The sequence below is a fragment of the Boleophthalmus pectinirostris genome, unplaced genomic scaffold (genome assembly GCF_026225935.1).
Source record: "Boleophthalmus pectinirostris isolate CB_2022bp ecotype Guang Dong unplaced genomic scaffold, ASM2622593v1 HiC_scaffold_3, whole genome shotgun sequence".
Lineage (NCBI taxonomy): Eukaryota > Metazoa > Chordata > Actinopteri > Gobiiformes > Gobiidae > Boleophthalmus > Boleophthalmus pectinirostris.
In genome coordinates this window covers 41,545,799-41,617,887 of record NW_026571299.1, presented here as the reverse complement: position 1 = coordinate 41,617,887, position 72,089 = coordinate 41,545,799, and the positions used below count along the sequence as shown (strand labels likewise).

The 72,089-nt window shown below is 38.2% G+C and overlaps 4 protein-coding genes across 5 annotated transcripts in view; 2 read left to right on the top strand and 2 right to left on the bottom strand.

Moving 5' to 3' along the window:
• The window catches only part of mdfic2 (MyoD family inhibitor domain containing 2), a 6,229-nt gene extending 5,978 nt beyond the window's left edge, over nucleotides 1-251 (top strand). Inside the window, exon 3 of the mRNA XM_020935815.1 lies at nucleotides 19-251. Coding sequence (XP_020791474.1) covers nucleotides 19-251 — 233 coding nt within the window. The remainder of the gene's footprint in view (nucleotides 1-18) is intronic.
• A 20,819-nt stretch (nucleotides 252-21,070) lies between these two features.
• zgc:113054 (uncharacterized protein LOC541322 homolog) lies at nucleotides 21,071-42,177 on the bottom strand. The gene is made up of 11 exons (XM_055160898.1): nucleotides 42,025-42,177; nucleotides 37,430-37,619; nucleotides 37,266-37,357; nucleotides 36,912-37,144; nucleotides 36,427-36,663; nucleotides 36,282-36,356; nucleotides 29,968-30,184; nucleotides 29,312-29,520; nucleotides 28,609-28,681; nucleotides 24,877-24,994; nucleotides 21,071-22,513 (listed from the first exon to the last, which is right to left on the bottom strand). The coding sequence occupies exons 1-11, from the start codon at nucleotides 42,038-42,040 to the stop codon at nucleotides 22,318-22,320; spliced, it is 1,656 nt and encodes a 551-aa protein (XP_055016873.1). The 5' UTR covers nucleotides 42,041-42,177; the 3' UTR covers nucleotides 21,071-22,317.
• A 1,145-nt stretch (nucleotides 42,178-43,322) lies between these two features.
• Nucleotides 43,323-51,534, top strand: eevs (2-epi-5-epi-valiolone synthase). The gene is made up of 5 exons (XM_020935814.2): nucleotides 43,323-43,459; nucleotides 46,464-47,097; nucleotides 48,784-49,020; nucleotides 49,595-49,847; nucleotides 51,461-51,534. The coding sequence occupies exons 1-5, from the start codon at nucleotides 43,323-43,325 to the stop codon at nucleotides 51,532-51,534; spliced, it is 1,335 nt and encodes a 444-aa protein (XP_020791473.2).
• A 203-nt stretch (nucleotides 51,535-51,737) lies between these two features.
• mitfa (melanocyte inducing transcription factor a) lies at nucleotides 51,738-71,846 on the bottom strand. 2 transcript variants are annotated; one of them, XM_055160457.1, is made up of 11 exons: nucleotides 71,779-71,825; nucleotides 70,204-70,311; nucleotides 69,170-69,358; nucleotides 59,139-59,345; nucleotides 58,967-59,062; nucleotides 58,461-58,569; nucleotides 57,247-57,330; nucleotides 57,001-57,057; nucleotides 56,517-56,592; nucleotides 56,229-56,376; nucleotides 51,738-53,263 (listed from the first exon to the last, which is right to left on the bottom strand). In XM_055160457.1, the coding sequence occupies exons 3-11, from the start codon at nucleotides 69,182-69,184 to the stop codon at nucleotides 52,892-52,894; spliced, it is 1,164 nt and encodes a 387-aa protein (XP_055016432.1). In that variant the 5' UTR covers nucleotides 69,185-69,358; nucleotides 70,204-70,311; nucleotides 71,779-71,825; the 3' UTR covers nucleotides 51,738-52,891. The 2 variants fall into 2 exon arrangements, with proteins under 2 accessions (XP_055016432.1, XP_055016431.1); XM_055160456.1 differs by lacking the exon at nucleotides 70,204-70,311 and having other exon boundaries at nucleotides 71,779-71,846.
• Nucleotides 71,847-72,089: the final 243 nt, after the last annotated feature.

The window sequence follows — 72,089 nt, the reverse complement described above, 5'->3', positions numbered from 1 at the left end:
ACACTCTCTCTTCCGCAGTTGATTGTGCTGGGATTGTCCTCAACTGCCTCTTCTGCCAGTTTTACGACTACCAGAAAATCACAAATCAGTGCTGTCCAAACTACCAGCAGGTGACCCCTACAGCCCAGTCTCCGGTCAGCAGCGAAGAGAGCTCCTACACGGACTGGGACTGTGGCCTGCTAGCCTCCTGTAAGGATGCAAACGACTGCCTCGAGCTGGCTATGGAGGTGTCGGAAATATGCTACCACTGAACAGAGCGATGCAGTGGGAGACAGAAAAAACCTTGTAGAGATAAATTAAATCAAAGTTGTTTGCATAAACTTGAGTATCATGGTCAAGTACTCAGTAACATTTACTCAAGTACATTTACAGTAAGATTTTAATACTATTGTACCTCTCAGAGTAGATTTATTTTACTCATCATTACTTCTCTAACATTGTAAAGCCAGAAACATTTTGTGTTTTGTTTGTTTTTTTTGTACCAGAAGATAGCAGATGTGAGACGCATTCACCCTCTCCCCTCACCTGTCCTGGATTTTTTCGATAATACAAGATTTTGTCCATACAACTTTAAAGGTGCACTATGGGTTAATGCATCTGATATAAAAATGTATTCAGCAGATACATATGTACTCTAGTTTATGAAACTGTTGACCTTTTTTCTGTACCATTTTTGGTTCTAAAGTTCCATACGTTTTAAACAGACCATGTATGAAACATGGAACAAAAATTGTATTTAAAATGATAAAAATTAGCTTGGAAGGACTGACATATTGTATAGAAATAGTTTCCTTTCATTTTGAAGTAATATTAAAGTATTCAAAAGAAAAAAGTTGACAAATGATGTAAAATCCTGCACCTTCTACTTGTTTGCACAATTTTCCCTCCGTTACTTTTCCCTCCGTTTCCATGACCTTTCTTAATAAAAAATCTCATGACTCAAAAAGTAAGAGGTTTTTCAACCTAATCTTGTATCATATGGCAGAAAACTATATGAAGCAAATATTCAAACCAGTTTGTTAAGGATATGGAAGTGAGAACCACTAGTTATCACTGTTTGGATTTATTGCCCAAAAAGTGCTGCATATTTCATTCCTTCTGTTACCAACATTTAATTTTTTGTCAACAACTTGAAAGAATATCACAGGTTTAACTTGACCCTGTTGGAGTGTAACTCTTTCCTACATTCTGATACTTTACTTATTTCAATAGTCCCTCTAGTTTCTGAATAAGAGACATTTGAATGTCAAAAATCCGCCCCTGTTTCCCTCCGTTACCACTTGACTGGACTCATATGTAACGTCTTAGGTGGAGGGTCCGCTACTTGCTTGTCTGCATGGAGATATTATTTCTTTGCATGGACAGAACAGAACTGTCTTCAATTACAGGTGTTTTAAAGTTCAAAAATCACTTGAAAAAACTCTTTACAATGTGCTTGCTTCTCCATAGATCTGACCATTAACTATATACATTGTGATAACCAAATTTATTTCCATACTGTGAAATAAGCAAGACAAAGCAGTGACATCTCCTATAAGACAAGCAGGTGGCAGACCATCCACCAGAAAAGTTACACAGTGCACCTTTAAATTACAATTTAGATGTTGCGTCCAGATAGTTACAATTATCTCTTTATTTTTGTAATATCCAGTTAATGTGAACAAAAAAAAAAAAAAAGGAGTTTACAGTGGGCCCTCTACATTCTGTACATCCTGTATGGAGCAGTGTCATGACAAACAATGTGGTGCTGCTCCTTTCAGTAGATTCACACAGCGGTCTCTCCAGCCGGCCCATGAGAGCCTGTGTGAAGTGTGGGAAACAAGTCTTGAAGCGCGTTCCCTTTAGAGCGTGCCTATTTCAGCTCAAGTGCACTGGAGCCTCCGGAGCTGCTGGATGGTGCGTTTGTAGGGCACTCGTCCTTGTCCCTCCCCTCGACCCCTCTCCTCAAAGACTGTCCTCTCAAGTGCCACACGACTGTTAGGATCACTCCAGTCTCAAACGTGTCCTTGTCACATAATGGGGAATGGGCTGAGAGCACGGCTGTGTTGTAGTGAGACAATGGTAAGCTGGTGGGTATTGTTGTTTAATGTTGTGGGTTTTCCTGAGGGGTCACCACAGAGCAGAGGCACTGTCAGCCTGGATGATGCTCATGTGCTAAATATTTGTGTTTGTCTGTTATATTCAGTGGATAAATAACTCCACTGTAATAACAATGTTTTTCAGTGAGTGAGAAATTCATGTTTTGAGAGGATTACAGGTGTCATTTTTCTTACTACTCAACTGGTGGATGAACTTTAGCAGCAGACTTCACCATGTTTTCTAATCAGTGTTGGGGAGTAACAGATTACATGTACCGGAGTTACATAATCAGAGTACAAATTATGAGTAACTGTATTCGGTTACAGTTACTGTTTCAGTGAGTGGTAATTAGATTACAGTTACTTTGTTGAAATAAATGGATTACACGGTGGTATTTTCCTGTTTTTACATTTTGGGATATATCCCTTTTTTTCCCCTGTAATTCCACTCATTTCCGGACACTAAACCAGGTCTAAAACCAGGTCTAAACCAAGTCTAAACCTTGTCTAAAATCAGGTCAAACTAGGTCTAAACCAGGTCTAAACCAGATCTAAACCAGGACTAAAACAAGGACTAAAACCAGGTCTAAAACCAGGTCTAAAACAGGATTTAACAGGACTAAACCATGCTGCGCGGATCATGACTCCTCCTCTTCTATCAATAATATTTTTAATTTGGTTAATGAAAGACAAAACATCTTATGTGAAAATATCCTCGTCTTTGTTTCTCTACAGCAAATCAAGTAATCCAAAGTATTCAGATTACATTACTCACTTTAAGTACCTTAATGGATTATGTTACAAACTACATTTTGGTGTATGTAATCTGTAATCTGTAGGGGAATACATTTTAAAAGTCACCTTCCCAACACTGATTATTATGAGCATATTACAGTTGTCTTTGAATTTGTTTCTCTGATTCTCAGTTTGTGAAATTGTGTGCATTACACATTATTCTTTAATCAACTGATGTAATGTCATTTGTTTATTCATGTATGTTATTGACTGTTTTTTAACAACTTCTGAATGCCCAACAGAGTCAATTTTCCCCATTATATGCACTGATTACTGTGGTTACGGGCATGTTTTAATATGCTTTACATGATGGTCAATATCATCGACTTGAGCGCTAAGCCTCCAGAAAAAAACATTGCCTAACAATAAATATTCAGTATACAGTCCATACATAATTTTACAATGTATTTCTGTTTTAATTCATCCGGTCTAGGTATTCCTAACATGCTCCCGTGTATGTTTTGGTCAATACCACAGTTAATATGTAGATACATATGATTTGACCTTTCACTTTGTGTTTTACTTCTGATATGACAGACTGCAGCATAAATGTGGACGCTTTCCACACTGTGTTAAATTATATGCTGTGGCTTGTATCTAGAGAACACTGCTTGTGAGCAATTTTCTCATTACCTGCTACAGCCCAATTACAACGCTGAGTGCTGTGCTCAAACTGCCCCATAAAAGCGATCGGAGGTCCTCTGCGGTTTTCCCAACATAAACAGATGCTGGTTTGGAAGTGAAAACATCTGCACATCTTAAAATTTGCTGGATCTTTTTCAAATGACCTGATGGCTCTGGGACTTCCACAGGCTTTAGGAGCTGTAATGCTACAATAATATCCAAATGGCCAGCTCTTTACTGGTCCTTTTGAAATGGTGTCCCGCTCTGACCAGGCGGATGTGGACAAGGTCAGGTGCACTTTAATGGGCATTCAGGGGACAGCATTTACCCATGAGCGCACACACAGCTCCTAGTTTAAAACGCTTGTGTTGATTGGGGAACAAAATGAAAAGATAAATAAAGAGAGAAGTGAAAGTAACATTTTCGGTGACCTCACAGTAATTGTTTGCTGTTACTGTTTTAAAGTGAAACAAGAAAAAAAACATTGACAAGTTTCAAGAGCACTGAGATACTAAGTAATGAGTCTACTTAGCATAACCTAGTGGTGGATTTTGAAATGACACCTGAAGAAAGTCTGAAATGGACTCTCTTCACTGAATCCTCTTGAGAGATGCAAAAAGAACATACTTCTAAAGAGCAAAGCTGACTGAAGTGTGTTAGAAACATTTCTTACACTGAGAATTATAGTAAATAGTCTACCAAAAACACTACATGCTATTAATAATTCTGTATCAATTTTAGATCCTATTATAAAACATGACATTTATCCAGGCTGAAGACTTGCACATAAAGTACAGTGGCTTATGGAAACATCTACAGTGAAATACATGGCCACATTTTGCTCACTCTCTATCACGATGCATGGGCCATTTCTCTTGTGGCCTATTAGAATGCACCCCTTTGGCCCTCCCTTTGGGATATGTGTAACAATGTTCTGCTATCTGCACTTTGAGACAAATGGCTGTTTGATGTTGGTAAATATTTGCATTTGATAAACAAACCACTATTCACTGTTGTTGGCACACTGATATAGCTCAAGAAGGGCAATACATTGTAGTCTAATGTTGCATTCGTAAACTTCCTCATGTAATAAAATACAAGAACCACCCCCCCCCCCAAAAAAAAAATCATATTTTCAACTTTTAATTACACAATTTACACTTGTAGCATAATTGTATTTATCTCTAAAAGAAATATCAGTAGATAAATCTCAGCAAGAATGTAGTCGTCATTTTCAAACATTTTAGATAATAGTCATAGCCTACATTTTAGTCATGTCCAAGCAAAGCAGCATTAATACATGTATTGTTTTGTTGTTATGGCAGACTTTAAGAGCCATTACAGCCTGGATTTCAGATTTACCATCTCCCTGGAACCCAGCAGAAGTGACAGAGCAGTTCAGAAGGTGGCCCACTGCTCCTCGCTGTTTGCCGACGCGTGGCCTGCATTACCAAAGTGCTGTAATCATTGGCCGCTCGGCCGTGTTTACATGCATGTGCGCTGGCTAATCGGACGTGCACACTCCCCTGAGCTCAGCCCTGCTCTCTTCATTAGCGTGAGGAGGAGGATGCGCTCGCTCCACAGCTCACAGCACTAATACAGTACCCCCTTAGAGACTGCTGCAGCCTGGAGCGACCTCCCGAGAAAGCTGCTCCAACATTAAATATTAATGCCATGTGTTTAGAGGGGCTTTATTTCAAACAGCAAGTTTGTCAGCATCTTCTGTAGTGCCCCTCCATATCAGGCCCCTCTGGAAATGGGCACTTGAAGCGTAATGTCGAACTGGGTCTTCACAACAAGCCAGGCCTGTTTGTCTAATGGCCTTTCTGTGTTAATGCGGCCAACATATTCACTGTGATTTTCCTAAGTAAATGGAGCGTTCTGAAACAGGGGCTGTGCAGGGTACTGTCTCTAGGTGCAAAACATGTGGCCATATTTCAGTAGTGTATATGAATGTGTTTCTTATTATATAAAAAACATATCTCTGGTCCTTTAAAGCCATACATGTATAACTAAAAAGTGTTGATAAAAGTGACAACATCTAGTTTGGTGTTAGACTTTTAAATACAGGAACGCACAGAGCATTCAATTGGCTCAACACTCCCTCTGCTGGCCTTCTGCGATATAATCAGTGTTGGGGAGTAACAGATTACATGTACCAGAGTTACGTGATCAGAGTACAAATTATGAGTAACTGTATTCAGTTACAGTTACTGTTTCAGTGAGTGGTAATTGGATTACAGTTACTTTGTTGAAATAAATGGATTACACGGCGGTATTTTCCTGTTTTCACATTTGGGGCTATATCCATTTTTCTTTTTTTTTTCTTGGTAATTCCCACTCATTGCCGGACACTAAACCAGGACTAAACCAGGTCTAAACCCGGTCTAAAACCAGGTCTAAACCCGGTCTAAACCCAGGTCTAAACCCAGGTCTAAACCAGGTCTAAACCACGACTAAACCAGGACTAAACCAGGACTAAAACCAGGACTAAACCAGGTCTAAACCACAACTAAACCAGGACTACACCAGGACTAAACCAGGACTAAAACCAGGATCTAAAACCAGGACTAAACCAGGACTACACCAGGACTAAACCAGGACTACACCAGGACTAAAACCAGGACTAAACCAGGACTAAACCAGGCCTAAACTAGGTCTAAACCAGGACTAAAACAGGATTTAACAGAACTAAACCATGCTGCGTGGACCGTGTCTCCTCCTCTTCTATCAATAATATGTTTAAAGACTCGGCCTTTTCATTTTCTTTTAGCAAACAATGTGAAGATTTCCTCATCTTTGCTTCTCTACAACAAATCAAGTAATCCAAAGTATTCATTGCGTTACTCATTTCAAGTAATTTAATGGATTACGTTACAAACTACATTTTGGGGTATGTAATCTGTAATCTGTAGGGGAATACATTTTAAAAGTAACCTTCCCAACACTGGATATAATAGACAGTCCATGGATGAAATTTCAGATTTTTCTAGTAGTATTGGTAATGTTGTTATGGCCTGATATCATGTCAACGTTTTGTACAGAATGTGGTGATGTCATTGAACTGTCTTCCCCAGATAAAAACACCAGCATTTATGACAGTCAAAGATAATCAAATCACCTTTGGATCATCACCAAATAAATACATCGTGTTCAAGGGCCAGACCCCAAACTGAGTCAAGGGCTCAGCGGTTTTTGAAAAGTCCGTATCTAAGCTTTAGATTTTGATGTGATGGACCTTTCTGAGTTTTCCACAGTTATCAGCCTCTTATTTTGACGATAGAATTTCAGCTTTTGAAGTGTACAAACCATGTGTTGAAAAATGCGCTTTACGAACTAAACACAAGTTAAAAAAAATGTCTCACGTGATTGAAAAGCTATGGCGACCACGGAAATTGTGCTTATACGAACAGCAAAACTTTCTTCTTTAAAATTTTAACCAAACACGATAGTTTAAATGATTATCTGAGAGGCGTCATGTGGCCTAAACCAAAATATGGGCCTGTCTCCAAAGTGTCTTTAGTGTCTTCAAAAGCTGAAACTCAGTCTATCATCTAAATTTAAAGCTTAGACATGGAACTTTTCAGAAACCACAGATAGCCTTTGCTACCAGAGTGATACTGAAATTGTGTCTGGCCCATGGGCTAAACAGACAACATAAACATATTTCTATAGCTGATCATTTTGATTTTATGAAGAGGTTAAAAAGTAAGAATAACTAAACTTGGAAATGTAAAAATGGGTCACAAACGATGATAAAATAATCAGGACAAAATTGGGTCCCTCAATCAGACTGGATGAAAACGGTCTCACGCGCACTTCAAAACTTCCTCTTATTATTGCAGAATTAAACCGTTACATCCACATGAAGACATTTTAAAAGCTATTAAACATCTATCAACTATTTTGTCATTTGTCCTCATTTTCCATCACTTCTTCATTTGTCCTACTTTTAAGTGGCAGCTTCACAATTAGCCCCTCAGATGAACCTGACCCGGCTGGCGTACGTACGGAGAAACACTCGCATCCTTCTCAATTAGGTCAGGGGCGCTAATGGTAGGGCGAAAAACACTCCCCTAAACATCCTCCAGGAATTGCACTGACTCTCCTGGATCTATATTTGGGCCAAGAGCGTGGATATGTGTCACCAGTCAGCACAAGCATACGGGGGAAGAGAGTGGAAGAGGTGCCATGGGCGGAGACTACAGGCACACGGGGAGATCCCACAAGGCAGCCAGACTAAACCAGGCCCTGGGCGGGTTTTTATGATACCTTTCAATCAACGCGAGACTCCCAGTAGAAATGACAGGTGATTTCGCTCTACAACGACAATTAAAGAGCCCGTTTGAACAATTAAGAGCAAGGGTGGGGGAGAGTGTAATGGAAACAAAAAGACGGTGGTGGAACGTAACCAAGTAAAAGTATAGTAACAGAATATACTTAAAGGTGCACTGTGTACTGTGAAACTTTCCAGACAAAGAAATAACATCTCCATGGAGAAAAGCATTTAACGGATCTTCCACCGGAAAAGTTACACGATGCACATTTAAGTAAAATTATATGTATCTGTGCTTTACTTAAAGGTGCACTGTGTAACTTTTCTGGTGGAGGGTCTGTCAAATATTGTTCTTCATAGAGTGTTATAATTTTGAGAGTGTTGTAACTGGAATGTTTCACAGTATGGTATTAAACCTTTCTATCTTCATGGAAACCAATCCAAACCAAGTTACAGGTCAGATCTGTGGAGGGGCAACCCTGCTCACAGAATATCAGAATCCCTGTTTTTCTAAATCTTTTTTGAGCTGTAAAACCATATATAAATAATAATAATAATAATAATAAATGTAAGGTAAGGCTGTTTAATGTCACACTGTGAGCAGGGTGACAGGGTTTTCCACCAGAAAAGTTACACAGTGCACCTTTAAGTACAGCACAGATACATACAATTTTACTTAAATGTGCATCATGTAACTTTTCTGGTGGAAGGTACGTTAAATGCTTTTCTCCGTGGAGATGTTATTTCTTTGTCTGGAAAGTTTCACAGTACACAGTGCACCTTTAAGTATATTATGTTACTATACTTTTACTTGGTTACAGGTCAGATCTGTGGAGGGGCAACTCTGCTCACAGAATATCAGAATCCCTGTTTTTCTAAACTTTTTTGAGTTGTAAATCCATCCATCCATTTTCGTCCGCTTATCCAGGGCCGGGTCGCGGAGGCAGCAGCCTAAGCAGGGACTCCCAGACTTCCTTCACCCCAGACACGTCCTCCAGCTCCTCCGGGGGACCCCGAGGTGTTCCCAGGCCAGCCGAGAGACATAGCCCCTCCAGCGTGACCTGGGTCTTCCCCGGGGCCTCCTCCCGGTGGGACATGCCCGGAACACCTCCCGAGGGAGGCACCCAGGAGGCATCCGGAACAGATGCCCGAGCCACCTCAACTGGCTCCTCTCGACCTGGAGGAGCAGTGGCTCTACTCCGAGCTCCTCCTGTGTGACTGAGCTCCTCACCCTATCTCTAAGGGAGCGCCCAGCCACCCTGCGAAGGAGGGTTGAGCTGTAAAACCACCTGTAATTGAATAAATATAAGGTAAGGCTGTTTAATGTCATACTGTGAAACATTTCAGGCCCCAACCAAAAAGTTACACAGTGCACCTTTAAGTAGATTTTAAAATGGAAACTTTTTACTTTTACTTCACATCATTCAGGAGCAGATATCTGCACTTTCTACTCCACTACATTTTTGAACAGGAGTGAAAAATATTTTTAATAATAGTTTGAGAAATTCAGCACAAATCTATTTTAAAATCATAACATTTGAAGTGTATTTAAGCAGGTACTTTAATACTCTTACTTAAGTAGAATTTTCATATGATACTTTTGCTTTTACTTGAGTACTTGAGTACTTCTTCCACCACTGCAAAAAGGCATAGGATATTTTTGCAGTAGAGTTCTAAAGGGGCTATACCTGTTTTTTCTATGTTAAAAACATTTCAGTGCAGTGGTCCAAACGTGAATTCCAAGTGTCCTAATTATCATGACAACTTATAAGCACTTTTCATAACGTTAGGGACCAGAGCAGAGTTCTACAGTCACAATAATGCCAACAACTAGCAGGCTAATTTTATTTGTTTATTTTTTAATATTTGTACTGAGACGAGACAAATTTTACTCAATTACATGAAAAAAATTGGGTAAAGCCCTTGAAGAAATTGTGTGATTTTAGAGCCAATTTTGTGTCATAAAACAGAAATAACTCTGCTACCAGTCCTTTATAAGGAGGAAAACTGTTGAATGTGTAAACAACAGGTAATTATTTTGGTGAAACTTGGTTTAGATTGTGAAAGAGTTTGATTAATGTTTTGTTATTACAAAACATTACAGATGGCCAGAAGGAACAAACTGCAGTAGGAGAACAAGTCAACGATGCTGTTTATCGATTTTGCTTTTTTTTTTTCAGGGGAATTTGCAGGAAAAATGTAATGATTTTATTGAGTAATACTTTGCTTGATTTAAGATGTCATAGTTAAGTATAGGCAGCTTGATCTGGCTTGAATCCATTAGTCACCCCTCATTAGTTTCATGCATAAATTGACAGTAGATTCCCAGAATACACCAAACGCATACCATCTCAGTTTTTTTTTTTTTTTTTTTTTTGTCTTAAGCTCTAAACAGTACGTTGACCAAAATGCCCTTGGTGTGCACACAGTGCTCCTAGCCCACGTGACCTCTGACCTCCAGCAGGTGCAGGCAGGACGGGTTTTGGCTCTGCGGGGCGAAGGGTCCTACTGTTGGGTGCCAGGGGGATGATGGAGTGGCCCTTTTCTGCACCTCCAGCCTGTCCTGCCTCCACCCCCTCCACGCCCCCCCACGGCAAAGGAAATTAAAGAGCCCCGCAGACGAGCCGGTGATTTAGAGCGGGGCGCAGGGGGATGGGGACCGGGCACATTGGAGTTAATTACTGAATAATGAGGAGCAATTTATTGTGTTCTTGTTAGAGACATCAGAATACGGCCGGATAGGACTTTACTGGAGAAGGGCTGCGTCTCTCCCTCTCTCTGCAGACTGGTTTAACTCGAGGTGATTAGGTCCGCCTCACTTACCTTATATCATGGGGGTGTGGAGGGCCTGACTCTCCTTCAGGCTGCAGGGTTTCCACTAAACTTAATGAGCTCTGCTGTAGCTTCAGATCAGTCCACACCTCCAGTTTAGTGTGAAGAACATCCTCTTATTCCTAAATTGCTCTAATATTGTTTAGCAGTCGAAGCTTGAGTCTCTGTTTTGTAATTATTGGAGTTTGTAATTATCGGGGAATTATCTTATGCAGGCGATAGTCTTTTTACCTTTGATATGCGCCTATTGCATGTTTGTATTCAGCAGTAAAATGCAGTGTAATAAACAAGTCTATACATGCACAAGTGTTGCTCCTCAGACTTATGAGTTTAGTAGTGATTAGGTCAGTTCAATAAGTTGTATATTCTCTGAGCTCTGGCCAATCAGAGCAGGCCAATTTGTGTATTTGTCAGTGTTGAGAGGAGCAGTGGGACAGTCACTGGAACAACTGGGACATGTGCTGTACTCTGAAATTCAATTTTAGATGTAGATATATAGCTAGAATTATCCTCAATCACAAGTACGAATACATGTTTATACTCAAAAAAGTACAATCACACAAACAGTTTACTCTATTACAGTAACATGCGTATTTGTGATAAGTTACTCTAAGGCTACGTTCAGACTGCAGGGCTTAATGCTCAATTCCAATTTTTTTGTGAAATCCGATGTTTTTGCGAGGTCGTTCACATTTCCAATTAAATGTGACTTGTATGTGATCCCCTGTGTGAACAGTAAACGGCCCAAAAATGTCCTGCATGTGCACTGGAGACACGATGACGTCAACCGCAGCGAGCGTGCTCTGTGTTTACAGAAGTTGTCCAAACATGGACGCAGCATTGAGCACCTGGAGATTTTAAAGTTCCTCTCGTACCGGAGCCAGAACATGAACAACTTACTTGTTTTAAGGAGGAGATTGAGAAGGAGAAGGACAAGGTTTTTGGTCGTGGTGTTTTGTGGGGACAGCGGCAGCGACGTCCGTTGAAAGGAACGTGTGGATGTGGAGACGGAGCCAAGAGTGGTGAGTGGTGATGTGCTTCACTTCAGTGACACGGAGTTCATTAACAATTTTCACCTACTTCAGCACAGAATAGTGATGTTTGTGTCTTGTTGATAACGTGTAGGTGGATGAATGCGTTTTGGCCGTTCACACTGAAGTCACATGTCAAAAGATCAGATATGTATCAGTTTTAGGAGCACATATCCAAGTGGCCTGGGTCACATTTGAAAAAATCAGATCTGTGTCGTTCAGACTGTCCTTAAAAGATCAGATACAGGAACATAGAGGCCAAAAAATCGGATTTGGGTCACTTCAGGCTGCAGTCTGAACGCAGCCTAAGCTCCTGTCCATGATAATGCTAGTTTACAATGGCAGTCCCTGTGCTGTTTATCAGTGTAGTTCATTTGCCAGAAAAGTGAACGAGACGCTAAAGTAAATGCATTGTAAACTAGCATTATCATGGACAGGAGCTTAGAGTAATTTATCACAAATACACATGTTACTGTAATAGAGTAAATTGTTTGTGTGATTGTACTTTTTCTTTGTACTTGTACTTTCCTGAACATGTGAGACAGACTCTTCTGTGACGCTGTTTAAATCCAGGCTCAAAACATTTGTGTTTAACTGTGCATATAACTGAAAGGTTTTCATTCCGCACTCTTCTCTCCAATTTATGTCTCTCTTTTTTAATTTTAATCTTCATGACTATTTATGTTTTGATTTGTTTTTACTATGATTTTAATGTATTTCTTATTCTGTAAAGCACTTTGAATTACTTTGTGTACGAATTGTGCTGTACAAATAAACTTGCCTTGCCTACTTTTTTGAATATAAACATGTATTCGTACTTGTGATTGAGGATAATTCTAGTTATATATCTACATCTAAAATTGAATTTCAGAGTACAGCACATGTCCCAGTTGTTCCAGTGACTGTCCCACTGCTCCTCTCAACACTGACAAATACATGTTTATATTGAAAAAAGGACAATCACACAAACAGTTGACTCTGTTACAGCAACATGTGTATTTGTGATAAGTTACTCTAAGCTCCTGTCCATGATAATGCTAGTTTACAATGGCAGTCCCTGTGCTGTTTATCAGTGTGGTTCATTTGCCAGAAAAGTGCATGAGACGCTGAAATGAATGCATTGTGACTAGTGTGTATGCATCAGCCTCGGTATCAGTGAGAGCAGAGTGTGAAGTATCCTGACTCTTTGATGTGTTAAATATGAAATCTGACCGCAGAACAAAGCAGCTGTCAGCAGCTCGCTCGTGTCAAATTCAATCCACACCGATTCTTATTGAGTTTGTGTCACGTACACATCTGCTGCACAGACGCTGCTGAGGTGTGCTAGCTCCAGCATCTCTGCGCTAACAAAGACTTCCGAACTAAATAAACACAACAGCCTTCACTCATCTGCATCACAAACTGCTGATGATCATCTGAAAACAACACTGCGTTTGTGCACAAGCAAATGAGAAATGTCAACAGTACATTGTGATCTCTTTCAAAAAACTGATAATAAGAAAATAATAAAGTGTGACATTGCTAAGATTATATTTGAGGATTGGGCTGAACTACAGACTGTGCTGCATATGTAAATGGACATTGAGCTAACCCACTAGCTGCTGTGTTCCAAATAGGAAGTGAGCAAGGGCACACTTCCTGCTCCATCGACTCTGGCTCCAATTAACTTTACATCTCTACCCTCTTTCTGTAATTGCTGCAGTGAGCATCGTCATTTTGGTCTTAAAACATTTGTATTAACCCTCTCAGGCTCAAATTAAATTTTATTAACAGGAAAAAATCAGATATTTGGTGAAAATGATCATATGGGGTAGTAATATACAATCCTGACTCTTTTTTGAGAGAGACCTTCACATCCAGTGTGTTCTGGGATGTTGCAGATTTGCAGCATTGGTCTGGTGTGGTAAATTAACACTGAAGACTGAAAATGATATAAACACTAACTTTATGTGTAAATCACTTTTCATAACAATGAAAACATAAAGCACAGTGTAACAGCTTTACAGTGGCAGAACAACATCACTTTTTCGTGTGGTTCTCCAAGAAACAATTTTTATCCTTTGTAAACAACAAAAGTACTTTGCACTTCTGGCAGGTCGTTTGTGTGTAGCCATTCTTACACAGTCTGCATCGTCCACGTTTATCAGCATGGATGGGAAAAAAGGCTCCTGAGTTAAAAAAAAAAGCTCATAAAATATGGATTTGGAGTAAGTAGGTAATTGGCATTTAGCTGTTGCAAATCTGCAACGCCTGCCTGGAGAGAGTTAACCCACTCCACATGACTCCTGGTGTTTTTATTTCACTATTTTGTCCATAAATAAATTCCTTTACTTATTATGGAACTCAGATTTAAATTCGCTCCTATAACTGCTAATCTCATGATCTTCATTTGACTGGAGTCCAGCGCTAAGGGTGACGTCACACTCCCTTAGTCCACTTCTTTATACAGTCTTTGGGTTGAACACCGTTGTTAGTGGTTTTGTTGGGACAGAAACAAACTAGCACCTGTACAATGGTAAAATCCTAAATATATGAATTCTGTAGGGTTATATTATTAAAATTCCCACATCATATAAAAACTGACATGGGTGAATCCAAATACTAAATAGGATCAATAGAAGCAAAGAAAAATAAGTGTAACTGTGTGTCTAAGTGATGTGTGACTTTATGCCTTTATTTTCAGACATGCATAAATTAAACAATAAGATGTTGATGCAAGATCCTTAGATGTTTAAGGAATTTGAAATGTAGCTGTCTGATGTTTATAAGATGTCCCACACTGTACACTCCACTCCACCTTAAGCAGCCCAATACTAGCCCAAAGATGAAAAACTGAAAGCAAATAGGTTTTGTTCATATCATTCAAGAACTGGATGTAATAATTTCGCATTAAAGGGCAGAGACGAATACAGTGCATCAAACTCCATGACTTATTCACTGGTTTGGAAAGAAATAACCACATACACAGCCACATTATAGTCAATCTTATTTTTTGTTCCAGATTGGGTCCACACATTTGTCTTACAAAACAACAATTATACATGTGTTTAAATAAGACTGCCACTTTCTTACTACTGTGTTGGAAAGTTAATTTGTGAAAATAGAGAGATATTCTTGTTGTTGTTGTTAGATTTGATTCTAGCCATCTACTTGCAGCAGTGGAAATGAATGATGGAAAAAAACAACAAAATAAGACAAAAAGCAACTTGCTAATAATAGCATGCAGTTGTAATGATCAAGTTTAACAATATAAATGCTCAAACCTAGTCAAGCAATGAATTACAGACTTAAACTCTACCATAATCCAGGGAAAACTGTGATTTCTACAGCTCAGGATTCATGAAAAAAGGTGAATGAAGCAAAATACAAACTCTAGGTATATTATATTGTTATGTTGTGTCAGAATATTGTTAAAAGCTCAAAAAAGTCAAGCTTGCATAGTATGTGTCCTTTAACCAGTCGTATATAACAAAGAGCCGTCCTCGCCTGCGGTTCACGTACTGTAGATTGTCGCTCCTTAGTCACAACAACATCTATTTTCATCCTCATGATTGCATTAATTACAGCCTAACTCTGATCTCTGGGCTCAGCTAGTGTTTTCCCCATAGAAAACAGACATGTCAGGCCTTCAACAAAAGGAGGGGGTGCATTACATCGTTTACTGGCACTTCATTAATCAGCATATGAAATCAGCCTGGCCCGACACTTATCCAGCATGCATTGGAGTCGCATTGTACTTCAGTTTCCCTTTCCTTTCGATCTATTAGGACAACTTTAATGAGATTTGGCTTGATAATAACCATAGCGATGCGGCCAAATAAAGGCATACAGGCATTGTAATGGCCAGGCAGTAAGTAAGTACCATTCTTTTAAAAATTCTCAGACCTGCGGGTGCCGTCGTATCTCACCTTTCTGGGCACAGTTCTTTGTACAGTTCAAAATGTCTCATAAGATTTTCTCTTTTTTGTATTTATTAGCCTATTGAATATTAGAGCTCCAGTTATAGCACAGTCCACTTCACTGGTCTAATTCTTTGTAACATTTCACCCTATTGCCGCTGGGGGAAATTATATGAGGGCAGGGCTTTACAATACCATCAATATGCCCAAGACGACAATCGGACGTCTCATAGATATTAATGGAAGTGCAAATTAAATCAAAGTTGGGGAGAGCTGCTATCGGAGGCTGTGATCAATGCCTTTCGCACAGTCAGATTTAATATGGGCCTTGGTAATTTGAGTATCCAAACAAAATGTGCATCTTAATGGGGAAGATGAAAGTAATCCCACATGGGGAGGAAATAAAACATTAGCTGCATTGTAATTAGAGAAGTCAGAGCGCTGTGTTTGGCCAGCCTGGTATTAATGTTGAATAAAAGCCTGATAGGTTTACAGTGAGGATACAAGAGGATGGTTTCAGACACCTCAGGAGATAAGAGCAGGCGTCAGAAATCATAAATCTGTTTAATGCGTTAGGATCAATGGAAATGTAAACAGTAGCACAGAGGCAAAGTCGACGGAGTTAAGTGACTGTCAAAGTCGCTCTGTGAAAAGTACATTCTGACTTTGAAAAAAAAAAAAAAGTTCTGTTGATTTATCCAAAATGATGTATATTTTTTCTTTACAACTGATGACTGGTGACCCTATCCATCCTTGCACACTGCACCTTGTTGTGAACACAAGGGAAAAAATGATTTAGACACACTACATACTCACACATCACAATAAATATAATAACAGAACAAAAATATAAATGGTAATAATACAATCAAAATAAGTTACAAAAATAGCAAGAGACTATATAAATATAGTAAATATATCTTGGCTATATACATGAGGTCTATTGGTGTCTTTTGTATCTAGTTTTAATGAATGTGTTCACCACCCTGGAACAGTGTGTCTTGTATGTTTTTAAATGTGCTACATGCACCAATAACAAATCCAAATGATAAAATGACCACTAGAAGATAATAATTTGAGTTCCTTAGCCCTCTACGACCACTACAAAACAGTGGGAAAAGTGAATGGTCTGCAATTTATGCAAATGTTCTTTTTATGCTGATTTAGAACATTTTACACTGTCTGATTTGTTGTTGTTGTTGTATTAAATAGCAATAAAAATACAAAAAAACAGCGGCGAGTTGTAATCCGCTGTAATGATGTGTTTGAAGCCTGTTGTGGGGCTCTGGTGTTTGTCTGCTGTCCGTGTGAGCCTGTTAAAATGGCACTTTGAGAAGTCAGCAGGTAGCAAGCATCGAGCAAACAGCACAACAGCTCCTCCATGAATAACACATGAGATCACAAACACTGGAAGACAATGATTCCTCTACTTTGAACGAGTCAAGTGCAATCCGCTCGGCAGCATCACGCAACAGCAGCAGCCAGACGCAGCACAACAGGCCCTGATCAAAGGAAGCACCTGCAAGAGAGGATCCACGCTATTAAAGCCCAAATGTCTGGTCATTGGGGTCATTGTTTTTGAAAGGTAAACATCTCACAACACAACTAGTGAATGGAGATTTTATCACGACTGAGCTATAGCAGTGGCTCTCAGACTGGGGTCTTTGGGCCATGTGTTGGGGGTCCTTAAAAAATGTAGATAACATTGGTCATTACTTGGTTACAAACCCAAAACACAGTTTCTGATGAAAACACCTTCAACAATAAGATCAGAACTATGAGGAGTTAAAATTGGGTTATAAAAATACATGAATTAAACTTCACCATTGTGAAGAACGATAGGGGGTCCTTGGGATGTTTTCATATCCATAAGGCCTCAAAAAGTTTGAAAACCCCTTAGCTACAGGAAATATGCTATTAGGTTAAAAAGGTGACAGATGGGCGAGAGAGTTCAGGTTGCTTATTCAGTGGCTGGTTGAGCAAAGTCGCAACACAATTTTAATGAACTTTTCAGTACATATGCTTAGAACTTACATTCCACTTGTTGAATAAATGTTACGCCTTGTACATGATGGAGTGGGGGATGTTTTCTTTATGTTTTGGAGCTTTAATTGTCTGATGTGCCATAATTATGCAATTCCACTCAGAATCAGATAATTAGTCAAATTAAAACTCATCAAGTCATTAAGTGTAATACTGACATTTTGCATTTTCTGTTGAGCAGTCAAGAGAAAGAGGTTCAGATCATAAGGAACTGCACTGCATTTTCAAATCCATCACTGAGTGGGTGGATGTTGTGATCCATTCATCCAAAAAATGTATTGATATTGTCAAATGTTAATATGTTATCCATAAACCTTTACGATCTTTCTAACCTGATGTGCTTCCCGTGTCAACCACGAAATACTGTTGCCATAAAGTTAATGGGTCCTAGAAATAACCATACAAAGTGAATGAAGCTCTTCCCCATCAGCAATAGTTAGTACTAGTTGGAGCTAGTCTACCACTGAGCCACTGCAAGTCACAATTTATTTTGACTTTGCTATAGGCAGTGTTGGGAAGGTTACTTTTAAAATGTATTCCCCTACAGATTACAGATCCCAAAATGTAGTTTGTAACATAATCCATTAAATTACTTAAAGCGAGTAACGTAATCTGAATACTTTGGATTACTTGATTTGCTGTAGAGAAGCAAAGACTAAGATATCGTAACATCAGATGTTTTGTCTGATAAAAGAAAATTAAAAACCCAGACTTTACTGAACCAAATAAAAAATATTATTGATAGAAGAGGAGGAGACATGGTCCACGCAGCATGATTTAGTCCTGTTAAATCCTGTTTTAGACCTGGTTTAGACCTGGTTTAGACCTGGTTTTAGTCCTGTTTTAGATCTGGTTTAGTCCTGGTTTAGACCAGGTTTAGATCTAATTTAAACTTGGTTTAGTTTCCAGCAATGAGTGGAATTACTGAAAAAAAAAAAAAAAAAAAAGGGGGATATAGCCCAAAATGTGAAAACAGGAAAATACCACCATGTAATCCATTTATTTCAGCAAAGTAACTGTAATCCAATTACCACTCATTGAAACAGTAACTGTAACAGTTACTCAGAATTAGTACTCTGATTATGTAACTCTGGTACATGTAATCTGTTACTCCCCAACACTGACTATAGGACAGTAGCCTCTGGGATATCATAAGATAATACAGTATCTCTTAAGGCAGCTATGAATAGACAAGGAAGTGCGTATTGTAAAAGTCAAAATCAAAGATAGAGATTAGGCTAAAGATAAAAAAGTTTCAACAATAAAAAATATACACACAGTACCGATCAAAAACTATATTTAACTGCAATTCTCCAACCCTAGATTAAGCCGTGTTTGACAAGTACAATTATAAAGTATATGCACAACACTCATTTTGAGCATATAATGGGCACGCATTTTTCAGCATTCTTTTTTCAAAAACAATCACATATTTAAAGATGTTGTATGGAAAGTTTCTGGTGGTGGTGGTGGCTGTACTCCTTCCCCTGGAATGTTCCATAGTCTGGCATTAAACCTATCTCCGTGGAGACAAGCAGATAAAACCATAAGGACATGTAACAGGCCAGTAAGCTATTTCTGAGCACAAGTAATAAAATGAAAGTAAATAATGCCATGCTGAGGAACCTAAAGCAAGCAGGTGGCGTTCCCCCTCCAGAAAAGTTGCAGTGTAGCTTTAAATAAACCCAGTACAATACAGATGGTTGCTACTCTAACTGTGGCTATTATTCAAAGCTGATCTGAAGAGAAGAGAGCCTGAGTGTTCTTCTCTGTGCTGCCGTGTTTAGCACAACAGTGGTTTGTACAACAGGGACCCACTCTTCAGCGTAATGGCAGCAAAGGAGGTCATAAATAATGGATTGAAGATCACTTACACCTCATGAAGCAGGCTTTAGCATTCAAGGAAGATTGTATCACGTTTTGTTGTTCCAGTGGTATTCTTTGGATGTTTTACCTAGGATTATAAAGAAAAAGTTTAGTTTCAAGAGGCTATGCAAAATACTACTGACTAAAAGCTGTTTAAATCTAGCCTCTCGGTGAGTAGTAAAGAGTGTATGTGAAAATGAATATTGTAAAGCTATGCAGGGTTTAAATATATATTTGCACTCTCTTGGATGCTCAGTTTCGTCTCTTGACATCTAATTTGATAATTAATGCATTTGAAATGTCCAAATCTCATGAGAAACACGAAGTATTTGTTTAGTAATAGTTCCTTTGATTGTCTGACATTACTGTTTGCTTATTCAGATTGGACATGGAGCATCAAAGTAATAAGATTTTCTTATATTATTTTTACATGATTGCAAATAATGAGATAAGGGTGGGTAGGTGCACCCTATTATTAAAGTCTTTAAATGATAGCATATAGTATAATTCTGTGCTTTTTTTTTTCAATAAAAGAATACTATGAAACATTCTGGAGATGGCATGTCACCACCATGCAAATAGTTACTGTAAAAAGATTCTTTCTCCACAGAAATAGTGTTTAATATCTTTCATAACCAAAGGAACATTTCTACGGAAACCAGGACATTTTCAGAGCAATAAAAACAACTAAAATGACACATGACTTATTTTAGTCTATTTTTTTGGCTAAAAACATACATTCTGAGACTTTAATATGACTTTAACTTTTATTTGTTCACACAGTCCTTTTGGTTTACATTTATGCACTGAAGTAAAAACATCACTTGTTTCATGCTCACATTTCCGGGTAAACTCCTGGAGGAAAACTTTGTCAGGCTGCAGCAGCTGTTTCTACACTGCCCCTCAGTGGTGGATCTGTGAAACTGGCAAATACAATTATTTGGGGACAAGTTGGAGATTATAACGGAAAATAATACCTAATACAAATTGCCGTCATTTGTGATATTTGAGTATTTGTGGAGAAAAAAATCTGAGAGGAGAAGAGATGATTAGATCTAACTGCATATCTTAATAGAATCCACTCACTCGCCATTCCCATTAACGAACCAATCCCCCAATTATGTAAATTAACACAAGTTGAAGTTGTTCACATAAATACCAACAGTGTCATATTGCAGAACGAGCTAATTGGGCTCCTACTTTTGCATAATTGCAGCAGTTGGGGTCACGTCCTCAGATCACCTCTCCTTTAAGTATTGTTTTTCAGCACACAAACAGTTAATGGAGCAATTAAACAGAAGCACCACTTCTAGAGGCCATTTGGCAAGAAACAGGGCAGCGCGGCGTTGAACCCAAGAGCTGTGACTGTTCTGATGGTACACAGGAGTTTAGAAAATGCCCAGCATCCAGTTAACAGTGAACATATAGGCCTGCGGGGACAGGCTCATCTAAGGATACTGCACTTTTGTCACTTTAAAAGAGTTTGACTTTAAGCCTTTTTGCTTCGTTATTAACATGGAAACATTAGTGGCAAAAATATATCTTATTTTTACTTTTCTTATAAAAACACATATCAATCAGATGTGAACTGAGTGAAAAAAAGAAGAGTGTAGTCATAATCCCGTACATTATTTAGTAATTTATTAGAAGATGGCACACATGCAATTCTTAGCACCACTGCTTTAAGTAACAGTTAATGGGAAGTTATTGTTAAAAGCAAACTTGTGCAGTAGTTGCAAACTTTAAAATACTGTCAGTAAACTACAAACACAGTGAAGCGCATAATTCTAATACAGAAAAGAAAATATACTTGTTATTGTTGGAATTGTACCAAATAAATATGTCACTGTATCAATACTTCAAGTTTTGAGCTGTTGTGGATCCTGTTCTGTACATTTCACTGCCCATCACATTTGTAACACAGAAAGAAACAGTTTATTACAGCATTTCTATGTAGCATGATGCTCATTCTTTGCATGAAAAATGAGAGCCAAATCAAACACTACTTGACCTAACACAAAACATATGCATAAATATGAACCTGTGTTTCTCATTAATAGCCATATAATACACCCTGACACCATTTTATTATCAGAACAGTAAACATAATATAATGTTCTGAATCTCATCTTTAATCACATATTTAAATAGGAGAATGGGACCTTTCAGTAATTCATAAATAATCACTTCTTTTTGGCTTGTGCAAATGGTCGATAATTATGCACATTTACAGCAATACATTTTGAACAAACCAAAATAAAAAACTTTGAACACAAATCTGTGAGAGTTTTCAGATTTTCAATGTAACAATTTGTAAGGGATGTGATGGGAAGAAAATTCAGAAAATGTATTTTGCTACAAATACTGAATACGCGACTTAAAATGTATCTTATCATGTATTCGGTTAAATTCTGAACACATCAAATACTTTTACATCAAGTTGCATTTAAATTAGTGTTAGGAAGACAGATTTATTTCACTGTTTGTGGTCATTGTAACTGGTGAAGGAAAAATCACGTCAAGAGTGCTGTTTTCTATTTTTTTCACTATCACTGTGCAGTTTGAAGCCTAAAGTATTTGTAACCTATTCCTTTGATTTTAGGAAAGTAACAGTCTTGGAATATTGTTACTCACAATTAGTATTCTGAATGTGTATTCCCAGTACATGTATTCAGTTACTTCTCACTGTAAGTAACAATGGAATTTATAAAAAAAAGATGTGTTTTGCAGCAAATGAATTCTTATCAAAGCTTGTAGTGTAACTAACTTTTAAAAGAAGCATCTATTGGGTTTGGGATTTTCTTTTCCCAGGCTTTTCCTTTTCGAGGCTTCAAATTCTAAGCCTAAAGTTTTGATATCTTCTAGTGAGGACTCTACCACAGACTTTGCCCACCCTCTATGACTAAGTTATGCCCTGTCATGTAGTTGGAGGCGTCACATGCCAAGAAGACCACCGCTGCTTGCAGGTCTGTCACTTGAGCCAGTCTACCAGCAGGGATATCTGACAGCCAGCGCTGCACCAGGGGCTCCAGGCTCTCCGAGTGGATGAGAGGGGTGTCCACGATGCCCCTGAAAGAAAGTGACAGACGGTTACTAAAAGAGGAGGGAAAAAACACACACACACACAACACACACACACAATGGAATCACAGGGCATCACAAAACAGAGGCGGAGTGGCAGCTTTGGTGACAAAAATAAACCCCATTCTTCTCAGATAAAAAGGACATGGTGGCATCTGGAGTATTTATTGTGGGGTTGACATGTCTAAGAGTGTGGGGGTGAAAATAATAATAATTAGTTGATTTGAAATGATTAAAAGTACCAAAAATATGCACTAATAGCTTGAGAATGGTTCAATACACAAGGCATGTTTTCTTATAAACATCATATCATTAAGTAGTTTTTAAAAATGTTTATGCCTGTGCCAAAGCCTTTACAGCCCTTGACAAGATTATATTCTTCCTCAGTCCTGGAATGAATTTGATTTTATTTTAACGTACATTAATCACAAAACAGCCATTTGTACAAAATGACCATGGTGTGTTTGTTTCCTGTGAATCACTGAAATACACTTTGGTCTGAAAAGTAGTGGAGAAAGCAGAGTCCAGACTAAAACTGTATTACAACACTGTATTACAATCTCAATCCTGGCCTGTGTTAACCAGGCTAACCCTTAACCAGAAGAACTGATACATGAATGATACATTTTAATTTTTTTTACAAAATTTCTAGCAACGTTTACATTACATTTTAGTATATACTTCTTCTTGCCTGTCACAATTATTACTATGTGTGGTTACAATTAGCTTCATTATTATCGTTCTATCATCGTATGTGTTGTTCTACCACAAACCAGACACACAATTTAGCTTAAAGTTACATGGTGTCTGGGACCTTCTACTGGGCTGTGAGGCAAGGGGTAGGCTATAGGAATGGGACAAAAAAACATTAACATTTATCACCAACAAAGATAATCGCCATTCTGTCATCAAAATGTGCAGAATAAAAGCTACTTTTCCATGTTGTTTTCATCTAGATCATTGTTGTTTTCACTTATAACAAAGTGTAATTATATTAAAGTAACATGAACATTACAGTAATTAATATCCATAACATTTAAAAACTGTCAGCAACTTTAATCATTATTGTAAGTTGCAATTCATTTGGCCATGATAATGATAATACAACATTTCAGTATATTGTATAATAAGCTCTAGGAGGCAACATCAGAAGGTGCCCACTTAAATATATTCGTCAACACACTGCACTTTGCCTAATACGTCTCTTTACCCAAGTGACATGGAAGAGACTACAAGCTACACGCTCTACCCCATTGTTCCATCTATCCCCCGCCTTTGATATAGAATTCCAACATTTGGGTACATTAGCACATCCAAAGGAACATGTGACACCTTGGTTAACGTATTCCACCTCAATTATATTTCTCTTCAGCTGCCCGTTATCTGGAAGCTTTCCTGGCAATCAGAGCTAGTGTTTTCCCTCAACCAATTTTCCAGATAATGCTGCTTATCACCGCCGCAGCTAAAGTTGCCAATGGAACAGGGCTCCAGTCAACCTCGCGAACGCTAATTGTGTCCCTTTTTTATGCATATTTACCCACTGTCACTTCAAAAAGGAAAACCGCTAGCCCGTTGAGACGCCGAGTTAACGATAGGAAAGAGAATTAGCAAATTAAAATGAGCAAATAAGCAGCAGATAAATAAAGGCGAGTGTTGTAAGGACAGATTTGGGGCTAAGGGATGCTCTGTTTAACAAACGCACGGCTGTCTTCGCTTTTCTCTTTTCAGCTGCACCGACAAATAGATACAAACAAGGCCCTTTTGTGGCACTTGGCGTGAGGTTGCTAATTTGATTCCCTAATTGAATAGAACAATAAGCGCGGGTGTTTGCATGATTCATCCCTCAAGACGTCATCCAATTAAGAACAGATGCATTGTTTGAAGACTTAAATTAGCATGTTGTTCTCAAATGGGGCTCTCCATTTGAAAGCATGCAAATCACTGTTTCTTTTTGTAGCTCAAATGTAGCGTGAGGATTTTTAAACACGTTGGTATCATAAAATCAAGTTTAATCTAAAAAGGACTGATAGAATCTCCAGACACAGGGCTAACAGGCTCAATGTGAAAAAACAAAACAAAATAGAAAAACAAGTGATTTTATTATCAAGGAACCTACATGTGAGGAGTTTTTACTATTCAAAAGATAATATTTAAATTGTTAATTGATATGAAAAACAGTCCCAAACAAGCATCATGCAGATAGCCGTGGACAATATAGTACTACATAGATAGATTTTTTTAAATTCAGATTAGTCAGGTTCAATTATCTTGTGATTTCTTGACCATTTTGACCATACAAGTTGGAAGTTGGAACATTGTGGCCCTTTGAGGATAGATTATACAAGACTTACGGTGATATACAGTTAACACAGACTCCACGGTCAATCCACTCAGTACCCAGAGTTTGAGTAAGTTTGACCACTCCAGCCTTTGACGTGTTATAAGACAGCTGCTTCTGTGGATGAGGCACTGGAAAAAAGGAAAACAGGGAAAATGTGTTTACAACTCACAAAACAACTGATTATTGAGCATCAGCTATGTTTACATGCACACCAAAATTCTGATCATTATCTGATTTCTGGAGTTATCTGATTATTTATTTAAATGTTATGTAAACAGTTACATCTGATGTGAGTAATCTGATTTCTTTCTGAGTGTTCACATCTGTGCAGGTTTTGACAAGGGAAATTATCCACAAACGAATGTGGCAACGACAAAGATGAATGAGAAAATGTTGAAGATTGCTGTAGGTATTTTAATGTTCCTTGTTTTCTTTGTCTTCCAAAAACAACAGCATTTTCCCCGTACTTTCCCAACACGTGTCACCAGATGTTTTTGATGTTCTCTGGGCCATGTAAACACACGTTACAAATCTTACTGGGTTATCTGAATATTTTAGTTATCTGATTTTTCCTACCATGGACATCTATCCATTGTTGCACTTTGAATGCATACACATAAGCAGTTTTCAGCTGTGTTCTTGCAGACACTCCATAAAAGCTCTTCCATTAGCTGCGGGGGGACTGAAGCCATGTAAAATTAATAGCTCATAATGTCCAGTTATGCTCTGTCCTTAGCAACAAAGGCGGGACCCATTTGTTTGCCTTGACCATCACAGATGCTGCACACTGCATGGGATGTCGGGACAGGGGCTGGTTTTCCGCTGGTTGATTAATTATCATAAGGAGGGCTCCAAGTTACATACAACTTTAGTAGTTAACCTCATCACCTGCCGATCTGACTGCCAAATGGCTTCAGTGTGAGACCACGGATGATGAATACAGCCCAGCTACAGAAAGGCACAGGACGGTCCAGGGGAGAGACCAGGCCTGGAAGATAAATCTAGCTCATTCATTTAAGCTTGAGTTTTAACAATGTTTTAAAATTGCTATACTGCTAAATCAATGTGTAGACTTTTCTGCAGCAAAGTTTCTATAGAAGCCAAATTGGCAGGTAACAGTGAAATTATGGATTCATGGCTAATTTAGGAGAATATTAAATAAAACCTGCCTTTTTAACAGTTCCATTAAAAAACAAAACTGTAAATTCTGTCAGTTTGAAAAACCTGTAATGAGCTTGTTGCAATTTAGATCGTGTTGTACTAACTGGAATATTGTGTATACTTTACTATGCCATGGCTTTATGGGTGATTCTGATGCATGTAACAAATAAAACGTTTTATGCCTGCCACACCTAAAAAGAAATTCAAAGCATGTACAAACTGAAAAGAAGCTAACCCTTGCTGTATTAGAAGAAATTATTCTGGTCTAAATGCGGAAAAAATCCAGAAGTAACCCAGAAGTAACCCACAACAATCAGTCTAAACCAAGACTTAACTAAGAGCTCTACACTTTGATGGAGCAATCAGTCAACTGAAAGGTTATTGGGACTTGAACAGTAAAAGACTCAACTGTCATTAGGAGATATCCATGAACCAGCTGCACCCCACCCACAGTTTGAGAACCACGAGTCTAGTAAGATGTTTAAATGTGCCGATCGTCTGTCTGTGCAAGTAGATAGTGAAGGCGAGACTGGGCTGGATAAGAAGAGGCTAGGACCTTAGAGGAGCAAGTGAGGAGGAGCGCAGCCCGGGGCTTACATGCAGATTGAAGGTGAAATCCCACTTATCAGGACAGGAAACACAGCAGCTCCAAACGGCTAACAGCGCTAATCCCCGCTCAAGACCTGATGATACGGCCCCAAAATACCATTCAGAAAACTCCTTCATCCTTTAAATAAACCTGCATTGATGTTTTTTTGCCGTTTTAAAGAGCTGTAATCCCCAGAGAAGCAGGAAAAGAAGCATTCTCCAAAGCCCTCTTTAAGGTTCACCCTGCAACGTATTGGTCGTTTCAAGTAGGAGGAAACATACACTTTATCAGGCACGCCTTTTACATAGAGTTCAGTTCAGATAAGGGATCAAATGATGTACCCTTTCCCCAGAAGGCCTGTAAGAAGATGCTTATATGCCACTGGGATGGGAGGTGTTAAGTTAAGGAGCCACGTATCCAGCAGAGATGGCACTACAAACAAAAACCTGCAAGCTTAGCAACCCGATTTTTGTTTGGAAAAGTTTAGTCAGCCTAAAGGGTGAGGACATTTAATTGTACAAGAAATGTTTGTGTTTGTATTTATTTATGTATTATTATTATTATTATTATTACTCTTATAGCATACATGGGGCATAACTACCATATAATTCACACATCTTTTCAAAAAATGTGAAGCATTCATAATCCCAACATAGAGCAACTTTCCATTAAATTGTTTATTATTGTTTATATTTTCAGACTGCTGGTATATTGCTCCATTCCTTGAAGAGTGACAGGAACTCAAAACATCTTGGAGAAAAGGCCACCAACATAACTGAAGGTCGAGGCCAGTTGGTTTAAATATGAAGGTAAATACAAGTGGAGATGAAGTATAGGTGTGTTTTTGTCTACTAGAGTCAAGGTTTGGTCTTCATGTAAAATTTGTCTACCCAGGAAATGTATAAACAAAATACTGATCATCGAAATGACTGGGGTTGGCATAATTTATAACAAAGCAGATGTATTCTGACATATTCTGTGATGTATCCTGAATTCAACATTCTTTGAATTCTGAGGCAAAAACAACCTATACAATTAAATCTACTTTCTTCAAATCTATTCACAATTCTATAATCCTGCGACATCATCCCAACTTTTCCAACAAGTACGTGTCCGCCAAACACTGCACCGATAATGCTTGCTGCTTCTATGGACATATATTCTCTCCGGCAGATGGACAAAAAGCTGTCATTGTGCATTTTAATTGGACTTTTACAGCTGCGTTTTGGGGCTTCCACTTGGCCAGAACAGCTCCCATCTGATTACACATTATGACAATATTATAACAGATGTCCCGACCAATAAAGTATATTCCTGAAGGACTCTGTGTAATGTGTATAATTGATCATTTTCTTTTATGCAGTCTCTATTTACCAGCATGCTCCTGGTTTACAGATTGCCCCCGCAGTCTGGACAGGGGCCCATATGGCACATTACTGGCCGTTTGACTACTATACTGCTGATGAAGTGATGTAGTTCTCTGGAGGAGGAACCCCTTTTGAGGTGGGGAGGGAGGGGTTGGGGAGGACAAGCTCCAAAGTCTTCCGCCGTTAAAACAAGGCCTTGGGCTCTGTGCACAGGAACAGTCTCCTCTCATGCTCACATCCTCCAAACAGCTCCATAGACTGGGGATGTTTATTATGATGCAAAAGGGCCACGCTCACATGCAATCACAACACTTTGTATTTCCTGCCATGTTGTCTGGTGCTTCAGAGGGGCTAAAAGTTATGGAAGAGAAAAGCTGCCTAATCCTTTTCAAAGGGGATCTTGTGTCTCTGCTTAACACAAAGCTTGCTCTAGAAGGATTCCCGGATAGATTTTTTTGTAATGTTGTCCTGTTATAGTTATGTTATTTGGACCCTGCAGCAATATGTTGTCAAAATACTCACCATTTGCGGTGCTACACCCAGTTTGTATTTGATGCTCCCAGTAAACCTTTTCTGACTGTTCGGGCTGTGGCTGAGTGGCGAGCATTCTCAAACCATGACTCACCGATCAGACTGGCCATGGAGGCAGTGTTGATGATTTTGCCATATTTCTGCTTCAGCATCACCCGACCGGCTGCCTGAGGGGAGGATTCAGGGAGAAGAGACATGTTACACACCAGCCTATGGTTATGAATGAGTGCATTCATTAGTGCATCCACAAATTAATTGACATTCAAAATTGTATTAAAAGGCATTTACATGTTATAGTTTAAATAAGGTCTTAATATTCATAATGCCACAAAAAAACTCCACAAATTCATGGAATTAAACCCCTTTTAAAATATTAGAAAATGACATATATATTTTTTGGTGGTGGCTATTTTGGGGGTCCTGGCCTGAAAGGTTTTGTCAACACCTGCTTTAATTAATGATTGTATGATGTAATTTGTTTAGTTTTTTAAAATAAATAATTCTAACACCTGAATATGGATACACCTGTAAACTAATATATAAAATATATGCGCGTGGGTGTGTGTGCAACATTTTTTTTAATACAAAAAAAAAGAAAAAATTAAATATGCATTTGACAAATAGAGTAACTGAGATAATAATGGTGATGTGTAGTACAGAGGTTATATTAGTTTTATTTATTGCACCTCTCTGTGATTATATTTTCAATACTGTAAAAACAGTTACATTAAAACTAAAATCTCTGATTGTAATTATTTCAATTTTCCAATTTCTGTTGTAGACACAGGAGTACCCACCTGACAGCACATAAAGGTTCCTCTGAGGTTGACGCTGAAAGTGCTGTCCCACTCCTCTAAAGTGGTGTCCTCGCTGGCTGAGTTCATATTGATGCCTGCGTTGTTACAGGCAATGTGCACTGTCCCCCATTTGGATACGATACTGTCTATCATCCTCTGGACATCTTCAGGTTTACTGATATCTGCTGTGATAGCCATACTGTGGATCCCTGTAAGACAATACAAGGTTGTCAGGATTTATTAGTTAGGTTTACTCAAAAAGTAAAATGGCTGAGGTACAGTCCTGATACAGTAAGATGATAAGAATTGGTCACGAGAAGACTTTTTTTTTTTTACCTGTACAATACTGCCATCTCCTGGTCAAGATAAGCAACACACCCCCTCCCCGGTTTTCAATGAAGCAAGTGTACAATGCAACAATTTGAATTTTGTATTATTGTGTGCAATGTAATCACTCAAAGTAATGTACTCATGTAATTCAAAAAAGGTAGAGTATTAGTAGAGCAAGGGAATTCGACCATGAAGTAGTTCTGTTCTACCAACCATTAAAACTTATATTGGCATGATAAATGATATCAGTAAAATCTGTATTTGGCCTAAACATGTTTACCCCAGACCTGGGACACAGATGGTGAATGTTATAAAATCAACTCTACCTTTAAGATTCAATTCTTTGACCACAGTGTCAGCTTTGATTGGGTCAATATCGATTATAGCCACTTTAGCCCCAGCCTCCCCCAGCGCGTGGGCAAAAGCTCGGCCTATGCCTTGTCCCCCTCCAGTCACATAGGCCACCCTCCCATCCAGACGCATTCGATCCAAAATAGAACATCCCATCACTCCACGGAACACCTGGTCATCTGTGATGTTAGCCTGACAGAAGAACAAAGATTTATTTTCTCAAAAAAAAAATAAAAAAATTTTTAAAAAAAAGTCAGGCTCCCATAAGCACCTTAAAACAGCAACTTTTCTGCTTTTCTACTTCTACATTCTACATTCTCTCGAATGCAGAAGGATCTGGAACCACAAAGGCCTCAAACCACCGTCTGAACTTGGGACGGTCCTACCACAGCTGCTAATTTGTATCACCATTACCATATCTTGTTAAAAGAACAGCAGGAATGTTTTGAAATGTCAAGTTATTCTCTTGTAGAACTTAAAGCTCTTGGGAAAGCACATGATCTCTGGGTGTGTTGATTGAAAGTGTGTGGTACAGAACAGACTCGCACTTCTTTTCAACTGGCTGGCCCAGACTCTAGGAACAAAATCCAGGAAATTATTAACCCTTCCTACAGACATTTTTGTCCATTTTGAGAGTTTTTCCAACCATTATTATGGTGCTATCAATGCTAATTATACCACATTATGTGACCTGGCCCGTTTCTTAAAAGTATTTAATTCCAATGTTTATTTATTTTATTTTATTTATTTATTTGTATTTATTTATTTTTCTACTGTATTTGAACTCTCTGAAAATATAAACCTTTAAAAGCAATTAAAAAACTTCACATGTACTACAATAAATGGGCACAAAAATTGAGATACCTTCCATGCACACTGTGTGCATAATTATAAGGCAAATTGCATTTATGAGGATTAATTTGATAACTGAACAACTACAGTGGTCTCGGTCAATCCAAAATGTTAACAAAACTTAAACCTGAATATTTAAGAAAGTAAAAGTGAACTTTTGGTCTTTCTTAGGAGAAAATCTGTGTGCACAGTTATTGGCCAACTATTAATGTGAAGAAGTATTATGCAAATAAATGAAAAATTAACTTTAATTAACTTCCAATCTCACTTGTGTATTTTTATCTGTTAGAATATTAAACAACTCAAAATTTACAAATAAACATTTTTGACATAAAAAAAAATAAAAAAATAAAAAAATCTGTGACCAATATAGCCACCCTTCTCCAATAATGGTCATAAGCTTTCCATTCATCCAGTCCATCAGAGACTGGAGAGAGCTGGACTGTTTTACTTCACTGTAAATCTCCCATTTAAGAAGGGCACACGAGTTCGTTACAGGGTTTAGGTCAGGTGAGGAAGGGTGCCATGTCATTATTTTTTCATCTTTAAGGCCTTTACTGGCTAGCCACACAGTGGAATACTTCGATGCATGCGATGGAGCATTGTCCTACTTTTTCCTACACTACTGTTTGAAGAAAGTGCCTTTTAAAACTGGCAGTAGGTTTTGGAGTTCATTTTGAGCCCATTTTCAACCCGAAAAAGATTGACAAGCTCATCTTCCATTAATGCCAGGCCATACCAGTACCCCACCTCCAGCTTGCTGGTGTCTAAGTCTAAGTGGAGCTTTGTGCCCATTACTGATCCAGCCATGGGCCCTTCCATCTGGTCTGTCAAGAGTCACTCTCATCTCATCAGTCCATAAAACCATTGAAAAATCTGGCTTCAGATATTTCTTGGCCCAGTCTTGACATTTCTTGTTCAGCAGTGGTCAGATTTCAGCCTTCCTTACCTTGGCCATGTCTCTGAGCACTGAACACCTTAAACTTCTCCAGGCAGGCTGCAGTTATGGAGTGACAGCACAGGAGGATAATGGGTTCCTGGCAGCTTCACGTTTGATTCTTCTCAAATCTCTTGGAGTTAATTTGTGTCTTTTTTATCAACCCGTTTCTTGTGACACTGTTGACCATTTGCAAAAAAATCTTTTGATGGATGATGATCACGTATAATTGTTTTCAGAGTCAGTTAAATGTCTTTAGCCCATTTTGCCTGAGGAAAAGAAGCTTCCTAACATTTCTGCACACATTGGGTGTTGGATGTTGATCTTCTTAGGCCACACCTACTGTTGGAGCCATGTGTCTTGTGTGTGCATCACCTGTAGAGGGCGCTGTGTGGTAGGCTACATTAGGGAGGACCCCTCCTGTGCTCCACAGGTGTTGCAATCTGGTGAAGCACACAGTTTGTTGACCGCCATGCTTGGCGTCTTTGTATGATTTTAGATTCTTTTTATAATAATGGATTTTGGCCAATTAAGAAGCAATAAAGGCTATTTTTATCTTAAGACTGGATTTGATTACTCAGACGCCAGAGACAAGAGAGCGCGTCACTTACTTTCTCCTTACCTGCAACTCTCAGTGGTCTAGTAGGATTTGGCCGCAACATTAGTCAACAAACTCGCTTCAGACTTTGGTGTCACCGCTGCTGTACACTGGTCAGTTGGGCCTGGAGGACACCTGCACTGTGTATCGGGCGCCGTTTTGGAGGCGTTCGGTTTGATCGTTTCGAGGGGATAAGCGCTGTACCAACAAGACTGAACCTCGACGTTCGTCGCGACTGGAGGCTGGGCAGTTGGCGAAGGGTCCATATCGGTGTCGGGGAGGTAGGCTCCGCGCTACGATTGTTTGAGTCTCCACCGGAGTAACGAACTATGGACGTGCGTAACGGAGAGGATAAGGCCATTGCGCAGACGGCTCAAGTTGCCGCGGTGGCTACAGATACTGAAAGAGTCTGCGCCGATGTGCAAACAGTTAAACCCAAGGAAAGGAGAACTATAAAACTGACTGCCAAAGCATTTGCTGACAAACTCGAGAAGCTACAAAGTAACAGGAAGACTAAGTTAAATAAGGCAGCCAATTTAAGAAAGACTATACAGGATCTTATTCAAAAGGAAAGTCAGACATCAGAGATCCAGAATGTTTTTGATGAGCTCTTGGTTTTATGTGAAGATGTTAAAGCGGTTCATGATACTGTGATGGACATGTTACCAGATGTTGAAAAGGAGAAACATAATGTTTGGTTTAAAGCCAAAATGATTGCCAATGAGGTGTTTATTTCTGATGTCAAAGCATGTTTGGCTGGTTCAGAGTTTTTGACATTTGATGCTAATGTCAATACTGATGATAGAAATTATGATAATGAAATTCATCCCCATGACAGTGCATCTATGTGCAGTGAAATGTCCAAAAGAACCATGTGTAAAAGTCATTGCAGTACAGCATCCTCAGCATTAATCCAGGTTGAGGCTGAGAGAGCTGCTCTGCTTGAAGAAGCGAGGATACTAAAAGAAAAACATGCTATTGAAGAGCAAGAACAACAATTAAAAAGAAGAAAAGAGCAGTTAGAGTTGGAGGCTAAATTAGCTGCTTCTGCTGCAAAAATAGCAGTGTTAGAATCATATAAAGGTGGTTCCAGAGTATCTGCTAATTCTAAAATGTCTGGTGACGGGGAACAAAGGAAGAAAGTCATAATCTCGCAGCTTCATCCAAATTCCAAAGAATTTAAACCAGTAATGCAGGATGAGCCTGAGGAAATAATCAGTTGGTCTCCACCTCCTATATCTAGACCTCAAACAGTTGAGCCAGTGGCCAACTCTCATACCAACACCAATATTGTTCCTCCTACAGTTCAAATTGATCAGGGGATTCCTCAAAAGGACATTTGCAGTATACTTGAAAGACAGAATGAAATAACCGCTGCGCTCGTTAAGCAACAACTGTTATTGTCCTTACCGATAAGAGACATTCCAGTATTTAATGGTGACCCTTTGCTCTATATTCCCTTTTGCAGAGCTTTCAAACAGGGTGTGGAGGACAGGGCCAGCAAAGGAGATTGTCTATATTATTTGGAGCAGTTCACCTCAGGGCTCCCCAAAGAACTGGTGCGTAGTTGTTTACATATGGAACCAGAGAGTGGCTTTGTACGTGCTAAACAATTACTACGGGAGCAGTTTGGGGATGAGTACAGAATTGCTTGTGCATATATGGAAAAAGTTTTCTCATGGCCGGCAATTAAATCAGAGGATTTGGACGCATTGCAGTCCTATACACTTTTCCTGCGTGCATGTTGCAATGTTATGATGGATTTGCACTCTTTAAAAGATTTGGATGCTCCAACAAATATGAGAGCAATACTGGCTAAACTGCCCTACAGACTGAGAGAACGATGGAGGAATACAGCATATGACATAATGGATACCACAAGTCAACGTGCCACTTTTAAAGATCTAGTGGCATTTGTGGAGAGACAAGTTAAGATTTTGTCTGATCCTTTATTTGGCAGTATTCCTGAGTCATCTGCTGGTTCAGGGGGATCTAGGTCAAGGTCCCAGCCCAATACTGCCAGAGGGTCTAGTTTTGCGACCAGAGTTGCACCTTTAGCAGCACAGGACAGAGGTGTGAAAGCTGTGAATTCTGTTACCTGCGATTCATGCTCAGAAGGTCACCTGCTTGTGGACTGCCCGCAGTTTAAAATAAAGGGACATAAAGAAAAAATGGACTTTCTGAGGGAGAGGAGATTGTGTTTTGGGTGTCTGTGTGCTGGACACTTGCGTAGAGACTGTGAGAACATCCCCACTTGTGACATCTGTGGAAGGCTGCATCATGTGGTGCTTCATATTAATAGGAATGGTGAGCCAGCCACTTCTCAAACATGTGGTCTTACTGGGGCCGGTACAAATAATTGTTTTCTCCCTATTGTACCTGTTCGAGTAAAATCCAGTAAGTGTGACAAGGCCATTGATGTTTATGCCTTTTTGGACCCTGGCAGCTCCACTACATTCTGTTCTGAGGACCTAATGAAAAGACTTAATCTTCCTGGAAAAAGAACACATTTTGTTTTGCAGACTATGGGACAAGAAAGAGTGGTGTCGGCGCACTCCCTGACTGGCCTGAAGGTGTCTGCATTGGAAACAGACATTTTCTATGAACTTCCGGACGTGTTTACACAGAATAAGATGCCTGTAAACGCTGACAGTGTTGCAACTGAGAAGGATCTCACTCGGTGGCAATATCTTTCTAAAGTTAAAGTTCCATCTATCAAAGCCAATGTAGACTTGATTATTGGCAGTAATGCTCCTAAACTGTTAGAACCCTTGGAGGTGATTCTAAGTCAACAGGATGGACCCTATGCCATTAAGACTGCTCTGGGGTGGGCAGTAAATGGTTCATCAGTAAATATTAAAACCAAGTAACTGCCCCTTAGAGTTTTATATTGATTATGTTGTTGGAAATGAAATAATTTGTGAAGCATGTCTCCTTGTTTGTATGTGGTATAATTGTTTCTTGTGGGTTAAGACCAATTATAGGGGCCGGAGTGTTGGAGCCATGTGTCTTGTGTGTGCGTCACCTGTAGAGGGCGCCGTGTGGTAGGCTACATTAGGGAGGACCCCTCCTGTGCTCCACAGGTGTTGCAATCTGGTGAAGCACACAGTTTGTTGACCGCCATGCTTGGCGTCTTTGTACGATTTTAGATTCTTTTCATAATAATGAATTTTGGCCAATTAAGAAGCAATAAAGATTTTTATCTTAAGACTGGATTTGATTACTCAGACGCCAGAGACAAGAGAGCGCGTCACTTACTTTCTCCTTACCTGCAACTCTCAGCGGTCTAGTAGGATTTGGCCGCAACACCTACCCTTGTTAGACAAATACACATGACTGAGAATTCAAGTTTCTACAGCTTGGAGTTGGAAAATATGCATAAAATCATGACATGGTCCAAATACCCACTTGCCTAATAATTGTGCACACAGTGTAAATTATAATAAATGCACATGAATGTTTGTCAGCATCACATGGTTGTTTTGGTCGAGCAGTCCATTTTGCTGTGCAGGGTTAGACCACAGTAGCTCAGCTGGTAGAGTGTCTGTATAATGATATCAACTGGAATTGCACCATCAACCTCCAGATCAGTATACAAACACTCTACCAACTGAGCTACTGTGGTGTAACTTCGACCAATCATATTCAAATATTCATTTTAGTGTTTCACGTTTTTCAGTCGCTTTTGAGAGCCAGTCCAGGTTGATAATGTGTAGAACTCAGTTCAGAGTGACACGTTTATCAATTTGGCGTGAACCAAGCAAACTGTCGCCTTACTGAGCTACTGACACTGAACACTAAAATATCACTAAATGTCTCAGACAGTCTGTAACCAATAGCTAGGATGGTTCACATATTTCCACTTAACTAACATAGAGAGACAAATTCAGTTTGATTCATACCTTAGTCCTAGAGCTTTCAGCAGCAGCTGAAACACGGCGGACAACAGTGATCCCATCTCGCAGTGGTAGAATCACCTAAAAATTGAAAGACATGCAAAAATAAACCAAATAGTAATGGTGGATAGTAAAGAGTAAGTGCACATACTTGTTCCACACGTGGATCTTGAGCGACAAAATCATTGAATTCCTGCAGTGCCAAGGCATTCTGATCGGTGATGTCTTTTAGATACACTTTGGCTTTAAAGAGAGAGTTGTCCACACATATAACACCTCGTAATCTCAGCAGATTATAGTCCAGGATAAACTTGTAGTAGTTGATGTAATTAGGTTTATCTGCATCAATGAAGACCATGTCAAACTGTTCTCCCACTTCTGCCAATTCCTAAAATGAGAATACAAATGCTGTTTGCTGTTTGTCAACTACTGTTTGAATTGATTCCTCTCATTCATTTCTCACACATATACAATTCCCTGATGTTGATGTTTTGAAACATAGTCATTGAGTTAATTACATAGGCTGAAAACATTCCCAGTATGCCTGCAGCAATTGTAGAGACTGCTCTTAGTTAACCTTTTCAACAGACTTAAAAAAAAAAAGGCAAATAAAATGCATTTATATTAAAGGATTACCTTAAGGGTGGCTATGGCAGATCCAGTTTTAACAATTATCTTCTTTCCATGTGGAGACTTGTCAAAAATAGGTTGTGAAAATTCCTTTAGGTAAGCCTCCAACTCCAAAGCCACCAAACAGCCATCATCTGGAAGCGCCTCTGCCATAGAGAGGGCTCCATAGCCCGTGAACATACCAATCTCCAGGATTCGCCTGGCATGACTCATGTGCACCAGTGTTTTCAGAGTCTGACCTGACATAAACAGCAACATCAGAACAATAGAAGTAGCACAGAATATCAATTTAAGTCTGCACAGTTTGTCATTAACACTGTAATTGTAATAATGCATTTTGTTCACTGGAGAGTGTTTTACCTTCAACGTGTCCAGTGATGCACTCTTTAGGAAGCCGGAACTTAGTCTTCCCCTCCTTATGAACACGGTCCCAGTCATGAGTTACAGTTTTCCTGTAATTAAAATGATTAAAAACAATTCCAACATTATTCTCATCCCTGTGTTTACCAGTTAGGTCTTAATACTTGTATAGCTCAGCCAGGGGTTCACTTTCTGGTGTGGTGAACTTCTCCAGGTAGTCATCTAGTCCACTGGCAATGTCCAGAGCTCGCTGAAGATGGTCTAAGAGCTCTGTGGGGACACTCCCATTAGCTGTGGCTATGTCTTTAGCTTTTGTTAGAAGATCCACCAGAACCTCCATGGGGGTATCTGGAACTTCAAAAGCACAAAAAAAAAAAGGAGAAAACACAGTTTAAAAAGTTTGCTACAAAATATTATTGAAACAAAATGTTTAAAAAGTTACTAAAATACATTTTTACCATTCCTTAATTTTAAAGAAATGATTGGACAAAAATATGACTTAAGTATTTAGCAATTCTTTTGTTATATCACTGTATTATCGAGACTATGATGCACTTCTATTAAGAAATCATGTATTATGATATTGGTCCATTTTTCTGGCCCATATGATAGTAGACCTGATTTTCAAGTGTGAAACATTGCACAAATTATCATAAATAATAATACTGAAACTAGTGCTAGCACTTGTATTAGTTTAAGTAAGTAATCTGGTACATGCCTGGTACAACAGCCTACAGTTGCTATGAATAAGTTAGTCAATGCTAATAATGACTCAGACAAATAGCAAAAAATCTACAAAAAATAAAACTCAATACAGTAATTAATGTGGTAGGCCATTGTACTGTGACAATGATCTTTTTCAAAACATGCAAACAAAACTTCAGCATTGATTTGCCCAACAGTCAATCCCATTGATATCCAAGTCAACAGCTTTAACTGCAATGTGTTGTAACTGTAATCTTGAAACTACATTTGATAAACTGGTTTCATTGCAGTGATCATATAAGGTAAGTCAAGCCTCAAGAAACAAACAAGTTCTTACTTGAAACCATGTTGGGATGTGTCCTTCTTTCACCACATAGTTAAAGCAAGATGAATGCTGCGCTATAGCCTCATGCACCTCATTATGCAGAGCCATGAATATCTAAGTGAAGAGTTTAGCTTCAAGCGTTATGTCAACATCTAAGGACTTCTCACCTTCTGCTTCTGGAGGTGTTCCAGCCTTTTCCCAGGTGTTGTTCTAGGTTTCACTAGAAACTAACCACACATAGATGTAATATATGCAAGATATGAAGTGTGGCTGTGAAAATGACTGCACTCTGCTGTAGGGCTGTGAATTAAATATCAATCCAAGCTCAAGATCCAATGGTTTCAAATCATCAATATGTTTGGGTCTTTTTATTTGGAAGGGCTACACTCAATCATCTGTAAGAAAGTATAATCTGTTTCGGTTGTGCATTGTGCATATGGAAGTATAGATATGCCAAAAGTTTTTAATTACAATATTTCAAGATGAATGAAATAACTTTAATAAAAAATAGTTGAAATGGAAATAATTAGGGAAAAAATCATGAACATGTGATGGGGGTATGATTTTACTTTTTTCAGCATCTTTAATTCAGATTGACAACTGAGGTAGCCCAACTAAACTTTAATATGTTATGAAAACATAAACCAGTAAACCATAAGTAACACAGTCATTTTAAAAAAAATACTTACTGCTTGGTTGTTCCATACGTGCAAAAATACACCAAAACAAAGTTAAAAGAATCATATCATGTAACATTAACTTCATGAGCTATTATGTTATAATGGTGCTCCCGCATCATGTAATGTCTCAGTTGACTCATGCAATCTTGAGTAATCTCGCACTGTCTTGCAATTAAGGCTTCAGTGTTTCCCCTACCCCCTATTCTCCACCCAGTGTTCAAATTTAGATAAGGCAAATAATCTCACATTCTTTTTTAAGAGTCATTAGACAGTGGGTAAAACATATTTGTGATATAAATCTGAAAAGATATCTTATATGACTGCTTTAATCAGTATTAACTCAAGTGCTGACACTTTCCCCCTCTCCTCCTATTGGTCAGCCTCCTTCATGCTCTGGGTGAATGACACGTGGATTTAACCAATCACAGTGAAGTCTGAACTCTGAGAAGCACAAGTTATAAAACACTGAATAATAGAGAATGGAGATCGAGAGAGAAAGAGTGAGAGATCGAGAGAGTGTGTGAGACAGACAGACAGACAGACAGACAGACCAGACAGACCAGCCAGACAGACAGACAGACAGACAGACAGACAGACAGACAGACAGACAGACAGACAGACAGATAGACAGATAGATAGATAGATAGATAGATAGATAGATAGATAGATAGATAGATAGATAGATAGATAGAAAGAATGAATGTGTTGGGAAGGTGACTTTAAAAATGTATTCCCTTACAGATTACATACCCCAAAATGTAGTTTGTAACATAATCCATTAAATTACTTAAAGTGAGTAATGTAATCTGAATACTTTGGATTACTTGATTTGCTGTAGACAAGCAAAGACTAGAATATCATAACATAAGTCTGCTAAAATACAATAAAAAAGCCCAGTCCTACTTAACCAAATTAAAAATATTATTGATAGAAGAGGAGGAAAGACGGTCTGCACAGCATGATTTAGTCCTGTTAAATCCTGTTTAGTTTTGGTTTAGTCCTGTTTTAGAGCTGGTTTTAGACCTAGTTTAGACCAGGTTTAGACCTGGTTTAGACCTAGTTTAGACCTAGTTTAGACCTGGTTTAGTCCTGGTTTTAGACCTGGTTTTAGACCAGATTTTAGACCTGGTTTAGTGTCCGGCAATGAGTGGAAATACCGAGAGAGAAAAAAATACCCTGAGGAATACCCTGAAATGTGAAAACAGGAAAATACCTCTGTGTAATCCATTTATTTCAACAAAATAACTGTAATCCAATTACCACTCACTGAAACAGTAACTGTAACTGAATACAGTTACTCATCATTTGTACTCTGGTGTTGGGGAGTAACGGATTACATGTACCGCCGTTACGTAATCAGTTACTTTGCTGAAATAAGTGGATTACAACGCGGTATTTTCCTGTTTTCACATTTTGTGCTACATCCCATTTATTTATTTTTTTATTTCGGTAATTCCACTCATTGCCCAAACAGAACGTGGCAATAAGAGCGACGTAAACGTCATGTTAAAGTTGGCGGTGTCAGTCACACAGTGGAAGCAGCAGTGCATTGGTAAAAACGCATTTGTGTCTTGGAAATTCTTCTCCCGATGTGATATATATATATATATATATATATATATATATATATATATATATATATATATATATATATATATATATATATATATATATATATATAAAACTAATATAAAATCGCCTACAACTTAAATGTGAAACAGGAGCTACTGGCACCGGTGAAAACAACCTGCATAGACTCATGATATCTGCACTACTGTCCTACAATGACCTGCCACATGAGGGGACACGCACACAAACACACACAAACACACACCAACACACACACCTTCATCATCGTCATCAACCTGAGAACCCGCGGGCCACGTCTCCTTCCGTAGTTACAGCGCGGACACCGCCGTCTCGTGCGCCGCGTGTGGACTGTGTTTTCTCGCGTAAACCGCGCTTCCTCCTGTGCGCCTCTAAACCAGAACTAACACCAGGACTAAACCAGAACTAACACCAGGACTAAACCAGAACTAACACCAGGACTAAACCAGGACTAATCCAGGACTAAACCAGGACTAAAGCAGGACTGAACCAGGTTTAAACTAGGACTAAACCACAACTAAACCAGAACTAAAGACCTGGTCTAGACTTGGTCTAGACCTGGTCTAGACCTGGTCTAAACCAGGTCTAAAAATCAGGACAAAACCAGGACTAAACCAGGTCTAAACAACATGACACTAACAGTAGGTTGACATAATTTAAGGTGATCTCATATAAAAAATAATTTCTCTATCAATAATATTTTTTAATATGGTGAAGGAAAAGTTTATCTTGTTTCTGTCTTTTAACAGACAAAACCTCTTATATTAAGATATCCTGGTCTTTGTTTCTCAACAGAAAACAGTTGTTTATTCATGGAGACTTGGGCTCAGACAATTTGAAGACAACAAACAAGAATTTCAGGATGTGGTTGCTACATTCATGTCGTTTAAAAAAACATGACAATATCAAGTAATCCAAAGTAATCAGATTACGTTACTCACTTTAAGTAATTTAATGGATTACGTTACAAACTACATTTTGGGGTGTGTAATCTGTAATCTGTAGGGGATTACATTTTAAAAGTCACCTTCCCAACACTGCCCAACACTAGATAGATAGATAGATAGATAGATAGATAGATAGATAGATAGATAGATAGATAGATAGATAGATAGAGATTTATATTTATATATTTATTTTTATATATGAGCAAAATGAGCAACGAACAATGTCAGGCCAAATGAGTTGAGAATATCTTAAGTCCCGTTAGACAGAAAAGTCGCACAAAAGGTAAACTCCTCTGCGCTCTGTCAGCAGTGCAGAGCCGAGGAGTTTAATGAACTCTGTTTAACTTTCACATGCAACACACTGAAGTTTAAACTCTCTCTCTCTCGAAGGAGCAATAACATCCCCTGACAGGTCCTGAGTAAAGTCGTCTTCTAATACTACTACTACTACTAGTACTATTACTAGCCGACTGGACTTGTGCGGAGTACCGTACCTTTTCCGTCTGGCATGGTGCGCGCTGTGGGCGGGACACGGGCTGTGATGGGCTCTCTCCAGTAGGCAGTCCCGGTGTGTGGAGCTTTTCTTATATCACGTTTTCCAAGGGAAAAAAAAAAAGACCGTTGACTATCGTTCGGTAAGCAGGAGATAGTCTTACCTCCCCTAAAACACCATGGGCCAACCACATGCGCACGTGTGGGTTTAGCTCACGTGACGCGTAGGTTTTTTATAACTGTGGAGGGGGCGTGCACCGTGTTACTTATGAAAATTTCTGGAAAGCCTCGTTGTTGTTTTTTTTAATCATACATATTATTAAGTAACATTGTGGAGAAGGGCTACACCTCATACTTACTTCTCAGCCTTTCACACTTTCCCGCAGACATATTATTGCAGTTTGGAAGTGGGGATGAGGCGACATCTAGATTAGTTTAGAAATAATGCAGTAGTCCACTTTAAAACCAAGAAGCCAAACAGTAATTAATAGTGAAAGAAAAGGTATCTGTTGGCATTCTGTCTTATCTGCGCCTTCTGTGCTGTGTCAAGCACTTGAAATAGTTGCTTCTTTTAAAATCATCATATGGAATGGCATGGAGTCTGCAGTATTGCAGATGTGCTATGTACAAGAAACACATGAATGAGCATGGGTTTCCAAACTTTTCAGACTGGGGCTCCCTAAAATAATCATGCAACTGGCCGGGAACTCCCGCAGAAATAAAACTGACGTCTGTAATAATTTCCATTTGCAAAACATTTTAAAGTTTCATTAATATAATTGAGTATGTTGAGTTATTTGACCAAATTTTACCCAATATACATTCATGGATTAAAAGTTGATTAAATACATGATTATACTTATATTTTCACAGTCATCCTGTGATCATTTCTGACCTCTACTTTGGGAACCACTGTGATGAATAATAAATTAAGGTAAACGAAGCTCTAAAACCATTCATTGTGCATAAGAATAACCTCAGTGGTTAGATAATAATTATGTCTGTAGGAGCAGTGGGACTGCATTACATCAATGTTTTTGTTCTTGTTGTTTTTTAAACCCAATCCACTATTATCATTATTGGATATATAGAGTATTTTTCTTCTGTGAGTCCAGTAGGACTGATGATTTAACATGTTTTTGATATATTGTGTAAGTAATGCAAGTAACTGCTTGCTCAGTATAGAGGGTTTCAAACTCCTCCCCAGTCTTGAAGCCATTCCCCAATATTAGGCTGTATTTAAACAGACCTGAATTCTCATTAAGCAGTCCACTCCTCTATCACCATAATAATTTGCAAGATGGGAAAGGTACACCTGCTCAACAGCACCAAAGAGAAGACCACCGAATATAGCCTAGTACGGGTCAAAAGTGCATGGACTTGTAAAGAAAAGCACAGCCAAGTGGGATCAGCTGCCTGTGTGTCTCCAGCCAAGATGTAAGTATCAATGACACTTCGATCTCTTTATTTTTATGTGTGACTTTTTATTTAATTTTTATTTTTATGTGATCGGGTGAGTGTGAAACTTGGCAATATCAACTTAAAACCCCTGGTAAAGTGTTTCATATTTAGTTTTTATATATGTTGTGTGTGTGTACTTTTAAATGTATGTTTCATTTAAATAATGTTGACATGATTAGATTTACACTAGATGCAATGATGATATCTGTCCTAGATCACAAACCAGTTCACGCCTTTTTCACAATGACTTTCTTAAATTACACTCTATTGTTACATATTATATTCCAGGCATCTTGTACTGTGTTTCTTGTGAATGCAGAAAGTATACGGTTACCTTTGATTCATTACACAAATATTATATGTAGTGCTGTCATGCGATTAAAAAAATTGAGAGATTAATTAATTATGATCTGTAATTAATTAATCTAATTAATCTCATTTTAATCTCACCTAAAAATTGCTGAGAAAAGCCTTCAATTTGAGGTATTTTCATTTAAATTCATTATTACATTATTGTGGCAGATCAAAAGACTGATATAGACAAACAAAAAAAAGTGACTTTATAAAGTAATTTATTGTTTAACAAATCTCTTCAAATTGGCTGTTGAGCCAAAGTCTCCATGAATAAGAAACTGTTTGCTGTAAAGTAGCAAAGACGAGGAAATCTGAACATAATAACTTTTGTCTACTTAAAGACAATAAAAAGTCCAGTCTTTCCTTAACCATATTAAAAATATTATTGATAGAGAAATGTTTTATATATGAGATCACTGGTTTTAGTCCTTGTTCTAGTCCTGGTTTAGACCTGCTTTAGTCCTACTTTAGTCCTAGTTTAGTCCTGGAATGGATTAATCCTGGTTTTAGTTCTGGTTTTAGTCCTGGTTTTAGTCCTGTTTTAGACCTGGTTTTAGTTCTGGTTTAGTCCTGGTTTAGACCTGGTTTAGTTCTGGTTTAGTCCTGGTTTAGTCCTGGTTTAGTCGTGGACTGGATTAGTCCTAGTTTTAGTCTTGGTGTTAGTTCTGGATTAGAGGCGCACAGGAGGAAGCGCAGTTTACGCAGCGTACGCAAGAAAACACGATCCACACGCGGCGCACGGGAGCACGTCGGTAACTACGGAAAGAAACGTGGTCCGCGCGTTCTCAGGTTGATGACGATGATGAAGGTGTGTGTTTGTGTGTGTTTGTGTTTGTGTGTGTTTGTGTGTGTGTGTGTTTGTGTGTGTTTGTGTGCGTGTCCCCTCATGTGGCAGGTCACTATAGGACAGTAGTGCAGACATCATGAGGCTATGCAGGTTGTTTTCACCAGTGACATTTAAGTTAGAGGCAAGCTTGCTCACTGTCAGGATTCTTGCTTTGCTTGTAAGTAATGTATTCGTCAATAAAAAACACCTGCAACTGACTGAATGCAAGATAGAGTTAGATCCACAGTACTGCATATAAAGATATAGTGATGATAGTAAACCAGTCAGAAATCTGAGTGTCAAGTTTAAGTTTTTCAGATGTTTTATTTATTTATTTGTTTGTTTATTATTTTGCCTCACAGCAGAGGTCAGTGGCATTAACACAACATACAAACATGTAGAATTGGACAATAAGCTTCCCCTACATTAATAAATTATATGGACCGGGATATGAACACCTTTTATAACCTATTATTTTTACATAAAGGAACCCTGTATCTCCAGCCAGACCGTAGGAGTTCATACTGTGTGTTTTGATCACTTGAGACGGATCTCTGATGCTCTTCAGAGCCTGTCTCACAACTGACTGACTGATGATAACCTTGGATTTAGACTTAGACAAACTTTATTGATCCACAAGGGAAATAATTTTGACACAGTAACTCACACATAACAATATAATATAATAAAGATTAAAAAAAATAATAAATGGTAATGATAAATTCTAAATAAGTAGCAAAGAAGATAGCAAGAGACGTGTGAAATAAGGCATAATTATATAAATGGGTCTGGTCAAGTGGTAACGAAGGGAAACAGGGGCAGATTTTTGACATTCAAATGTCTCTTATTCAGAAACTAGAGGAACTATTGAAATAAGTAAAGTATCAGAATGTAGGAAAGAGTTACACTCCAACAGGGTCAAGTTAAACCTGTGATATTCTTTCAAGTTGTTGACCAAAAATTTAAAAACTCATGTCAGTAACGGAGGGAATGAAAAAGATTAGGTTGAAAAACCTCTTACTTTTTGACTCATGAGATTTTTTATTAAGAAAGGTCATGGTAACGGAGGGAAAAGTAACGGAGGGAAAATTGTTCAAACAAGTAGAAGGTGCAGGATTTTACATCATTTGTCAACTTTTTTCTTCCAAATACTTTAATATTACTTAAAAATGAAAGGAAACAATTTCTATATTTCCTTCCGAGCTAATTTTTTATCATTTTTAAATACATAAAAAAAAAAAAAATAAATCATGTAGCTTCATCAACAGTTCAAAGATGGAATAACACAAGATATGATGAAATACATCCATTTATTTACATGATTTGCAGATCTTTGAAATTTGGGAAATAATTTTTGTTCCATGTTTCATACATGGTCTGTTTAAAACGTATGGAACTTTAGAACCAAAAATGGTACAGAAAAAAGGTCAACAGTTTCATAAACTAGAGTACATATGTATCTGTTCAGTACATTTTTATATCAGATGCATTAAGTTGAATTTTTGGCCTTGTTGTTTACTTCTGCTTGACCAGGCCCTCATGCATATGTACAAGCCAAAATAAAATAGAAAATAAGTATTAAAATATAAAATCTCAGCTATATACAAGAGGTTAGGGGAAGACAGAGCAACAATGATATGATGATTGACAGGACATGGGGTTATCCTATTTGTGGCACAGTGAGTGGTCTAAGGCTCTGAGATTTATTTTTAACAGTCAGACTTCCAAAGCAGTTCTCGGTCCTCAGTCACCTCTCATTTGGGGCCTTTCCCTCTCACTCTGTTTGTGTTTCTTTGACAGTTATGAAATCCTCTCAGAAAAGAGCACCAGTTGGACTGTGGTGACCCCCATTATCTTCAGCTACAAGGTTACAGAGACACATGGCCTCCTGGACCCCTGCAACAGCACCCTTCTAACAGGCCACACCCACGAGCCGCAGACAGCCGACACCTTAAGAATACCCGCCAAGCCAATCAAGCGTTTCGTGGTGGTCGACCAGGAAGTGTACCGCATCTACGGCACCCAGATCACTAACTATTTCGAGGTTAACAATGTGACTTGTAAGATTTTAGCTCTGCCAACCACCGAGGAGAACAAGTCAATGGAGATGGCACTGAAGATCCTCGAAGAACTAAATAGTTTCTCAATAGACAGGAGAACAGAGCCGGTGATCGCGATAGGAGGAGGGGTGTGCTTAGATATTGTGGGCCTGGCTGCCTCTCTGTACCGCAGACGTACCCCTTACATCAGAGTGCCCACCACACTCCTCTCTTACATTGATGCCAGTGTGGGGGCCAAGACTGGGGTCAATTTTGCTAACTGCAAGAACAAGCTTGGCACCTACATCCCACCAGTCGCAACCTACCTAGACCTGTCCTTCATAAAGACCATCCCGCGCAGGCATATCTCCAATGGGCTGGCCGAAATGTTAAAGGTCAGTTTCATCAAAGTGTAATGTATGCAATGTTTATTCACTCATCCACTGTATATCCAAGTATTGAATCAGAGTTACGCAACCTTACATAAATCATCTTTGGTCCAATTTTACAGTAAGACAGTAGCATGTAGGGCTGGGTATCATTAAGAAGTTGCCGATACGATACATACCTCGATACACAGGCCATGATACGATACATATCTCGATACAGTGCACTTTCGATTCGATACGATATATTTCAAATCGATTCGATATGGTTCAGTAAAAAATAAAAGCTAAATCGTGGCTGTGATGCTGAAAGTCTTTGTTAAACCACTTCTTGTCCAAAGTTCATATGAAACACAAACATTTTAATCATCAAAACAGTAAAAATGTCAAATGTGTTGCATAAATGAGTTTCCTTTCACTCCACAACCAACAAAACTGTAGCACTGTAACAAAATAATTTAGTAAAACACACCTAAAAATCCTCTTGGTGATATATCGATACAGCAGCCCACGATATCGATACTGTATCATCACATTAAACGATGCGATATATCGATATTCCGATATTTTTGCACACCCCTAGTGGCATGTGGTGATGAGACTAAAAACCAAAGGCTATTTGCATATTTTTGAAGGGCTATCTTATAGTTCACAATGTTTTAGTGAAATTGAATTTTAAAAAAACAAAACACTATCTTGCTTTCCAAAAAATGCTATTTAACTTTTTTAAATTGTTAAGGTACTGTGATGTAGGTTGACCGTGAGCGACTTGGGATTCAGTGAGTAAGGTTTAAAAAAAAGCCAGACACAGACAGGTAGTTGTAGTCCACGGTTTACTTTTTGATTTTCCAATGATTACAAAAAGTGCAAGTGCAAAAAAAAGTGCAGGGTGCAAAATAGAGGCAGGCAGCTGTTTCCTCTCCAGCAGCAGAACTGATCTTTTGAGGCGCCTTTTATGCTGGTTTTAATGATTGGATAAAACCACTATGCTAAAACAGGGATGGTAAAAATTATCATTATCTTAAATCATAACCTAAACCTCCATAAAACAACCCAAAACCAGTTAACTATAAAAATCACCAACTATATACATAAAAACCCTAAAACCATACACCAATTAAATTTTAAAACCCATAAACCAATAAAACGCCCAACCTAAAACCTCTGTACAAAATAATAACACATGGTCCAGCCCGGAATCTTCAAAAAGGGAGCTCGAAAAGATAAAAAGGGAGGTAAGTAAAAGCAGATCCACACCATTCATAAAACACAATAAAATACACTAAACACATCAACACTTAAAACATTTCAAAAACACATATTGCACCATATATTGCACTAAGTCAGTTTAAAATGTAATTGGTTATTTGTCTCCACCTCCAGGGACAAGCAGCTTCCAATCAAAGTGCCACTGTGCCTCAGGATTAAAAAGTGGTAAAAGGAAGGACAATACATTTTAAAACCAATTGTGTGCAATTTTCATGTCATGTGCAAACATGTTGAAAGTGCTGTGTGCTACCTGAGTTATACTACTGTGTTTTAAAGTGTCCTAGTGAAGGGTGAAGGTGCTTAGTGCAGTTCTGGGTAACAAACCAGCCTGTTTGTTACAGGTACACATTATAATCCTCTTTACTGAACCTGAAAATGTTTAATGAACTTTTTCTCCTTTATACAGTGCATTCTATATCTTTGTAGATGGCCTTGATGAAGCGCAAGGAGCTGTTTGAACTACTGGAGAAACATGGGCAACATCTCCTGGATTCAAAATTTCAGTCAGACAGCAATGTTTTCGGTGCAAGCGGCCAGAGTGCATCACGCTCCACGCGCCTGGCCATCGTCACCATGCTGGAGGAGCTGGCCCCCAACCTGTGGGAGGACGACCTCAACAGACTGGTGGACTTTGGTCACCTCATCAGTCCAGCACTTGAAATGGTAATCGATCAAAGCTATTGATGGATGAAATCAAATGAACATGCATTTGAATGGATTAGATAGGCACGTGTGCATGATGTTGGAATGACTAAAGAGCACAGTGTCAGCAACAAACAAAAAAATCTATATTGAAATTACATTTGAATAGAGATGAGCTTGTGATTCATTGATCACTAAGGAAGTCTGTGAAAATAATAAGTAAAAGTAAATAAGTAAAAGTACAGCCATTTCAGAATCTTTCCACTTTAGAAAATAAATAAATAAAATTAAACTGCAAATTTTATCAGATTAAACCACTAAAACTTGTAATTGGTGCAAATTTTGAGACATCCAAGGAAAAGATAGTATCAATGAGTCAATCTAGACCAAATGAACTTACTTAGCTTTTGGCTTCAAATGAGCTGAGTTTTCTTAGGGTTACTTAACTTGTCATTTACCAACATTCATCACATTTATTTAAGCATCTTATGGCACAATATTATGATTTGAGTCAAATGTTACCAAAGGCACCTTATTTTTTATCCACACATCCTCTTATTCCTTCTGCATTAACTGTACTCTGTGGCTGTGTCAGAAGGTGCTCCCATCCTTACTGCACGGAGAGGCGGTGAACATTGACATGGCTTACATGGTGTACGTTTCCCGGGAGAGAGGGCTGCTGACCGAGGAGGAGAAGAACAGGATCATCAGCTGCATGGTGTGTCTGGAGCTGCCTGTGTGGCACCAGGTCTGTACCATGGAGCTGATCCAGAGCTCACTGCAGGACCGCCTCAAGCACTCGGGTGGGCTGGTGAGGATGCCCCTGCCTGTTGGACTAGGACAAGCAGGTGAGAGGAGGAGGGGCGGGTTATAAGTATATAATTCTGTTTTCAGATTGATGGAAAACTTGCATCTGACAAAAATTATTATTATTATTCAGTTCTGGATTTTTGTAAGATAGTGAGTGCATATGTTTCATCACTGTTGTTGAAAAAAATTATATAGATTTCTTGATGATAAATAATCGATCCATTTGCGAAGCCTGATGAGTTTTTGGAATACAGACAAAGGTTTATTCTTCTTGTTACAGCAGATATGGACAGAGCCTAGAGACCAACAGCCTTTCCTGAGCATGCTCTTTCCAGTCACCCCTTTTCTCCATCTCCCGAGTATCTCCCCCCGAGCATCCCCTCCAGAGCTTGAGTATTTATACAAAAATACAAGTTACATATATATCAAAGCAGAGTGCGCAGAGTAAAGCAGAGCGTAAGTGTTTAACATACATTTGAGGGCAACATAGGGTTTCTCTAAGACAGTATGTATGTACTTTTCAAAAAATAATTCCCATGTAAAGCCAGATATTTTAATTGCAGGACAACAAGCACAGGTTGTCACAGAATTCAAATATCTTGGAGTATACATAGACTTAAATCTCAATTTCAAAACACATATTGAAACAGTTAGCAATAAGAGAAAATTCAGTTTATCTAATTTCTGTTACATCAGAGACTCATTATCTATTGAGGCAGCAAAATCTTACTTCTTTGCCCTTATCCTCTCACATATCACGTACTGTATCGTCAGCTGGTCACTCACAACAATAAAACCCATTGAATCACTCTATATATAAGCTCTAAAAACACTTGACAAAAAACTCTACAGATACCACTATTGTCACATTTAGCAGAAATACAAATGAATGACCTGGGACAGTCTTATTCAATTAAAAAATATCTGTCTAATGTACAAGATTAAACATGGCTCGGCTCCCCCTTCGCTCAATGAGTTTGTTAATTTCAGATCTAGTGAGGGCAGAGTGACCAGAGGAGCAGTGAGGGAAGACTGCATTATTCCTCATAGAAAAACTGGATTTGGTCAGTGTGTTTTCTCCGTCAGAGCGTCTCATCAGTGGAACTCTGCGCCTGAAGCTGTCAGAACATCTCCCTCATTCTCTGCTTTTCAAAAGAATGCTAAAAAGTGGCTTTTAGAAACACAAACGTGTGAACACTAAAACGTTTATAGTATTTTTGTAATCTTATTGTACATTTGTGTAACTTTTAAGTGTATTTTCTTTTAGGATGCCTTTTTGACATCTGGCAAAGGGACAACCGATGTAAATGAGCTCTTATCACCTAACTTGGGCACATTTACATTGTTTTGACGCTGATTAATGTGCACTGTCCCTTTTCAAATAAATAAATAAAATAATGAATAAATTAATTATATTTCTTACTCAGCGATAAATAAATGGTTGAATTAGCAAACGAGTGGTTGGTGTATATAGACACAGAGAGACATCAAGTGGTCTACTTGCATATTACAGCTCCACACTGCAGCGAGTGCTGCTATTCACTGTATGGACAGTGTACAAGTGGGTCTTTAATGAAATATTTTAGATTTTAGGATAGCTTCTTTTTTGCTTCATCCAGCTAATGTATATGTCCCTTTCTTTGTTTTGCAGAGATCTTTAACAACACATCTTATGAAGTCTTGACCAGTGCTTATGAAAAATGGTGCAGTGAACATTCCTGCTGATATTCTAGTTGCTGAACTTGTTACTGAAGCTCAATGGGTGCTATTGGTTTATTTTGATGTTGTTTTGCTTTTATTTTTATTCGTATTTGTATATGTTAGTGTTTTGCATGAAGAAGTAAAATAAATCAGAACAGGCATTTATACCGATTCACAATATTTTATTGTAAATGTTTATTTAGATTGAATGGCTGAGTATCCCAGTATCTACAGTATTGAAAGCTATGTCAGTGATAAATCAGTACTAAAAATAATGGTGGTATTTATACAGTATATGCAACAAATAATGCTTCTGCATCAATAAATGTTTATCAGACACAAGGACTGATTATTATATTGAATTTTATATTTCATACATTACAGACGTGGATTCACTTTTTAAACATTTTACAAAAAGATTCAAAACACAAAATATTATACGCATATTTATATGATTAACATTATACACCAGACAATGCATAGAAGTACTAAGAACTTCAACACCACTCTACTATGAAACATGTGTCTGTAATGAAAAAGTGGACACAAATGCATTCAAGTATACAAAGATATAAATAACAAAATGGTACAAAAATGAGTAGAATATATACCAGAATAAATAAATGTGTAGTAGATATGCTCTAAACAATAGTGGTTCTCAAAAACATCCCACCATCCCAAACAGTTTTGTGTGTGTTATGATGTGAGTTTCATTTGACCCAAGTCACCTTATTCTTCATAAACACATCCTCAAATTCATGTTGTGTTTAAAGTAGGCAACTTGATAAACCCAGCCATTACATGAAGTCATATTTTGAGAAAACTATCCACATATCATATCACAATATTCAAATCATAATATTTGAGCTCACTGATACTTCACAGCTGATGCCATCAACATTCAAAGGGGGGGTGATGCTCACTGTAGCACTGCTCTGTCAGAGGATTGTTAGCCTTAAATTTGAGCTTTATTTTAACACAGTCTGACCATAAAGAACTGATTTGGCTAGAACTAGAACAGCTGATCTGATGTGTACTGTTAAACAAGTCCCTCTCAAATAACATCACAGCCTTACGCTAGTAAGCAACAGCCAACTAACATTTTTAGTTTGTCACTCTCACCGTTTTGGCTGAAAAACAAACACAACAGGACCATAAATGCTCATATTTATCACAGGCTCATGAAAATGTACTGTTAAATCAATCTTGTAATTTTTTGCTAATGTGTGCATTGTGTCACCATGGTAACTGTTGAATATTTCACCAATAGAAACACATGTAGAACACCCCCAACGTGAAGTCACTGCAAAGTATCGACTTCATTCTCCAGCAAATGGTGTGCGTGTATGCTGCAGTCACTCTGTCACTGAGTCTGTGGTGGCTAACAGCTGTGGTCATGTTCTTCTGCAGTGGAGCCGTGCTGGTTGTGCTTGGGGGACATGGGGGACATGAGGGGGGTGCGGGGTGACGCCGGTGCCAGGCCGTGCTCCTTTCGTTTACAGCTGCGCGGGCTCCTGTACTCGCTGCTCTCTCCTGCGTCTGAGGGGGCGTGGTCAAAGGAAATGGTGCCGTTGTTGAGGTCCAGCGTGGTGGGTGGGGACATGTCCGGGCTGGAGGAGTGGTGGTACAGGTCAGAGGGGCAGTCTCCCAGCATCGGCTCCTGTTTGATGGCCCGGGCCACCAGCTCAGAGGTGCACACAGAGGGAGTGGGGACGAGAGTGAGGCCGTGGGCGCGTGCTTGGATCTCCAGCTCCTGTGGGTAGATGGAGAGGTGAAAGGTCATTTTGTCATTCACAGGTATAATGTAGCCTACACAAATGAAACTATACATCTTTGTTATACATGTAATTTTCTACATCATATTAGAGCTAAGGAATCACAAGGTTGGGAAATATATCTGTTTTAATTTTCTTCCTCTAAACAAGGAAACAAAACACAAAAAAATGCTATAAGATTCCAAAAAATACTCTTAACGATATATCAATACAGCAGCCCATGATAACAAATTTTGTATCACAGTATATTGGAGCCCGGTCAAGCAGAAGTAAACAGCAAGGCCAAAAATTCAAGTGAATGCATCTGATATAAAAATGTATTGAACAGATACATATGTACTCTAGTTTATGAAACTGTTGACCTTTTTTCTGTACCATTTTTGGTTCTAAAGTTCCATATGTTTTAAACAGACCATGTATGAAACATGGAACAAAAATTATTTCCCAAATTTCAAAGACCTGCAAATCATGTCAATAAATGGATGTATTTCATCATATCTTGTGTTATTCCATCTTTGAACTGTTGATGAAGGTACATAATTTAAAAAAAATAATAATAATTATTTAAAATGATAAAAATGTGCTTGGAAGGACTGACATATTTTATAGAAATAGTTTCCTTTCATTTTGAAGTAATATTAAAGTATTTGGAAGAAAAAAGCGACAAATGATGCAAAATCCTGCACCTTCTACTTGTTTGCACAATTTTCCCTCTGTTACTTTTCCCTCCGTTACTTTTCCCTCTGTTACCATGACCTTTCTTAATAAAAAATCTCATGAGTCAAAAAGTAAGAGGTTTTTCAACCTAATCTTGTACCATATGGTAGAAAACTATATGAAGCAAATATTCAAACCAGTTTGTTAAGGATATGGAAGTGAGAACCAAGAGTTATCACTGTTTGTATTTATTGGTCAAAAAGTGCTTCATATTTCATTCCCTCCGTTACCGACATGCGTTTTTAAATTTTTTGTCAACAACTTGAAAGAATATCACAGGTTTAACTTGACCCTGTTGGAGTGTAACTCTTTCCTACATTCTGATACTTTACTTATTTCAATAGTCCCTCTAGTTTCTGAATAAGAGACATTTGAATGTCAAAAATCTGCTCCTGTTTCCCTCCGTTAACACTTGACCGGAGCCATTGGTATTTCAATATTTTTGCACACCCTTACAGCAGATGTGTTACATGTCAATTTGGTCCTTATACTGTAGGTTAGGTCAGTGTTTCTCAAATTGTGGTATGTGGTCTATTTCTGGTTGTTCTGCATTTCTTGTGTTTGTTTAATTCAGAGTAAATTTTATCCTTATTTTGATTCTCCTTCTGGTTAGTTAGTCCTATTTTACACCTAATTATGATTCTGTTTTATGCCAACTTTAGATCTGGAGGCACTCTGATAAACAAATATTTTCCTAGATGGTTCTCGGGGCAAAACGTTTCAGAAGCACTGGGTTAGGTTATATGGTGATCATTTAAACTTTCTTTTTACATTATTTTTATAATAAACATATTTAAATGCTTGTAATAGTTTCAATTTCTTGTTATATGAATGTGATACATGTTTTTTGAATCTTTCATAAATTATTACGGACGTAACAATAACCAAAATATTGTGATATCGTATCGTCAAAAGTCTCAGTAATATTGTGGGCCATCACAGTATATTGAATCACAAGTTCTTTTGCTTAAATTCATTGTTATGGTGCAGTACTAACTAAAAAAACAGAGGGAACTACATCTACCATGATCCTTTGCTCCATTTTGGTGCAAACTACATGAAGAAATAGCAGTTCTAAGCACTTTTAAATCTTAGTTTTTTAAATTAAGTCTTAAGGCATTTTAAGAGGAAAAAGTTGCATATTCACAATTTTGTTAGTCTCCACAAAATACTGCAGTAAATGGGCCCGGTCAAGCAGAAGTAAACAGCAAGACCAAAAATTCAAGTTGATTTTTCAAAAAAAACATATTTTATAGAAATAGTTTCCTTTCATTTTGAAGTAATATTAAAGTATTTGGAAGAAAAAAGTTGACAAATGATGTAAAATCCTGCACCTTCTACTTGTTTGCACAATTTTCCCTCCGTTACTTTTCCCTCCGTTACCATGACCTTTCTTGATAAAAAATCTCATGAGTCAAAAAGTAAGAGGTTTTTCAACCTAATCTTGTACCATATGGTAGAAAACTATATGAAGCAAATATTCAAACCAGTTTGTTAAGGATATGGAAGTGAGAACCAAGAGTTATCACTGTTTGTATTTATTGCCCAAAAAGTGCTGCATATTTCATTCCCTCCGTTACTGACATGAGTTTTTTAAAAAATTTTTTGTCAACAACTTGAAAGAATATCACAGGTTTAACTTGACCCTGTTGGAGTGTAACTCTTTCCTACATTCTGATACTTTACTTATTTCAATAGTCCCTCTAGTTTCTGAATAAGAGACATTTGAATGTCAAAAATCTGCCCCTGTTTCCCTCCGTTACCACTTGACCGGAGCCAAATACCATACTGTGAGATGTATATCGTGAAATTATCGTACAGTGAGATTTGGATATTGTTACATCCCTATAAATTATATTTGCAAATGAAATCAATAAGCATGAAAAAAAAAAAAGAATAAATAGATCCCAAAGAGAGTGGACAACATCGCTAAATAGCTTTTAAGAATAACTGTGAATAAATGACAATAAAGAAAATTCACCATTTCTTAAATTTCAAGTTTCAGATGACATCAACTAGTCTAGTTTTATTAAATAAAGATGGGGGACAATAAAGATGTTCAAGATTTCTGTTATAATATATCAAGTTCTTGGTTCTTGTCACTAATAGAAATGATCAGCTTCAACATTTGTAAATGTATCTGTTAGACATTTTGAGAATACAGTATTATCATTAGGGAAAACCGGATCTTGTCCCCCATTAGGGAGTATGGCATTATCACATTACCTGTATTCTGAGCAGGAGGTGGCGGTTAGTGTGCTCCATCTTCCTCTGCCGACACTCCAGCTCCTTGGCCCTCTGCTGATCTCGCTGTAGTTTTCGGATGTAGTCTACGGATGCTTTAAGAATGGTGCCCTTATTCCAGCGCATGTCCCTAACATACACACAGCACAGGGTAAGTCAGCTGAAAGTCACATGATTTCTGCTTGTACTAATTAGTCTTCAGCTAATGAGTTTGAGTTGATAATTAGCAAAGGAGATGTATAGTGAATCTTTTTGACAGGCCACACTCACGGATCATTGGACTTCGGTATCAACGTGCCCAATTCTTTGATGCGATCATTAATGTTAAATCTTCGTCTTCTTTCGACTGCAAGACATCAACACAAAATGATATAATTTCCCATACAAATAGAAACAAGGGCTGAACATTTCCAGGAAAAAATATTGTGTAAAATAAAATGATTTGTCCTGACAAGCATTGTGACTGTGATCAGGTTTGGAATTCGTTTAAAGTTCACATTTTAAACACTTCCGGAAGAAATGCCAAACTAATACAAGACTCACATCTCAGAACGTGTTCGTACGGATCCACATTACAGGGATAAATGCGTTCATGTGGAATAGTTGTGACTGCAGAAATGTTGTTTGAGAAGGAAATGTTGTACTTTAAACTTTGCAGTCTTTGCGATCTGTTCATTGTGTCTATTTAAATTGTAATTTTGATTTGACTGTGATTAATCTTACAGGCATAGATTAAAGTTACACATACACTTACTTAAATTGTGGTTGTCTTTCTTCTGTCTTTCTTTAGCCAGAGCGCGGACTTCAGCTTCTAGAAAAAAAAAAAAAAAGATCAAAATGTGATACATAACACAACATATAGTATTTTCTACATTTGAAAAGATTTATGTTCCTACGACAATAACTTAGTATGTGCTGTATTTGATTGATATTGTGTGCACTTTGCTCTCACATTAAACACTGTACATTGTGAATCATATTGAGTTTGATTGTTGCTTACCTACTGGAAAACCCTCTGGCCTTTGATAGTTTTCATAGTGGCCACAGGATCCAGTCTTGTCCAGAACTTGCTTCATGCCAGGAGCTAGAGTAAATTGCACACAATACCAGCATTGGCCTACATCACACAACATAGTCTCCTCTGGTCAGGTATAAATAAAGCAAGAGGAGCCATCGAGACAGTGGCTGTGGCAATTATGGAGGCCAGCTTGTGACTGTAAGACGAGCAATATTCAAAGAGAAAATATTGTAAAAACACGGCTTTAAATGTCATTGATTAAAGGCCTTTCATTCACATAGTTAGAATTGTAGCTTTGAAGACCCAGTAATGTAGGGAATTTTAGTTGTGTCACTGGCCTGCAATAAACGCAGCATTACAGTATGTTTGCATCTCAGTACACTGTGCAGGCACAACCTTTATTATTATTACGTTTAACTAAGACACATATATAAGATTTAGGTAACACTTTATAATAACTACACATTATTTAGCCTTAATAAAGCATGAACAAAGACTTAATTAATAATGAGCAAATACTTAATTAACAATGATTCATGCTTAGTAAATGCTTAATAAATGATAATTAGTCTTCACTTTAGAAAAGCTCTCAAAAAGACGTAACTAACAGATAACAGCTGCCTGAATGATCATTGTATTGCATTATTAGTAAATCATTCTCTCATAGTTTACTAATGATTAATAAATGCTCAAATAGTTAGTCCATGAGTAATTAAGTATGAAATAATTATGAGTAACTATTTACAGCACAGGCAAATGAAGTGCAAGTGCTAATTCAGGTAGTAATTAAGTAGTTACTAAGCATGAATCATTATTAATTAAGCCTTTGTTCATGCTTTATTAAGGCTAAATAAGGTGTAGTTATTATAAAGTGTTACCGAGATTTATTTTAAACATTTAAACATGTATTAGTACATTTATCACTGTTTTAAATTGTGTTCATATTAGTATGTGGGACCTGGATATAAAGCAGAAGTCAAATCAAAAGAAAAAAGCAAAACAAAAACATCCAGAACATGGCTGCTGGAAGTGGATGTTTGTTAATATAGGTTACCATGGCAATGATCACTCTAGTTTTATTATACCTGCTTGCCCATTGTAACTACATTGAGCTAAACCCCATTTACAATTTAAAACAGTAAAAACAACACAATAGTTGGACATACACATTTGGAGCTGTAAAATCAGAGGCTTACCTGTGTATTCCCTTTTGAGGTTGGGTGGGCAGGAGTTACTGATACCAAGGCCTGTCAGAGGGAGTCCTTGGTTTCCATACACATCAAGGATATTATTTGAAACCTGAAGCTATAAAGTACAATAAATACATAACAACAATTACAAAAAAAAATGTAACTTTATTGTTCTAGTGTGAAGTGCTGGATGCTGTAGTATCTTAGGGGCCCTCACCAGATGTAAGGGCCAAAGATAGTTAAGGCCATGAGATTATAATCCTGTTTTGAATGAGTAATGTGTGTCTTGTAAAAAATGTCTTTAATGCTGTAAAACTCTTCATGTTGTGTTTTTAGGGACCTTCTGTCCAGGGACTACAGAAGAAAAATTGCCTCTGAATAATTATTGTACATTTACAGAAATATAGATTTTTGTTTATAATTTACATTGTCCCTGTTTTTATAAACCAAATAAATAACTAAATCATTAAACTGTGTCAAATGATGTAATGTTGTAAATATTTTCATCTTACCCCATTGTTCATCTGTATTCCAGCATCCATGAGTCCTAGAACTTCCTCACTGTAACTCGACTCAAGACTGATAATATCGTCAATGACATCGTCCATCTAAGATAAAAATACATGTTTCAGTAAAACAACAAATTAATGATATAATTTATAAAAACAATCAAGTTTGTAGTACCTCTTTTTCACAGTTGGAGCCCAGTGTGAGCAGGGCCATGGGGCTGTTGGGGGCGCTGCTGCCTGGACCGGGGGGCATGCCGTGTTCTGGGGGCTGGCTGGGACACTGGCTGCCTGTCTTACCCCCCAGTGTAGTGGACAAGTACTGCCGTACCTGCTGCCTCTGAGCCTGCTGGAGGTGGTATTTACTGGGGTTCTCTAGGTGGGTCTGCACAAAACAAATATCACCACTCAAATTACAGACGGTCACTGCAGCTAACAGTCAAACCCTAAACTGCAAAAGTGCCATTGGGAGACTAGGTTATTGGCTAAAGAGAGAAGATGTGGCCCACCAAATTTCTCTGGAAAGAACCATAGCCATATCAAGTTGAAAAAAAAAAAAGAAAACTAATCATTTACCACTGGACTTTCAGATTCTACTAAATTAAAAACTAGAGGGTGAAATAAAGTGAGGCAATTATTCAAACATTTGTCTTAAATACTTGCAAAATAAATGTGTGCTTACTGCTTAGTTGTTTTTTTTTTTTTTTTTTGTTTGTTTGTTTGTTTCAAATCCATTGTAGTAAAGTTAACTTTTGTTTTTCTATTATTAAATATATTTCATGCTCACCTGATAATGGCTGTATTCAAGCATCTCCAACATGATCTCTCTGACTGTTCACACACAGTTATAATCCCTTTGTATGGTTGGCCTACAGCTCCCAAGTATGTGCAAATCCAGTCTAAGTAACCAATCCAACCTCATTTATCCTAGACTCCAAGCTCATTAGTTATGCAAGTTAAGGACAGGGGAGGTCTCATCCTCCCAGTGCACTGTTTTTCCAGCTAAATCTATGAATTTATGTCTTTATAGCCCATTTGACGTCACCACCTCCAGAGTACAAAGCAGCCTTTTCTCTTCTCTGGCCAGTAGTTTGCGAACCCCAGCTTCCTCCAGGCCAATAACGTTTAATCTTTAGTTCTGCTCATCTAGTATAAAACATTATTTGTTCTGAGTGACCGGAAAACAATCAATGCTACTGTTTGGCTACAACTATCTGCATGAAAACCAAAATGCATTGTGTGTCTAGAAGCCCCACCCTTTTGGGGATTTCTGAGGTTAATTTAATTTGAGTTTCCATTGTTGTAGGTCACAAATACACAAAAAGGTGAATCAAGTATTTTAGCATTTAAAATGTATGGATGGACAGCTTCCTGGGATAGTGAGAGGTAAAAGGATTTATGTCATATAATCAGTACAGATGTTTCCAGAAAACTTTTTTTTTTTCTTATAATGAAACAAGAAATTAATATTGATGCATTTTAATTATACATTTGCAATCAGCCTTAATATAAAGCATGTACAGAAGTACTTCACCACTAGAGCGCAATTTATGATTTGTTTAGAAAAGTGTTGCCACAAAAACTAATACTTTGGAGGGATGTTCACCAAAATGTTTATTTATTTATTTTTACACACACCTTGCATAAAAATATGCAAGTCAGAAAAAACAACCCTGCGGTATATCACTTTTAAGAACCTAGAACGCATACTTCAAACTAATGTTTATGTTAGTTATTATAGTTACTAAACCAAATTGTGTAAATGAAATGTTCACACCAGACCTAATCTTTTGGTCTGTTGCATTTTTTAAAAATATATATATATATTTTAATTGTTATTTGTTAATGTCTGTTGATGCCTTCCTTCATACCACAATTTGTATGAATGTGCAGCTTTCTTCAATGACAAACATCCAGCCTGGAGCAAAAGAATCTGTTTCTTTTTTCACATGTGAAAACCACAGATGGAACATAAAGGCACAGTACATCACCTCTGCCCTCTTCTCTGCCTCAGCAGAAGGTGAAGTCTACTAGTAATCTCTGGACACTATCACACTGTATGGTCTGTGCACATCCCAGTGACAATAACAAAGAACTTGGATGGTGGATGGTGTGACATCCGGTCAGAAAACAAGCAACTGTGATGATCACAGAAGTATGGAATCTGGTTTAAAATATACTGTCTATAAAATTCTTCATATAGCCAGCCAGTAATATCGAAATAGCAGCATGTACATTTGAATATTAAAAATGACAATATTGTTTGTGCTGAACAGCTGAAGGAGGTTCTGAAGCCAAGCAGCACTAGAAGCAGGCCTGTTGCTTTGGCATGTTTGGTTTGTTAGACTGATCTGCTGCCTCTTCACCAAGACTCCGTTGAAAAGGAGAAAAAAGAAATCGAGCATCTCTAAACATACAAAGGCTAATGTGAGGTTTGGTCTTTTTGTAAATGCATTGTGGTAATTGACTAATTAGCAAGACACTTTGTCTTCTTTAATGAAAAAGAATGATTTCACTAAATCTTGACAAAAACATGATTTAGTGAAATCATGTTTTACTAAACATTATATTTTTTGTTCATTGCGACAAAGCACTCAGATATCACAGAAAATATATCAATAAAAAACAATGTTGATTTGATTTTTATTTGCCCTGAGGGACAAGGTGGGTGAAGTGTCTTGCCAAAGAACACAAGACCCGTTTGCACTGGTCGGAGTAGAAATCAATTGTCTGACCTTTGGGTTGGTGGACAAGTGCTCAAATCAGTGATACTGTTGTGCATTTGTCCGGACTTGTCCTCAAAGGAGCTCTGAGGCTTTGTGGGGCATCTCATTCAACAGGCAAACAAGGGCGAGTTTTTACTCAAGTTAAAAATGTCATAAAGATAAGAAAAATTCAAAACATTCATTATGATTCAGTTATACAAAGCATGGATAATTACACCCATCAGTCTAAATATAACAGGACACAACTGATGTTTTGGTTCTTGGATGGTTGTAAGCAAACAAATTTCTGAATCTGTGACAGATCCAAAAGCCCATTCTGTCTCTAACAGAAGCTTACTTTACTGTTGCATATTCGGTGACAGACAAAAGCCCACTTTCACCAAAATGATACATGAATGTCACACTGCATTTAGCTTCACTAAATGTTTGATCACTTTTTGTGCACTCATGGCCCCGGGTTCAATTAAGTAGGGTTGTCCCGATCCGGTCACGTGATCGGAAATCGGCGCTGATCACGTGACTGCGGGCTCGATCCGGACTCGGCCGTTATGGTCTGATCAGGTATCAGATAAATAATATATGTATATAACACACAGGACACACAGCACACAACAGTTGATGTTTGTTTTACTGAGACGCGGGATTTACTCAGGAACGTCCAGTCAGCGCGACTGTCTGTCCCAGCACCTGTACTAGAGGCGCACTGTCGGTGGGACTTTTGGGCCGTGCTGTACTCGGGCGCTGTTACCTGCGGTTCTGTGGCCCGTGTTCACACCTGCACGGCCGATGGCGTCGTCGCACGGTGCTGTTAGTTTGCATGTTGCGCAACGGAGCTGGCACTTTTGGCAGGGAGGGTGGGGAAAGCGGCATGAAGTGTCTGTTGAGCGGTGGGACCGATGTTGCAGTGCGCACTCCGGGGTGGGTTTGTGGATGTGGTGGTGGTGCGGGGCAGTGGGGGCGGCTGTTGGAGAGAGGCTGTGGGGCTTCTGTCATCTCATTTTTATTTGATAAGATTTAGTATTATTTGGATTTCATAGACGAGCCTAAATGTTTCAAACATAATGCACATTCTTCCATATAATATCAAATATACAAAGTGTAGATTGTGCAGAGTCTCAGGTCTGATCTGATTCTGGTCTGGTTCCTGTTTTGTCCAGTTCATTAAGTTTACTAAGTTACACATTCCAAGACCAGACTGTGAAAAGTCAAGATTTTCAACAATGATGGTGCATGTTTAGAAAAATTAATTTAAAAAAATTAAAGTTATGGACATTTGATTTTTCACAAGTTCAGCCCAAATGCTACACATGAAATCAACACAATCTGATCCCTCAAACATCCTGGATCTTATTCTTTGCTCTTAGTTCATTTAATAATTTTATTGAAGTATCGGATCAGAACTCACTATCGGCAGATACTCCAAATCAAATGACTTGGGGACAACAAACTCACAGACTCGGGGGCAAAAAATATGATTGGGACATCCCTAGAATTAAGCCCTCTTAGTTCTGATCACACACTTTTGTTCAAATGCACATGCAATAGACCTTACTTTCTGTCTATGCATAATAAAGTATGAACTGAAATACAAACAAATCATCTTTGGGGTCCATTGCAGTTCCTGTTGTGCTGTTTGTTTATGGCAGACCTTAACGGAGACCTTGCATGTATGCGTGTGTGTGCGTGTGGGTGTGTGTGTGTGTGTGTATGTGTGTGTAGAGTCGGCCTCAGAGAGGATGAGTGGAATGTGTCTGAGAGGTGAGCGCAGATGAGCAGAGCCTCTGGCTGGACACAGTCAGAGATAACTGAGAAAGCTCTCTTTGTGTGCCTGTACCAGAGCGCCTCTTTGTCCTGCTCAGCAGCATGGCCTTTTCCTTCAGCCAGACCTTTGGCTTTGGAACATGTATTGACAAAGAGTGTATTTGGTTTTTCCCTAAAGCAAATACAGCTTTATTCATAGTGTCTTTGTGAGATAGAGGTTTATTACCTTCCTCTTAAGGGGAGCACATGGGCCAGAGTAGACGTGTGCCTTGAGGACCAATAACATTTCGACAGATCGTTGACACCCCTTGACCCTTGCAAAGACACAGAACTATTCATGTCACTTAACCAGGCAGCTCTGGACTGTTTATCATCACCATGGTAACAGACCACATTGGGAACACTGAGTCCAAGCAGGATGTTAAACATTTATGATGCCCTATGACCATAACAGAGAGGTGGTTCTGGGAGGTGTTGTGTGATGGATCATAGGTTCATACACCTAAGTTTTGTAGAAAAGAGGCAAACAAATTCATCACTTGACCACACATTTGATTGCGAAGAAAAATGTCAATAGAACGTCTTTATTCAGGTATTGTTCTTCATTTCATTGATGGCAGAATATGTTTTGCAGAATGGCTGAAGAGGAGGGACTCCAGGGTTAGGGTTAGGGTGGAATGATTTGTCAGGTGTATCAGCTGAGTCAGAGAAAATCCAGTGAACAGCTAAAAGGACAGTCACGACAGTCAGAAGGCCACACTGGTATGCTAAAACATGGCAAGGTAAAATTAATTTGGCTGGAGCCCTGCATGCCCCACCAGTGTGGCTGGGGAAGAGCACAATGCTTTACTGACCGGATCACTGAGGAGTCAACTGGACTGAAAGGGATTTCTTTGAGCATGACAGGGGACAAATAATGCTATAGCATGCTGGAAGAAGTGTTTCTTTGAGTGTGGACTGCCTCTCTCTCTTCTCTCTCATCTCTGACCCTGCCTCGAGCCGGTCTTCATAAAGACATCATTAACTGTGCACATACACTATAATGGAAGCATGTCTCTGTAAACTCAGCAGCAGACTTCCGGTGTGGTCTGGACTGCAGACTGCCAGTGTTTTGTCTCTTCATCATGTGACTCACTCCACTATTTTAGGAGAGGTTGGTGGCTATAGGTGATAAGTATCAAAGAGGCAGCCAACTCCAGGTCACATGTTCTTACAACTACTATAGCAGATTGTGTAGGAACATGAGTCTTTAGCTATAGTGAAAACAGTAACAGCAGTCGTAATGGGAACTGGCTTATGCCATGAATGGTGAATTATTAAACAAGCAACAGTTCTGTGGGGATTGTTCCCTCAATATCAGACACGCTAAACCTTAAGTTAGCTTGCAGCTTGTTAGAGGGTATGTCCTAACATGCTCTTCCTACTTGAAAATATATATTCTAACCATCTGTCCATCTGTGCTTGGTGTTTTGCTTTATACACACATATATACTCAAAAAGGCTGTGTCGCTTTCAAACAAGAAAGGAGGAGTTAGTAAAGTTTAAACTAAACTAAAGTTAGTCACGTTAGCTATGGTTTTAACTAAACACAACTTTCGGAGTTTTATTGCCACAGGAATTCGATCGAGGTCAAGCCTGCTAACAAGCATCACTTTTCTATAAGAATACAACTGAATAGCTGTAGGATTTTCAAGAAATCTTACTGCTGCTATGAGAGCAGGGAGGTTTTGAGAATTCTCACTGTACCCAAAGTCTGGTGGAAAGCAGCTCGAGTACTGCCACAAATGTCCTGGGTAGATTATTGTCAGCAAGGTTGGAATAAAAAGTTGGAATAAAACATGCCATACTGTTCTACCATTTTCAGCACAGTCATGGTGAATGGACAACACAAATAACTCATCACTTAAAATGTCCTTCCCAAACATGAATTGTTTCTGTTCCACAAGCCTTTAAATGGGAGTTTAGCATTTTGTCTAAAAGAAAATGATGCCCAAATGAGATGCCAATACAAACTGAACACATTATAATATGGCTTCAAGGGGCATCATGGGAGGATGTGTTAATATGGTTTGTGAAAGTGGCCTGAAAGATAACCCAAAATGCATGCCTACAAAAACAAGCAGGAGTCATGTTGGGTGACGGAAAGAACACTCACTCTTTTGTTTTTCAGGGGACATGGGAAATTTTAAGGATATCTAACATCATATTTACTTTGAGGATAAATACTTGGACAAAAACACTAAAACAAGAGCTTGTCATAGCTGATCCATTTGGAGATGACTGCAGTGGTAAAGTAACATTGTGTTCTTCAATAACTTGAGAAGAGCAAGCTTTAAAGTCTCAACACCTTTTATTTCAGATTTATTTTCATCCCATAAATTGCTTGACGTACTAGTATGTTATCAAATCCAGACTTACTATTTTAAACATGCTCTTGGAGTATACCTTTGCTTTGGCATTTTTTTGACTCAAAACGTATAATAATGGTTCAGGAACAGACATTATTTCACTGCCTTAGCGCTCCCCATACTCTGATCTTGTACAGCTCGCTATCCACTGGCATCAGAGGGAATTGCCATAGGGGAAAGCAATTAAACTAGAGAATGAATAACACAGACATACTGACATAAGCATGCAGTAATAAATTAAAAAATAAGTCTAGAACTTCTAATTTGACTCCAAAATGGCTAATTATACATGCAATTAATGTAAGTAAAAATAAATATACTAATTTGCGATGTAGATTGCATAAAAGGGGTGTCATTAAATTGATTTTGACTAAATATTGATATCCACTCCAAATCTGGTTGCCTACTAGTCTCTACGTATGACCTCACAATCTTGGAATATTTCAGACTTTTTTCAGGGGCTTTATGAATCTAGCATGTATGACTATAACTCCAATGTTTTTAATCTGGGAACAATATTCTGAAATGGTTTATAAAGGTTGATTTTGTTCTTTATTGCAAAATATTATGTACTGTATGTAAGTATTTACCCCATCTTGCTTTATGCCATTAGTTATGATTCTTTCTTTTGAATTTCATCTAGACAGACCACTTCAAGAGGAGGAGATGAGGACAAAGCTGCGTCTTCTTCTCTGCTTAGCCTACAGGGCAAGAATGGAACATCCTTTTTCCAAGAATGAGACACATTGTGTGGTCTGTGTGGGACAGGACATGCACTTGTTTAAATTGACTGACAATAGTGCCTAATTTAGGAGATACATAAACATACTGAGGCTAGTTGTCTACTTAATGCAACCAAACTCGCTGCACGCTAACAAATGTGAACAGTATACCACACAATGTTCCCGACATCAACACCATGGTCAAAGGTTAAAAAAGACTTTTCTTGGTTATTTAGTCTATTTATGTACATTGTGAGTTTACAATTTGTTCTTTCTCAGGTACTTTTACTTCTTATTTACGTCCTAACTGTGGAACTGATTGCCCCCACCTGTTTGTCGTTGCAGTTCACAGTAGCAAACAGCTTATTTACAGCTTTTATGTACAGTTTTTTTTTTATTGTTGAAATACATTTTTGCCTTATTGTTAAGTTTGAATAATCCCAAATAAGTATTGAGCAGTAGACATTCAGGATTTCAGGCACTGAAGTCTCAAATGCAGGACAATACAGGATTTCTCATACATGTATCAATCAAAATACAACTCTGAATAAGAAAATGGTGAGAGATCACCATTGTGACATGGTTAAAAGCTTATAAAAGTTAGTTTTACATAATATGGGGAAATAATGCGAGGGAAAATCAAATAAAAGCATTGCACTGTCTCCAAGTAGAACCCAGTTCGTAGAATTATCCTTTTATACTGCTATGTATCAAACTGCACATTCTGGCTATATTCTGGATACAGTGTAAAACAAAAGCCTCTCTCTTAGTCTGCACAGGGTCTACCCTCAAAAGCAGTGCACAAAGACACAGCATTATTCCAATGAATGTGCCTGCAGTAGTAGGAATAGGTCAGTGCACGCCATGGATCTGTGCACGTGGAGCTGGTGTCTTTTAAAAGTCAGGTTTTCCTCAGGGTTATCAACTATAAAGACTGGGACGATGTCCTTATATTTACTCAATTTACTATACTGTATTTAGTCAAGCAGAAACCTTTTTGGTCTATAAATTTGATATACTAATGCTGGTACTTCCTTTCTTTCTGGGAAACTTCAGATATTACAATTATTTTCCCAAAATAGACATTTACAAAATGTCTGTGGTTAGGATAAGAAGAGGAACTCTGTTGAAGCCTGTTTTTTTCTATGAAGGTGGATTGAGAGGGCAAAGCAACTAGGCCCAGTTTCAGACAAACTTGATCCTATGGAAAGCTTAAAAAAGAGTATTATTTTTTTCTGTTAAGATATCTACTCTTGGTGTATTTGTGTATGATCCTATGACTAATTTATTACAAATCCATGTGACTTCACACACCCACGTGCCAAGCATATCTGTCAGTATCTGTCAAAATAAGTCCACTGATACCTCTGCTGACCTTTAAGAGACCGTGCATCACTCGCCAACTGTTCTGAGCTTGACTAGTAACATCACATGCATGGCTGTGATTAATAGGAGATTCAATTCATGCATTTATTCTCTCCATAAACACAATCAACCACAAGTCCAGCGAAGACTACACACATATTACTGTGACGACTCGAGATTTAAAAAGATGGTGAAGTTTCTTGTGTGGAAATAGTGGTTATAATACAGGAAAGGTTAATTTAATTAAAAGTGTATGTATGTATGTATGTATGTATGTATGTATGTATGTATGTATGTATGTAGGTATGTAGGTATTTATGTATATATGTAGCCCATATTGCATCAACATTCTTCATTTAACAGTTTTGTCTTATCATTAAAAACTAAAAAGAGCACATTTTAGTCAGGATATTAAGATATTGCAGACATATTTTTATGGCAATACTAAACATAGTTATCAGATGTTGTCAAATTTCCCTCATCATGCAGTCCTAGTAGTAGTACAAAATTCAGAGTACTTCAACCAAGTCACAACAGTTACAACAACAACAGCAGCAAAAACAACAACAACAACCATGCAATACTAAGTACCATGCTTGGGTACTACAACTGAAATGGGTACTACAATCACTAACTACATACTGCTATTTAAAAGTAAAGAGTATTACATTAACTTCTTGGATTCTTGGGTTGGGGATGTACCTGCAAGACATTTTCAGAACTGTCACTGGTGTTGGGGGTGTATCGTCTTTAAGAAGAACCCAAGAAGATAATGTAAAAAAAGAAGATAAAATGAACGTTTTTGGATAAAGGGAATTATTTTTACAAAGACATACTACTGAACTGCTGCACGTCTTTTCTGCCAAGCTGATACAGAGCCATACATATAATCATGTTGTTCACATGTTTTACCACAACAGACAAGGCAGAAAAAAAGATGAAAAATATACTTATTTTGTTTAGAGCAATATAAAGTTTCAAACCATAGATTTTTTGGGTCATGGAAAGAACCAAATGAAAAAATGTCAGTGTAGCAGAGCAAATAGGATTAAGTGTTCTGAATTCCAAATGTCTGGAATTCTGTTTAGAGATAATCTCCTATGGATTTAATACAGTTCACTACATGGAAAGTGGGAATCATTTTAAACCACATTCTAAAATACATACATTTAAAGATTTGCGTTTTATTATCCTTACTTGCTATCATTATTGTGAGTATGGACATACCTTTAAGTCTTCCATTGGGTTTCCATTGGTCCGGCCTTGAACTTGGTGCACTCCACAGACAGTAGATGTGTGCTTGGCGCTTTGATCTAGTTTCGTAGTTCGGCCCTCATAATGCTCCTGAACCTGGTGGGCTCACGCTGGACGCCTTGGGTCATGTGATGTGGGGTTGTACTTCTCAGGCTCTAAGCGCTGAAGACCCCAGCCCACCAGGGAAAACAAAAGAACAGAGAAGTTAGGCATACCAAGCTAAGTAACTGCTCCACAATGGTACATAGGGGTATTGTAGTGCCACACAATGTGATAACTGAGTGACTGGCGATCCACAAATTTCTCAATAAGATTTGTCATTGTCCGCAAAATACAACAAAATTCAACGGTATTCTACAATATTCTACAAAATTCAACAAGATTCATTAAAAAATCAACATAATTTAAAACATTAAGTGCACTGCACAAGATTTTTTATAGATTTTTGTCTTTTTAATAATTTGCAAATATGTCTATTATAGTATAGAATTAAACATCTCTGAAGCACTTAATTAATATAATTGGTTGTTCGAACAGTGCATGCCTTCAGTTCATCATAAGTGGCTTTCCTCAGAGCACTCATCAACCAACTCAAAAGTCAGAGCTTGGACCCAATTCTGTGGCTGTGTCCTTAATCAAGACACTTTACACACTTTGCTTTAAAGAATGTGACATGTGCATGAGTGATGAGTGGTGGCCACGGGGCTGATGATGCACACTGGCAGCCTCGCTTCTGTCAGTCTACCCCAGGGCAGCTGTGGCTACAGTAATATCTGACCACAACAGTATATGAAGTGAATAATGACTGCAGATATTATAAAAAGAAAATGCACTGTGGTGGTGACACAGCTAATGTCTCGCCACATTTTTAAACAAGCCTGACATATGTATGAAAAAGTCAAGAGAGAAGTTTGTAATCAAGTGGAAAGTTGTCTCAAATTGCTCCTTCTTTACAGATTAAGAATCATCAGGAAATCTTAAGCACACCTCTTTCATTCTTCGCTCACCTGCACATGGGGCAGAGAGGAGCGGGCAGTGCACGCTGTCAGGATGAGGCATTCTTCAGATCCTGATCTAAGTGCACTGAGCCGCTGTGAGCCGCTCTGCCTGTGCAGCTGTGGGATAAGCACACTAATGAGACGGCCATGTCCAATTTGAGCCCACGGCGAGCATATGCGCACACATCAGCACACACTGATGGCCTTTATGCCCTCTTAATACCATTTCTATTATTTACAGTCTCTTTTGCCATAGTGGTGAATCTAATACTTTTCCGTCCTCATTTTGTCAACAACGTCTGTGTCAAATGGGGTTGAAAACATACATTGAACATTTGTTAGGGTTTGGGAAGTGTTCACATTTGTGGCAGTAAACCAAATCACAAAAGCACCTCTTCTGTACAAATAACAAGCTGTTAGAGAATATGTTCCTTTCTGTTAACAGTAACCTTTAACCCAAAATTAAAAATCCTTAAAAGTTACAGAGTGTTAGTCATGTTTCAAAAACATCATGATAAATTTATTGATAGACCATGACCTATATACATACTTTCTATAGGCTGTTTTGACTTTCTGTTTCAAAAGATCGCAGTTTTGGTAATGGATATTATCAGGTATCACCACCAAATTAACAACAGATAATTGCAAATGTCATTTTGAGATAATGAAGTTAGACAAAATCAGCATAGCATCATCTGACCTCATTTGTCCCTGAATGAGGCATTGTGTTGTCTAAACTTTGACACAAATGTAAAAGGCTATGGTATTTTAGTCACATACAATTGTCACTGAAAACATAAGCAAAAATACAAACATTTAGTGAAACTCTACAACAACTATCATACATGAAGCAGATTTTTTGAATAAATTAAGATTTTTTGAATAAATTAAGAAAGTTTGCAAATTGCTATCTCCAGTTATTTGACCATGAAAGACATTAACGTAATGTTAAAAAATCACACATGATCAATAAAAAAAACAATAAAAGATCACACATGAATACATATGGTATTGGTATATCTGGAATTTCACTACACATATGGAGTGGAACTCCTCTGGATGGTTCTCAGTTTAGAGCATATATATCATAGATATCTTACTCTATAATACACTATATATATCTCACAAGGTGGAAGAGAGTGCTTTCAGTTTGAGCCTAAATATGCATAGTTTGTGTCTTAAACATATGTGAATGAAACAAAGCACAAATCCATGTTTTTGATGATGATATAACAGAAATTTGAAGTATCATAGGCCCTTTAAGAAGAAACCACTGAAGATTTCTTCAGTTTGTTAAATTGGGATGACCTCACTGTCTCCAACTTGATAAAAACCACAGACAATTGATTTTTTCCAGTGTGCGATTCAATGAAGACAGATAGAGAAGAGACAAGACTGCAGACGCACAGCTGAAGTGTTGCCAATTGTTAGGATGTGGAAAGGCTACAACAAATCATGTTTATCAGGCAGCTGTAAACACAATTCACGTCAACACATGAAATGTACACAACAAAGCATGTACAAATAAACTAGAAAAGCAATGCAGAAAATAACAATAGATTTCTTGTGTTAGTTTTAGCATACCTTTTATTTGTTATGTTGCCATATATGCTTGTCAAGATGCTCTCACACTTATTTGGTTTAGATTGAGGAATAAGTCTTTTTAACAGGTCTTATGTTGTCATGACTTCCTGATGTGATGCAACCATTGTCATATTTTTTCCATTCAAAATAAAGATAGGTTGTCCCTGCTGCATTGAAGGATGATTCATATCCACATCTTTAATGATCACTAGTTCACATCTTTCTGAAAGAAGTTTCAATTTGAGTTTGATGGGATCTGTTACTGATTTGTGTTCAATATTTTCCTGCCAGTGATGAAGAGTGAGCTGTCT

What these genes read in the sequence shown, in the direction of transcription:
- zgc:113054 (XM_055160898.1), bottom strand. An exon ending in CTCCATGGCCAGTCTGATCG is followed by an intron (nt 24,995 to 28,608) that starts GTGAGTCATGGT and finishes CCTTTTTTCCAG; the next exon opens with TGCCTCATCCACAGAAGCAG. An exon ending in TGTGTTAACTGTATATCACC is followed by an intron (nt 22,514 to 24,876) that starts GTAAGTCTTGTA and finishes ACTTTCTTTCAG; the next exon opens with GGGCATCGTGGACACCCCTC.
- eevs (XM_020935814.2), top strand. Translation starts at nt 43,323, where the DNA reads ATGGGAAAGGTACACCTGCTCAACAGCACCAAAGAGAAGACCACCGAA. An exon ending in TGTGTGTCTCCAGCCAAGAT is followed by an intron (nt 43,460 to 46,463) that starts GTAAGTATCAAT and finishes TTTCTTTGACAG; the next exon opens with TTATGAAATCCTCTCAGAAA. An exon ending in TGTTGGACTAGGACAAGCAG is followed by an intron (nt 49,848 to 51,460) that starts GTGAGAGGAGGA and finishes TTTGTTTTGCAG; the next exon opens with AGATCTTTAACAACACATCT.
- mitfa (XM_055160456.1), bottom strand. An exon ending in CCTCAAAAGGGAATACACAG is followed by an intron (nt 57,331 to 58,460) that starts GTAAGCCTCTGA and finishes AATTTACTCTAG; the next exon opens with CTCCTGGCATGAAGCAAGTT. An exon ending in GAAAGACAACCACAATTTAA is followed by an intron (nt 56,593 to 57,000) that starts GTAAGTGTATGT and finishes GATGTCTTGCAG; the next exon opens with TCGAAAGAAGACGAAGATTT.